Here is a 72,089-nt window from a genome sequence, read left to right as displayed (position 1 = left end):
GAATGTGGGTGTATTTTTAAAGACTTTTCCTCAAACAAGCTTAAGTAAAAATTACTCACCTTTTTCATGGAATTGCAGAAAGTCAAACTGTCCCTCAACCTCCTCCAACTTCACGTACTTCTGCTGTTGGCTGTTCTTCACCTGGACCAGCATTTTTACTGGGACGTGCAAGAAAGAAAGGGGGAAAAATAAAAATTAAAAAAAAATAAAAAGTGGACAACTACAGACACGTGTAACGCGTGTGCGTGATGGCACGCAGTAGTTGCGGTCACGTTGACTTTGAACCGCCATGAAAGAAACACACAGCGCGACTCTTCAGCTCCAGCAAAACCAAGATTTATACAGTAAAAACACAGCTTGGCTTTTCCACAGCCATGAGCTTGATGGCAACTGTTGTTACATCGTCCCTGATAAAGCTGGAGACGGTTTTACTAGCTAATGGCTAGCTAGTGTAAACTACTAATAAAACACTTTAGCCGCTAGCTAACGGGTCTGACCCTTTAGCCGAGCGGTTAGTGATGTCGCCTTGTGGTGCAGCACACTCCGTTTCGAATCCCGCACCGGGCAAGAAAATAACCAGTCACACTCTAGCTACCATACAGTGCTAGCTAGCTAATCACCTGTACAAATTTGTTGTACAGTTCTGGCAACAAACAGCTTTGTAAAGCAAATATCATCCGTAGATGTTTTATTGTACACGCCATCGTTTTATAATTGTTTTAGTAAGTTTAACGTAATTGCGCTTACCCTGTTGAACTGCATGGAGGAGGAGAATGGAGCCGACTTGTCTCCTCGTCTCCGACCGAACAGGTGAAATACGTGGGAGCTGAATTACATCTCTGCGGAGTTGGAATAACCGCGGATAACGCTGATGTGATCAACTCTGCCACATAAACACCCAACACCTTTTAAATCACCACGTGTTAAATTAACACTTGACCGCTGAGGAAATAGCAACCCCAATCAGCTTTCACTTCTCAAAGGAATTCCTACCGTCTGAGATTACACAGTGCAGGGTACGCAACTCGCCACTAGGGGTTTATATTACGACGTTATAGCAAATGCTATGAAACCTGAATACATATTGTAGACATAAAAATAATAAAAATATGGAACGCTTCACGGATTTGCGTGTCATCCTTGCGCAGGGGCCATGCTAATCTTCTCTGTATCGTTCCAATTTTAGTATGTGTATTGCCGGAGCAACACATCTATGATAAGAATCTGGGCGCTATATAAAGCACGCTAAATCCAAAGGAATCCCCGTGAGGATATCAATCTTTTCAAGTATGTACAAAACACAACACAGTCAACACAAGACGTAGCAAATGGGATTTGGATTGGTTTTAAATGTGTATAATGATTTTAAACGTATTTGTTTTAACACTTTTTCTGTGCGAGAAAGCCGTGAAGAATTCTGGGAGTTATTGCGTCAGTCAGCCAGGATTGGTGTAGCGGTGAGGAGACACGGCGATGGATAAACCCGCTCCCACGAGGAAAAGGAGGCAGACCATGTAGAATCTCACACCACAGAAATGACAGAGGACTGCGAGCATTAATAATAATAATAACAATAATAAATTACACGTATATAGCGCTTTTCTAACACTCGAAGTCGCTTTTAAAAAATGATGATGGCCCAAAGAGGGATAGCGTCCACTGCCGAGGGAAAATAAAATAAAAACATCCAGCTGCAGTTGAGGGACGGAGCCAGATGTGCGAGCTAGCGTGCAGAGCCAGGAGGCCAGAGGTCACGTAAAGCTAACGTTAGCCGAGTGCTAGTTAGCCAGTTAGCTAGTTAGGCGGCTAGCACGTAGGGCCGAGAAAACGGAGACAGAGAGGGGAAAGACAAGATGGTGGGAGAAGCGGAAACCACACACGACGCCGGCAGTACTCTCCGATTTAAACAACAAGCAGACACACAAATAGCGAGGAAGATAAAAAAAACACACACACAACAGCAAATACAGACGTGCAGCGGCAAAGTGCGTCTGCTCAGGCCGCCATCTTGGGCGGATGGTGCATGAGCATTAGTCGACGTATCCCCGGTCCGTCATAAATCGTTCGATCGTAATCTGACAACCGTGGGTTCGTATGGTGGAAGTGAATAACAAAACTGAACTCATCAGTTTGAAATGCATACCATAGTATCTTCCCAGAGAATTCACTTCAACTGTATTAGTTGGTGTTTACATGTCACCACAAGCTAATGCTAACACAGCCATTAGCGAACTTTCGCAATACATTTCCCATGGTGGAAACTCCAACCCTGACACGTCTGTCATCGTGTTAGGTGGTTTCAACCATACGAATCTTTCCCTCGAACTACCGAACTTCGAGCAACAAGCCACTTGCCATAGCAGAGAAAACAAAACATTGGATCAATGCTACATCTCAATTTCAAATGCTTACCGTGCATTCCCGAGGGCTCCACTGGGGAAGTCCGACCACGCTGTGTTACTCCTCACCCCAAAATACAAACAAAAGCTTAAATCCATCAAGAAAACATCCAGATTTGCCAGGTCCTGGTACATGGATGCCACTGAAACGCTTCGAGGGTGTTCTGAATGCACTAATTGAAATATATGCTGTGCAGCTTGGGACTCCCTCCCTCGATGAACGCACTGGCACTGTGACGTCATATATCAAGTTCTGCCAGGAAATGTGCGTCCCTACCAAAACCGTGGCATTTTACGGCAATAAAAAACCCTGAATTACACCTCCCCGGCTTTGTCGGGCGTCCCTACAGACACATTTGGCCGTGTCTGCGAGTGGGAAGTCGGATGTGGGAATGTGTCCTGGTCGCTGCACTAGCGTCTCCTCTGGTCGGTCGGGGCGCCCCCGGATCAGCAGAGAGGGGGCGGAGCAGCGAACGGGACGGCTCAAAAGAGCGGGGTAATTCACCCTTCGCGATGTCCCGCCCCCCTTGGTTACTGTTGCTGCGCCTGGCAAGCTATCGTCCGTCCGCGATATTTAAACATGGCGTTTGCTGTCATGTCAGTGACAGATATTCCAGGTGAATTGACATCCAATTTCTGGAAAAGCAAGGAGATATCAGAGAGAAGTAGACAGAAAGGCTTGCAATATGCATTTGAAAGCTACATCCGTGATATAATTTGTCAGCGTGTGAATGAAGAGGAAATTAAAATCGAGGCTGTAGCCTACAGGTCCCAATATAAGACTCAAGCACCCCACGTCTTAACTATTCACGTTAAGGACAAGGAGATAAATGAACAACAATGCTCGTGTACAGCAGGGTATTTTAAGTTGTATCTTAAGCTGACATTTAGTAATAAGTCCATATAGCCCACTAGCTAGCTTTCACACCTAGCTAACATTAGGCTATGTTTTAGCTAGCCAGGCTAGCCAGCTGGATCAGGGGAGCTCACATGCACTTTCCCGTTTGTTTAAAGTGCACCAGGATATTGCTCACACATCGTGGGCTTGATCCATACACTGGATCTCATAAAGGCAAGAACAGAAGAGTCAGCTAAGTCCTGCACAAGTTTGCCACAACAATGGCACAAACCAAGAGGTGGTAAAATAAAGGCTGTGCCCGTATCATCGGTGGTGGTCGCAAAGGCTAGACAGGCTCGAAAGCGGAGACCAGTTGACCGTCACTACACCGGGAGCAGGTAAGTTAACTGGACTGTCACTGACTACCAGGAATGACCTGTCATATTCCCCCCAAAATGACATACTTTACATATTCAGCAGTAGTCCATATTGATATTAATAATGTTTTCATATTATTTTCCAAGGACCCCCTCAATAACGGACGAGGACTTGGCACTACTGAGACGGCAGACGGGAGCACCCATCAGCTGCTTGGCGAACAGACCGCCTGTCGATATAACTATGGGGGAAAACAAGTACCCCCTTGGAAGTGGTTTGAGCCAACAGGTAAATGAAAAAGGATTTGACTGAGTCAACATAAGTATTTATTTTGTATCCAAAAGTGACTTGTTACATAGGCAATAGTGTACAAGTAATTTCAAGTAGGTTAGTATCATACAACATTACATAGGACTAATATGACTAAAGAAACATGAAAAAGGATGTAATGGACATGTACCTGTATTATAGGACAGTAATACACCTTGTAGACAGAAAGGTACGAGAGGAGGGGACCCTTAGCCACCAGGGCGCCTCCTGATCACTGGTCTTTGATGATGTGTGGTTGGAAGTTGGACAGCATGCTAACCATGTACCATATCTGATTTATGTAGGAAAGTCGGGACATTGGTATTCTACCAGAAACAATCTTAAACTTTTTAATTTTGGCAATTGCCCTTTCCACATGAACTCTGTGTTTGGCGATTTTTTTGGTCATCTCAACATCTGCATGTGGCATCTGACGGCGCTGCCGACGTCCGACCACAAACATAATCAAGGACTCATCTCACCCAGGCAACCACCTTCTCACTCTGCTGCCCTCTGGGGGGCGCTATAGGTCTTTCAAGACCCGTACTTCCAGACATTTGAAAAGTTTCTCCCCCAGAGTCATTAAAGAACTGAACTCTGTTAAAAAAAAAAACTCCATGGTTGCAATAACATCCTGAAACTGTGCAATAACACCTGTACATCTGGCATGTGCAGTGAATATGCTGACTCGGGTTAGTGCAATACACAGACTATTTATCTAGTGTAATAGATATTACCCTTTAGACACATAGGCATACATTATCTATATGCTGATTGTGCTGCATATGTGTGTCTATTTGTATTTTGACTACTTGTGTGTGTGTGTGTGTATAATATATATCGTGCACACACACACACACACACACACACATATATATATATATATACACTTATACCACACACACACACATATATATATATTCATTCATTTATTTTGTACCACTGGGGAAGTTGCACTTAATTTCGTAGTACAGCTGTGCAATGACAAATAAAGGCGTTCATTCATTCATTTGTTCATTCAAAATCTGACACTGGGCAGGTGCTGAGTGACCATACTGCAGTTCGTCAGTGTGCTGTCTTTTTTTTACAGTAATCTGTTAAAATGTGAGCATAGAGAGCAGCAGTCAGTGTCTCAGAGTTTTTATACCGATCTCCCTCAGGTTGAACAGCAGAGTAATGTAGAGTTGGAAGCAGCTCTCTCCACTGATGAACTCTATGCTGCTCTGCAGAGTATGCAGAGTGGGAAAGCTCCTGGAGTTGATGGTCTACCTGTTGGTTTTTACAAATCTTTCTGGTCGGTGGTTGGGGGATCTGCTGGCAGTGCTAAGTGATAGTCTCACCAGAGGGCATCTGCCATTAAGCTGCAGAAGGGTGGTTCTCACCTTACTGCCTAAGAAAAGTGACCTAAAGTCCATTAAAAACTGGAGGCTTGTGTCTCTGCTTTGCACAGATTATAAGGTCCTGTCAAGTGTTAGCAACCAGGCTGAGGGAAGTGATGGAACAAGTTATTCATTGTGACCAGACCTACTGTGTACCTGGCAGGTTGATTTCAGAAAACATCATTCTGATTCGAGACTTTTTAGAGATCTGTAAGCTGTTTGGCCTCCAAGCTGGCATCCTATCAATTGATCAAGAACAAGCTTTTGATTGTGTTGAGCATGAATATTTATAGCTCACATCGAGTGCCTTTGGTTCTGGTCCTGATTTATTAACAAAATTAAGGTTCTGTATTGTGACATTCAGAGTGGGCTGAAACTTAATGGTGGTTTGAGTGCTCCTTTTCAAATCCAAAGGGGTATTAGACAGGGCTGTGCCCTCTCAGGCATGTTATATTCCCTAGCATTTGAGCCTCTGTTACACAAACATAGATCTGAACTTCAGGGTATAACTATCCCAGGTTGAAGTGCACCCCTCAAACTGTCAGCCTGTGCAGATGATTTAGTAATTCTGGTGAACAGTCAGCAGGAAATTGACATGTTGGTGAGGGACATCATCCTGCTTGGCTTAAATAAAAACTGTAGTTTATAATCATTTAAGTTCAAGACGTTACAGGATGTAATGACACTCCCATTAACTTACATTACTTTTTTTATTTTCTTGACGAACAGAACGCTGGGACACTCCCACCACCTGTTCTACCAGCTAGTCTATGACACCTCTTCATATCACTGACTAGAGAAACAGTGTATGACTCTATAATAAGTCTGCTGCTCTCTGTCTTCCAGCACATGGACATTATCATCATCCAACATGGCCTCCTCGGCTTGTCAGTATTACTGCTCTGGAGTACAGGTAATGTACAGTATCATCACCTCTCTGTTGCAGAGATGGACACATCATCTAAAGAATAAGTCTTACTTTTCAAAAAGGGTGATTTCATTGTTAATCGTATTTGCTTGTTCCTATTCTTTTTCATTTAAACTTTCTATTGTTTGCTGTTGTGTTACATTCATTGTCACACATGTGAAGAACCCACAGAGTCAAAGTTGTATGTGCAAATGTGTTTTGTCTATAAATCTGATTTTATCTCACTGAAAAATAGTTTTGTAATGATTTTAAACCACAATTGTGCCTTGAAACAATCTTTCCATGTGTAACATTTTCAATACAGGTTTTACTGATGGAGGAATTAGAACACTAAAAGTCAATGGTGGAAATGGTTTTAAGCAAATGTCTTTGTGAATTGGAATAACTGTCTTGACTAACCTTTACTGCACATATAAACAGGTTTTATGGAGGGGAGTGATGTCATCCAGACCCCTGTACTGTGGAGAAACAAGGGTGAATCTGCCACAATGAACTGCAGTCATACCAAGGATGCTACCTACAGCCTAATGTACTGGTACAGACAGCTTCCAGGGGAAGGAATGAAACAAATAGTCCTTACAACTCCAACAGCTAATCCTGCGTATGAAAATGACTTCAGTCAGGAGAAATTCCCCACCACCAAGCCAGACGCTCACAGTGGAAGTGTGACGGTGAAGGAGTTGGAACCAGAGGATAAAGGCTTGTATTTCTGTGCTGTCAGCCAACACAGTGATGCAGACGTCCTCCATAGCTGAACAAAAACCCTCATATACTGTAGCATCTAACTGCTGCCAACTGCATGGCTGTATTCTCTCATCCACTGTAGGGGGCGTCTTCCTCTAATTCTCCCATCTACAGTTTGATTCACTCTGTGGACTCTGATCCATGTGTGTACAGGATCACACCACATCACAGACCTGTGGGACCCTCCCTCCACCTGTTGTACCAAATATAAAGCCACTGTGATAACTCCTCACATCACTGTGACCAACCTAACAGTCACATATGAGGCTCTGGTTTCCTTTGTGTTGTGGTGTTTACTTCTAAAGAACTAGCACACACAACTGCTGAGACGAAGAATGAAGGAAATGCAACACACGTTTCACCACCTAAAAGACTTTACTTTTACTATTTCACATCCTTACCAACATAACTGTCTCAACATTTTTTTTTTGTGATTTTGGTTTTTCAATATTATCTGTGATCATCATAGCTGGACAATATGGCTGCCAACTAGGTCAGATCACATGTCACATGTTACTCTTCAGGTAACTATTTCTGAGAACATTAAATATCATTATTACATGGCTTTGTTGAATAATCAATTCTGATTGGTCAGTTACGGCATTTTGCGGACTGTTATTTCACAAACCGTTGCTATGGAGACAGTTCTAAAGGACTAACGGACTATTTTTAGCAGAAGCAAGAAAATACTTTTTAAATCAAATTACAGGATAAATTAATACTGTGCTGCCATTCATGTAGTATTTTAATCCACATATACGTGTCTGTTGCTCACCAGCCAGGTTATGTGGATACCAGACAAATTAAACATTATATGTAACACAAGAAAGACTTTAAATACTATCTACCATTACCACCAGTAGCTTTATAAGACCATGTCACATTCAGAAAACACAGGACTCTTCATTACAGTCCACTTGACAATACTCTACAAGAGCTACGACAAGTTTTCAGCAAATGTACCGTTTGTTGTTTAAGTGAGGGGACTTTTGGTTGTCTTACAAAATGAAATGTGGACCTCAAATCTTTGTTGTTGTGTAATCCTCCATTGAATTCTATCACTATGATGCTGTTCCATGACGTAGCCTAAGCCTAACGACAATAACATCCATTCCTGTACTGTATATGTCAACTCAGCAGCCCGAGTTGGAGGGGTAGCTGAGGTGTATATGGGGGGTAGGAAGGTGGTTTGATGACGTCACTCTCTAAGATACTCACGTGTTCAACATTCACATAAATGTGTTGGAGAGAAAAATGGGTTTACTAAAATGATGCGTAGCCTCACCAGAGCAAAGCTGCACCAGTCTAAAGACCATGTACTGTGTGTTGCGGAGTAATAATAATAATAATATGAACTTGGATTATGCCTCGTAGTCAACCACTCAGAACAAACAGCATGATCATCGTTTTTCTCAGCATCACGGCATATGCTTTGGTGTCAGGTAACATCTGCTCATTTATTTAGGTTTTCAAGCCGTTTCATCACCACTTAAACTTCACTTCTTCAGATTAATAGGTATCAACCACCTTTAGAGATACTTACAGTCAGGCTGATAAAGTTTTCCTGACATTCACATAAAATGTGCTGTTTTACAATTAAAAGAGCCAAGATGGCTTGTGATGCCATGTAAACGTTATGCTGTGAAATGTCTCTTCAGTGCCACTATATTCTTCTATTAGGAGAGCTGCGAGGGTAAAGCATGTGACCGTAACGTGCTGAACATGGATCACATACACAACCTGTTGATTTCTGCTCCACAGGTTCCTCTCTGAGGGACCAAGTTCACCAGACTCCAGCTGACATGGTCCTGGACAACAACACAGCACAAACACCCACCATCACCTGTCGACACACTATTGAGGGCTACAATGTACATGAACGATGCAATTCCTGGGATACATGAATGTGAACACCGAAAGGGCCGAACCTGGACTCTCTGTTAAACTGGAAGGGAGTGCAAATAAAGACCAAAACTGTTCACTAATAATTGAAGCCATCAGGCTGGACAGCAGCGGGGTTTATTTCTGTGCTGCTAGTCTACACAGTGCTCTGCAACACTGTTCTGCAATACAAAAACCTGCTCCGTACATTCTCACATCTCTGGATTATAGCAAACGACGCCTCACACCTGCATTAAGATGTTATCACCAATAATCCTCTTCCTTCTCATTCGCTGCCAACACACAACTGGTAGATAGATTAAGATGGCAGGTTCCCTTTCTGCATCACAGCAACACTTCCTGTTTAAAGTCACCAACCACAGCATCATTATATCTCTCATAGGACCACATTAGTCTTCATCACTGTTGTTTGAGAGGTAAACCATTCTCATATCTTGAATCCAATAACAGGCTATCATTCACCCAGTTCTGCTGGTACTTCTGTCTTATAGCAATAATACATTTCATGCCAAAGTGCAACACATAGAAACATGAAAAGTTGTGAAAAATGACAAGGACTCCAGCACAACATGTTTGCATGCAGCTCCTCATCATGACTTTTCTTTGGGAAGTTATTGGATATTTGTCAACCATTGCTTGCTTGCACCAATGCATCTAGATTCAGAATCCACATACAGGATTCTTAATGGTGGTCTGGTTAACAGCACTTCTATGGCATGACAAGAGCAGGGAAAAGCTTTCAGCAAGTTTCTGGTTTGGTTTGACAATAGTCCTACTGTTTTGTTTTGTTTTTGTTTTGTTTTGTTTAGTTTTTCTGGTGTCTAAAATGATTTGCTCATGTGAAGACTTTTTGTTGTGTAGTCTAATTCTTCATGAAGCATTATTACAATGATGATGTTACATCATAGAGATTAAATGAGTTTACTAAAATATTCTGCATACACCAGATTAAACCACGGCTCGACTTTCATTTTTCCATAGAAATGATGAGAGTGTGAACTTGGACCACTCAGAACAAACACCATGATCATCGTTTTATTCAGCTTAACTGCCTTTGCTTTGGTTCCAGGTACTGGTGTAATATAATTTACATTTTCAAGCCAGTTTCTAATTATTTAACTGAACTTTTATACATTCATATTAACTACAACCTTTAATATTCCAGCCAGGTTCAAGTTTTCCTTGGATATGTAACTAAAAATACATGAATAATTGGACATTCAAAGGAAACCAGAATCTTTGCATTTTCATTCACATTTTATCAGTCCGAGGGTAAAATATGTCACCATAATGTGCTGAACATGGATCACAAAGAGAACCTGTTGATTTCTTCTGTTTTTGCAATACCTCGCAAGACTAAAAAGCCCTGCAGAGAGTGGTACGGTCAGCTGAGTGGACCACACTCCTCCCACTACACAACTTAAACAGCAGATGGTGCAGGACCAGGGCTAGACCAGGGCTAGAAGGATTATTATGCATCCCCATCATCCCAATAATGGACTGTTTTCAGCCGTTGCAATTTGGCAGATGCCTCCATAGACACAAGGCCAAGACAGAGAGACTTAGAGGTTTCTTTACCAAAGCCATAAGGGCACTAAACACCAAATAACAGTAACATTAATAACTTATAATATGTACACATTACTTATGACTGTCATTACTTTCACTCTGACACTTTCCTTCAGACAGACTTGCACCTTTGTAGATTATTTGCACAGTTGTATATATAGATATGTATCAGAGTATACCTTCTGTGTGCTCCCTGGATTTTTAACCTTTTAAAATTTCATTCGTATTTACTTGTTCTACTTCTTCCTGTTGCACCGTTCAGTTTGCCAAAAAAGCATTTCACTGCTTATTACACTTGTACGTGAAGTATGTGACAAATAAACATTTGAAGCTTTGAAAATCCACAGGTTTGCCTCTGAGTGATAAGTGGAACTTGTTGGTGACGTTCCCTCCCTTCTGTATTAGGGACTTGAATTTTCCAGGATTGAAGCAATGACTCTCTCCAAGTCCTGGAGGATCCATCTGCACCCCAGCACTGATGTTGTAACAGTCAGGTCATCAATGTAGGCTCTGATGAGGGCTGCCGGACTCTGGCCTTGGTCAGAGGGGTTCTGCACTCTACCTCTTCTGACCTGACCAGCATGTCCATGCCTAGGGCAAAGAGGTTCACTGAAATGATGCATCCAGTGATGAGCCTTTCTTCCAGCCAGCGCCACTCTGATGAGATTGCACCAAAGCCGACTCTCAGAATGAAACTGTTGCAATCATCCAAAACGAGGTCCCTGAACTTGCCTGGGATATGGTATTGCTCCAGTGCATTTCCACCAACTTGTGGGGTATCAACATGAACGCATCGATGAGGTCCAGCCACAGCACTGCTAAGTCACCTTTCCCTTCTCTTGCCTCACTGACCAGCTGCATGACCACGCCTTTCAGGTTGAAAGCATCCGTGCGTCTTTGGTATCCCAACCTTCTGTACACAGGTGTTGATGTACTCGTTCTTCAGGAGGTAATCAGTCAGATGATGGGCAACAATATTGAAAAATACATTCCCCTCGACGCTGACCAGCGAGATGGTCCTGAACTGCTCGTTGTTCCTCAAGTTCTCCTCTTTGGGAATCCAGACACCTTCCATGAATCTCCACTGTTGGGCTACCTTCCCCCTCCTTCAGATAACCGTCAGGATGTTCCACAGCTGGTGCAGGAGCCTGGGACACCTCGTGTAAACTACGTAGGGCACTCCAGGGCACTCAGTGGCTGAACTGGCTCTGGCAGCTTTGAAGACCTCCTGGGTCAACAGTGATGAAGGACCTGAGGACGTTGATGCATCACTGTTAATGATGTATATATTCTACATTACCTCTCTCGGTGTGTAATGTATGGATGGACATTATAATCCTATTATTTTTGTGTACGCTGTCCATTTTACACCTATTGCATGTCTTTCATTGAAGAATAATCCTTCATCTTTTGCTCTTCCTGAGGTTTCTTCCATTTTTTATTCATGAGGTTTTTCTTATGGAGTTTTCCTCATCGGAGTCGAGGGTCTTATGATCGGGGGTTTTGTTCACTGCAGTGTTTACAAAGCCTGTTGGGACTACTTTGTGATTTTTAGACTACACAAAAACGTTTGACTTGACTTGACAATATGGCTGCAAGCAGAGCAAGTCCATCCATCCATCCATTATCCAAACCGCTTATCCCGCTCTCAGGGTCGCGGGATGCTGGAGCCTATCCCAGCAGTCATTGGGCAGTAGGCGGGGAGACACCCTGAACAGGCCCTCAGGCCAACACAGGGCCACACTGTGTGTGTGTATATATATATTACAAAATTATATACCACGACATGTGAAACAGAAGTGGGTATATAATGGCAGCATAGGATAAGCTTTATGAACATTATCAACGATGAAAGGCACTGTGAAAATATAATATAACTGTGGTCATTTTCATGTCAAAGCTAGTGTAAACACTAGGTTATAATTATTTAATTTCAAGACATTACAAGATGTAACGACACTCCCATTATCTTAAATTGCTGTTTTGTTTTTGTTGTGTTTTTTTTTCTTTTCTTGACGAACAGAACGCTGGGACACTCCCACCACCTGTTCTACCAGCTAGAGTCGATGACACCTCTTCATATCACTGACTAGAGAAACAGTGTATGACTCTATAATAAGACTGCTGCTCTCTGTCTTCCAGCACATGGACATTATCATCATCCAACATGGCCTCCTCAGCTTGTCAGTATTACTGCTCTGGAGTACCGGTAATGTACAGTATCATCACCTCTCTGTAGCAGAGATGGACACATCATCTAAAGAATAAGTCTTACATTTAAAAAAGGGTGATTTCATTGTTAATCTTATTTGCTTGTTCCTATTCTTTTTCATTTAAACTTTCTATTGTTTGCGGTTGTGTTACGTTCATTGTCACACATGTGAAGAACCCAGAGTCAAAGTTGTATGTACAAATGTGTTTTGTCAATAAATCTGATTTTATCTCACTGAAAAAAAGTTATGTAATGATTTTAAACCACAATTGTAACTTGAAACAATTTTTTCCATGTGTAAAATTTTCAATACAGGTTTTACTGATGGAGGAATTAGAACACTAAAAGTCAATGGTGGAAATGGTTTTAAGGAAATGTCTTTGTGAATTGGAATAATTGTCTTGACTAACCTTTACTGCACATATAAACAGGTTTTATGGATGGGAGTGATGTCATCCAGACCTCTGTACTGTGGAGAAACAAGGGTGAATCTGCCACAATGAACTGCAGTCATACCAAGGGTGCTTTGTACATCCAAATGTACTGGTACAGACAGCTTCCAGGGGAAGGAATGAAACAAATAGTCCTTACAACTCCAAGTGGTAATCCTGCGTATGAAAATGACTTCAGTCATGAGAAATTCCCCACCACCAAGCCAGACGCTCACAGTGGAAGTGTGACGGTGAAGGAGTTGGAACCAGAGGATAAAGGCTTGTATTTCTGTGCTGTCAGCCAACACAGTGATGCAGACGTCCTCCATAGCTGAACAAAAACCCTCATATACTGTAGCATCTAACTGCTGCCAACTGCATGGCTGTATTCTCTCATCCACTGTAGGGGGCGTCTTCCTCTAATTCTCCCATCTACAGTTTGATTCACTCTGTGGACTCTGATCCATGTGTGTACAGGATCACACCACATCACAGACCTGTGGGACCCTCCCTCCCTCCACCTGTTGTACCAAATATAAAGCCACTGTGATAACTCCTCACATCACTGTGACCAACCTAACAGTCACATATGAGGCTCTGATTTCCTTTGTGTTGTGGTGTTTACTTCTAAAGAACTAGCACACACAGCTGCTGAGACGAGGAATGAAGGAAATGCAACACACATTTCACCACCTAAAAGACTTTACTTTTACTATTTCACATCCCTACCAACATAACTGTCTCAGCATTTTTTTTAGGATTTTGATTTCTCAGTATTATCTGTGATCATCATAGATGGACAAGAAGGCTGCCAACTAGGTCAGATCACATGTCACATGTTACTCTACAGGTAACTATTTCTGAGAACATTAAATATCATTATTACATGGCTTTGTTGAATACTGGATTCTGATTGGTCAGTTACGGCATTCTGCGGTCTGTTATTTCACAGACCGTTGCTATGGAGACAGGTGTAACAGACTACCGGACTATTTTTAGCAGAAGCAATAAAATATTTTTAAATCAATAAAATCACTTTTAGTTCAACATTTTGGTCTAATTATTGATGTCTTTAGTAAGTAGCTGTGTAATAACAGGGTAATGTACAGTGAGCAGGTCATTACTGTGAAATAATGTCACAATAATGACCTGCTGGCTGTACATTATGCCTTACATATATGTTAAATGGCAGGTCAGTGACTGCAGGGACTGTTGGGCCAAATGTACTTCACAACTGATTTTAAGTGTCAGAAGTTTCACTGAGGAATAAAGGTTATTCCACACTTTACCAGGTTTTTCAGTTTTTAGTTGGTGTGAAATGTCTGCACCCATGGCAGGACGGACTACAGACGGATGTGATGGTACCAGCAGTCAGCTGGACACACCGCTCTGAGACTCATTGGACATGTGAACTACAAAGATGTCACCATGGAAACACGGTTTGAGAACCAGTTCAGAACCACCGGGGATCTGAGTGGGGCAGGAGTGAAGAACGGCTCTCTTCTAGCCGACCTGACGGGACCTGAACACAACACAGTCTATTACTGTGCAGCCAGCGATGCACGCTGACCAAGATGCAGCTCTGCTCTTTACAAAACCACCTGCACTGGTCTGGATTAAGACCTGCACCAGTCTTCTTACACACCTGCAACAATAAAGTGGCTTTCTTTCTTTCTTCTAATTGTCTATTGTGGAACTACAGGATAAATTAATACTGTACTGCCATTCATGTAGTATTTTAATCCACATATACGTGTCTGTTGCTCACCAGCCAGGTTATGTGGATACCAGACAAATTAAACATTATATGTAACACAAGAAAGACTTTAAATACTATCTACCATTACCACCAGTAGCTTTATAAGACCATGTCACATTCAGAAAACACAGGACTCTTCATTACAGTCCACTTGACAATACTCTACGAGAGCTACGACACGTTTTCAGCAAATGTACCGTTTGTTGTTTAAGTGAGGGGACTTTTGGTTGTCTTACAAAATGAAACGTGGACCTCAAATCTTTGTTGTTGTGTAATCCTCCATTAAATTCTATCACTTTGATGCTGTTCCATGACGTAGCCTAAGCCTAACCACAATAACATCCATTCCTGTACTGTATATGTCAACTCAGCAGCCCGAGTTGGAGGGGTAGCTGAGGTGTATATGGGGGGTAGGGAGGTGGTTTGATGACGTCACTCTCTAAGAGAGTCACGTGTTCAACATTCACATAAATGTGTTGGAGAGAAAAATGGGTTTGCTAAAATGATGCGTAGCCTCACCAGAGCAAAGCTGCACAAGTCTAAAGACCATGTACTGTGTGTTGCGGAGTAATAATAATAATAATATGAACTTGGATTATGCCTCGTAGTCAACCACTCAGAACAAACAGCATGATCATCGTTTTTCTCAGCATCACGGCATATGCTTTGGTGTCAGGTAACATCTGCTCATTTATTTAGGTTTTCAAGCCGTTTCATCACCACTTAAACTTCACTTCTTCAGATTAATAGGTATCAACCACCTTTAGGGATACTTACAGTCAGGCTGATAAAGGTTTCCTGACATTCAAATAAAATATGTTGTTTTACAATTGAATGAGCCAAGATGGCTTGTAATGCCATGTAAACGTTATGCTGTGAAATGTCTCTTCAGTGCCACTATATTCTTCTATTAGGAGAGCTGCGAGGGTAAAGCATGTGACCGTAACGTGCTGAACATGGATCACATACACAACCTGTCGATTTCTGCTCCACAGGTTCCTCTCTGAGGGACCAAGTTCACCAGACTCCAGCTGACATGGTCCTGGACAACAACACAGCACAAACACCCACCATCACCTGTCGACACACAATTCAGAGCTACAATCAAATTCTTTGGTACAAACAAGTGAAGAATGGAATGATGCAATACCTGGGATATGTGCATGGAGACACCAGAAGACCTGAACCTGGACTCTCTGTTAGACTGGAAGGGAGTGCAAATAAAGACCAAAACTGTTCACTAATAATTGAAGACATCAGGCTGGACAGCAGTGGGGTTTATTTCTGTGCTGCTAGTCTACACAGTGCTCTGCAACACTGTTCTGCAATAAAAAAACCTGCTCCGTACATTCTCACATCTCTGGATTGTAGCAAACGACCCCTCACACCTGCATTAAGATGTTATCACCAATAATCCTCTTCCTTCTCATTCGCTGCCAACACACAACTGGTAACGTCTTTCACAGACAGGTGAAGTTTATGGTTCATGGGTTCTTCGGGGCATTCCCATTTCTAACTTACATAAATAAAACGATAACACTATTTGCATTTAGTCATGTATTTTCTCAAAAAAATCTGACACAATCATGTGTGTAAATTAAATAACTTAAGCAGTTTGAGTGGCTGTTGCAGCTTGAAAAGTGCTATATACAATGGAACTTATGTGATAGATTAAGATGGCAGGATCCCTTTCTGCATCACAGCAATATTTCCTGTTTATAGTCACCAACCACAACATCATTATATCTGTCATAGGACCACATTAGTCTTCATCACTGTTGTTTGAGAGGTAAACCATTCTCATATCTGAATACAAAAACAGGCTATCATTCACCCAGTTCTGCTGGTACTTCTGTCTTATAGCAACAACACATTTCATGCCAAAGTGCAACACATAGAAACATGAAAAGTTGAGAAAAATAACAAGGACTCCAGCACAACATGTTTGCATGCAGCTCCTCATCATCACTTTTCTTTGGGAAGTTATTGGACATTTGTCAACCGTTGCTTGTTTGCACCAATGCATCTAGATTCAGAATCCACATACAGGATTCTTAATGGTGGTCTGGTTAACAACACTTCTATGGCATGACAAGAGCAGGGAAAAGCTTTCAGCATGTTTCTGGTTTGGTTTTATAAGAGTCCTACAATTTTGTTTTGGTTTTTTCATCATCATCATCAGGTCGAGTATCCTCGGATGGCTCTGACCCTCTCACGCCACCCGTCTCTATCCTGCAGAGCAGCTGGAAGATCCTCAGATGGATGGTTTTATAAGAGTCCTACTGTTTTGTTTTGTTTTCTTTTTGGTTGTCTAAAATGATTTGCTCATCTGAAGGCTCTTTGTTGTGTAGTCTAATTCTTCATGAAGTGTTATCACGATGATGTTGTTACATGGAAAAGCCTATGCTTAATGACAATGAAATCCCATCCGTTTATCTGTACTAACTAGTCGGATGTGTAGCTGAGGAGAAAATGGGCTTTAGGTGAGATGACGGTGATATGACGTCACTCTGTAAGATAGCCAGGTGTTCAAAATGCTGATAAACAGGATAGAGATTAAATGAGTTTACTAAAATATTCTGCATACACCGGATTAAACCACGGCTCGACTTTCACAATGTTTCCATAGAAATGATGAGAGTGTGAACTTGGACCACTCAGAACAAACACCCTGATCATCGTTTTATTCAGTTTGACTGCCTTTGCTTTGGTTCCAGGTACCAGTGTAATATAAGTTACATTTTCTAACCAGTTTCTAATTAACTGCACTGAACTTTTGAACCAGAGGAGGCCGAGGATAAAAACCCTCTGACAGTTGAAGCCTACTGCGGATGTGGAGTCATCTAGTTTGGTTAACATGTTTAGTCAGGGAGTTTCTCATAGTATAGACTGACAGCTTGGTGTATAACATGGAGGCCGTCTCCCTACCCTGCTGTATTGCTCCCAAGCTCTCCTCTCCTAAATATGTGAAGCACAATAATCACAATGAAGTTAATGAGACATGTAAGAGTGAGGAGGATTTACTTATTGGGGGAGATTTTAACTGTACTGAGGACAGCAGGTTAGACAGGACCAGCCTCAGGCTGCCTTTCCCAGTCGTCTGGTTCATCTTATTGAGGCTCCTGAATTGTGTGATGGATGGAGAGGTTTTCATAACAAACAGAGACAATACACCGGGACACATGTTAAGGATAGCTTGATGTCTAGTGCCAGGCTTGATCGTTTCTATGTTTTAAACATCAGTTTAATGTATTCAAAAGTTGTGTTATCAGCCCTGCTGGTTTTTCTGATCCCTCACTGGTAATGGTTTCTGTCTTTATAAAATGTGTAAAACCCAATAGTGTTTATTGGCATTTTAGCACGGCCCTACTTGAGGATAAAAACTTCAAGGAAGAGTTTGTCTGTTTTTGGAGAAAACCAGCAAGGTAAAAATCTGATTTTGTGTCTGTACAACGGTGGTGGGATATTGGAAAACTCCAAATAACACAACTGTGTCAACACTACACTCAGAATGTCACACAAACCTTAATGAGTTTCAGTGATTACTCTGGAGTGTGAAGTAGAGGAACTCCAAGACTTAGCTGAGGCCACAGGAGACCAGCACCATACTGAGGCACTCGCAGTGAAAGGTCTCGTTTAAACACCCTGCTGGGTGTTTCAGCTCAGGGGGCTTTGGTCAGGTCCCGCTTTCCCATGTAGCCCAGATGGATGACCCATCACACTTTTTCTTTGGCCTGGAGCGTAAGAATGGACAGAAGAGGTTCACTCACAGATTAAACAGACAGAAAGCGGGAATCCTGGGGTGGGTTTTGATACAAAATGAAATGCATTAATTCAGTGTAGCCTAGCAATCCAAATGCATTCATGTACATATTCCTTGATCAATCTATGAAATTAAAAGTTGTGTGTAAACTGCGTGGTAGAAAGAAATGTCATGTCCTTTCAAACTCAATGAAATTGTTAATGTTACTTTGATTGTTAACAAACTCCAAGGTTGCAACATCCTGAAACTGTGCAATAACACCTGTACATCTGGCATGTGCAGTGAATATGCTGACTCGGGTTAGTGCAATACACACACTATCTATCTAGTGTAATAGATATTTGTATTTTGACTATTTGTATATATGCACACACACACACACACACACACACATATTAGATAATTTTCCCATCTCAAAATCACTGGTATACTTGGGATGCACAAAGGTATTGGTTGTGCAACTATTGACCGGAGTCATATTATTCTTTATTTATATTTCCTTGTTTGGGGTATTGGACATAACTGATAATTGTGTGCCTTTTTGCATTGCTGCTGTCACAACTTTACTTTATTCACATTCCTAAATTCAATACATTACCTGTTTATATAAGGAGGTTGTCTGGTCCAGTTATTTCGTTCTGAATAATAAGTTGGGTTCATTAAGCATAATTTTGCTGGGTATAGTTAACTCTTATTCAGAGTAGTATTTGTATATGAACCCGTAGCCCCACCTCCCTAGTTTATTCCCTTTCACGGCCACTATAGACACAGAGTAGGGGGTGGGAACTATATTTGGTTTTTTGTTTGTTTGTTTTTTTGGCGAACAGAACGTTGGGACACTCCCACCACCTGTTCTACCAGCTAGAGTCTATGACACCTCTTCATATCACTGACTAGAGAAACAGTGTATGACTCTATAATAAGCCTGCTGCTCTCTGTCTTCCAGCACATGGACATTATCATCATCCAACATGGCCTCCTCAGCTTGTCAGTATTACTGCTCTGGAGTACAGGTAATGTACAGTATCATCACCTCTCTGTAGCAGAGATGGACACATCATCTAAAGAATAAGTCTTACATTTAAAAAAGGGTGATTTCATTGTTAATCTTATTTGCTTGTTCCTATTCTTTTTCATTTAAACTTTCTATTGTTTGCGGTTGTGTTACGTTCATTGTCACACATGTGAAGAACCCAGAGTCAAAGTTGTATGTACAGACGTGTTTTGTCAATAAATCTGATTTTATCTCACTGAAAAAAAGTTATGTAATGATTTCAAACCACAATTGTAACTTGAAACAATTTTTCCATGTGTAACATTTTCAATACAGGTTTTACTGATGGAGGAATTAGAACACTAAAAGTCAATGGTGGAAATGGTTTTAAGCAAATGTCTTTGTGAATTGGAATAACTGTCTTGACTAACCTTTACTGCACATATAAACAGGTTTTATGGATGGGAGTGATGTCATCCAGACCTCTGTACTGTGGAGAAACAAGGGTGAATCTGCCACAATGAACTGCAGTCATACCAAGGGTGTTGCCTACAACCAAATGTACTGGTACAGACAGCTTCCAGGGGAAGGAATGAAACAAATAGTCCTTACAACTCCAAGTGGTAATCCTGTGTATGAAAATGACTTCAGTCAGGAGAAATTCCCCACCACCAAGCCAGACGCTCACAGTGGAAGTGTGACGGTGAAGGAGTTGGAACCAGAGGATAAAGGCTTGTATTTCTGTGCTGTCAGCCAACACAGTGATGCAGACGTCCTCCATAGCTGAACAAAAACCCTCATATACTGTAGCATCTAACTGCTGCCAACTGCATGGCTGTATTCTCTCATCCACTGTAGGGGGCGTCTTCCTCTAATTCTCCCATCTACAGTTTGATCCACTCTGTGGACTCTGATCCATGTGTGTACAGGATCACACCACATCACAGACCTGTGGGACCCTCCCTCCACCTGTTGTACCAAATATAAAGCCACTGTGATAACTCCTCACATCACTGTGACCAACCTAACAGTCACATATGAGGCTCTGGTTTCCTTTGTGTTGTGGTGTTTACTTCTAAAGAACTAGCACACACAGCTGCTGAGACGAAGAATGAAGGAAATGCAACACACATTTCACCACCTAAAAGACTTTACTTTTACTATTTCACATCCCTACCAACATAACTGTCTCAGCATTTTTTTAGGATTTTGGTTTTTCAGTATTATCTGTGATCATCATAGATGGACAAGAAGGCTGCCAACTAGGTCAGATCACATGTCACATGTTACTCTACAGGTAACTATTTCTGAGAACATTAAATATCATTATTACATGGCTTTGTTGAATACTCGATTCTGATTGGTCAGTTACGGCATTCTGCGGTCTGTTATTTCACAGACCGTTGCTATGGAGACAGGTGTAACAGACTACCGGACTATTTTTAGCAGAAGCAATAAAATATTTTTAAATCAATAAAATCACTTTTAGTTCAAGATTTTGGTCTAATTATTGATGTCTTTAGTAAGTAGCTGTGTAATAACAGGGTAATGTACAGTGAGCAGGTCATTACTGTGAAATAATGTCACAATAATGACCTGCTGGCTGTACATTATGCCTTACATATATGTGAAATGGCAGGTCAGTGACTGCAGGGACTGTTGGGCCAAATGTACTTCACAACTGATTTTAAGGGTCAGAAGTTTCACTGAGGAATAAAGGTTATTCCACACTTCACCAGGTTTTTAAGTTTTTAGTTGGTGTTAAATGTCTGCACCCATGGCAGGACGGACTACAGACTGATGTGATGGTACCAGCAGTCAGCTGGACATACCGCTCTGAGACTCATTGGACATGTGAACTACAAAGATGTCACCACGGAAACACGGTTTGAGAAGCAGTTCAGAACCACCGGGGATCTGAGTGGGGCAGGAGTGAAGAACAGCTCTCTTCTAGCCGACCTGACGGGACCTGAACACAACGCAGTCTATTACTGTGCAGCCAGCGATGCACGCTGACCAAGATGCAGCTCTGCTCTTTACAAAACCACCTGCACTGGTTTGGATTAAGACCTGCACCAGAGTCTTCCTACAAACCTGCATTTGCGGATATAATTTAGTCTGACGCCTGGACATGTGGATGATGGACTGAACTGATTATGTTGGACATGTGGATGATGGACTGGACTGATTATGTTGGACGTGTGGATGATGGACTGAACTGATTATGTTGGACATGTGGATTCTGGACTGAACTGATTATGTTGGACGTGTGGATGATGGACTGAACTGATTATGTTGGACATGTGGATTCTGGACTGAACTGATTATGTTGGACGTGTGGATAATGGACTGAAATGATTATGTTGGACATGTGGGTGATGGACTGAACTGATTATGTTGGACGTGTGGATTCTGGACTGAACTGGTTATGTTGGACGTGTGGATGATGGACTGAACTGATTATGTTGGACGTGTGGATGATGGACTGAACTGATTATGTTGGACATGTGGGTGATGGACTGAACTGATTATGCTGGACATGTGGATTCTGGACTGAACTGATTATGCTGGACATGTGGATTCTGGACTGCACTGATTATGTTGGACATGTGGATTCTGGACTGAACTGATTATGTTGGACATGTGGATTCTGGACTGAACTGATTATGCTGCACATGTGGATTCTGGACTTAACTGATTATGCTGGACATGAGGATTCTGGACTGAACTGATTATGCTGGACATGAGGATTCTGGACTGAACTGATTATGTTGGACATGTGGATGATGGATATTGTGAATACTGCTGGCCAATAGTGATGTACAGCTTGGTTTGTGTGTCGTGCTGTTGTGTACAACATGCCCGTGGTCATGTTATATGGGGGCTTCTTTTGGTAACGTGGGCTATCTAGACACACACATATCATCACCTCACTTAATGGAGACAAACTGAACGGCATTGAATTCTTCACCTTTTCAGGACTTTGCTTAAGATTCCTCTGAATGTGAATGGCCTGCTGGTGTGTGTGCCAGGTTTAACAGGGTGAAAGGTGTTTGTGCGTTTGTGTACCACGTGGCCAGCAGCTTCCCATGAAATATCGTCTTCCTTTGCTTGAGAAAGTGTATTTTATTTAATTTGGATTATTGTCTTAGGGAAAAGTCTTACCCTGGTCTCACTAGAAGAACTTACATTTTGAAAGAGTTCAGTCTGAATGTAGGCTACATGGAAAGTGATATTTCCCTTTTCAAATCCTTTCAACATCTAAATAAGTAACTTATAGACTATAAATTGGACTTATCCTTCCAACAACCTTGGTGAGATCAATTTTATATATTGATTTGAATAAAAGTCAGAATTTCAACAAAGGCAGAATATTTACCATTTATTTGACGATAACTGCATCTGCCTCTCAATTCAAGATCAAATCTGACATAATTCTATCAACAAATAACATGAAAATCTATTGGGGATGTTCACATTTCCTGATGCATACTTCCACCTGCTAAATATTACATTCACACACATGAATAGCCCATATAAAGCTCGAACAGTTAGACAGTGCCCTATTCATGCATGTTAGGGTTAATACTCCTGCCTGTGCCCCTGAGCAAGGCAGCTGAAAGAAGCACTGGAGTTGGTCCCCGGGTGCTGCAGCTGCCCACTGTTCAAATACAATAGGATGAGTTAAATGCAGAGAACACATTCACTGTAACCTGTAACCAAAATAGTCTTTCTTTCTTTCTTCTAATTGTCTATTGGGGAACTACAGGATAAATTAATACTGTGCTGCCATTCATGTAGTATTTTAATCCACATATACGTGTCTGTTGCTCACCAGCCAGGTTATGTGGATACCAGACAAATTTAACATTATATGTAACACAAGAAAGACTTTAAATACTATCTACCATTACCACCAGTAGCTTTATAAGACCATGTCACATTCAGAAAACACAGGACTCTTCATTACAGTCCACTTGACAATACTCTACGAGAGCTACGACAAGTTTTCAGCAAATGTACCGTTTGTTGTTCAAGTGAGGGGACTTTTGGTTGTCTTACAAAATGAAACGTGGACCTCAAATCTTTGTTGTTGTGTAATCCTCCATTAAATTCTATCACGATGATGCTGTTCCATGACGTAGCCTAAGCCTAACGACAATAACATCCATTCCTGTACTGTATATGTCAACTCAGCAGCCCGAATTGGAGGGGTAGCTGAGGTGTATATGGGGGGTAGGAAGGTGGTTTGATGACGTCACTCTCTAAGATAGTCACGTGTTCAACATTCACATAAATGTGTTGGAGAGAAAAATGGGTTTGCTAAAATGATGCGTAGCCTCACCAGAGCAAAGCTGCACCAGTCTAAAGACCATGTACTGTGTGTTGTGGAGTAATAATAATAATAATATGAACTTGGATTATGCCTCGTAGTCAACCACTCAGAACAAACAGCATGATCATCGTTTTTCTCAGCATCACGGCATATGCTTTGGTGTCAGGTAACATCTGCTCATTTATTTAGGTTTTCAAGCCGTTTCATCACCACTTAAACTTCACTTCTTCAGATTAATAGGTATCAACCACCTTTAGAGATACTTACAGTCAGGCTGATAAAGTTTTCCTGACATTCAAATAAAATGTGTTGTTTTACAATTAAATGAGCCAAGATGGCTTGTAATGCCATGTAAACGTTATGCTGTGAAATGTCTCTTCAGTGCCACTATATTCTTCCATTAGGAGAGCTGCGAGGGTAAAGCATGTGACCATAACGTGCTGAACATGGATCACATACACAACCTGTTGATTTCTGCTCCACAGGTTCCTCTCTGAGGGACCAAGTTCACCAGACTCCAGCTGACATGGTCCTGGACAACAACACAGCACAAACACCCACCATCACCTGTCGACACACTATTGAGGGCTACGATCGAATTTTTTGGTACAAACAACTGAAGAATGGAATGATGCAATACCTGGGATATGTGCATGGAGACACCAGAAGACCTGAACCTGGACTCTCTGTTAGACTGGAAGGGAGTGCAAATAAAGACCAAAACTGTTCACTAATAATTGAAGACATCAGGCTGGACAGCAGTGGGGTTTATTTCTGTGCTGCTAGTCTACACAGTGCTCTGCAACACTGTTCTGCAATACAAAAACCTGCTCCGTACATTCTCACATCTCTGGATTGTAGCAAACGACCCCTCACACCTGCATTAAGATGTTATCACCAATAATCCTCTTCCTTCTCATTCGCTGCCAACACACAACTGGTAACGTCTTTCACAGACAGGTGAAGTTTATGGTTCATGGTTCTTCGGGGCATTCCCATTTCTAACTTACATAAATAAAATGATATCACAACTTGCATTTAGTCAGGTATTTTCTCAAAACATCTGACACAATCATGTGTTTAAATTAAATAACTGTTAAGCAGTTTGTGTGGCTGTTGTAGCTTGAAAAGTGCTATATAAAATGCAACTTGACTGAGTGATTGATTGATTAAGATGGCAGGATCCCTTTCTGCATCACAGCAATACTTCCTGTTTATAGTCACCAACCACAGCATCATTATATCTCTCATAGGACCACATTATTCTTCATCAGTTGTTTGAGAGGTAAACCATTCTCATATCTGAATACAAAAACAGGCTGTCATTCACCCAGTTCTGCTGGTACTTCTGCTTATAGCAACAACACATTTCATGCCAAAGTGCAACACACAGAAACATGAAAAGTTGAGAAAATGACAAGGACTCCAGGACAACATGTTTGCATGCAGCTCCTCATCATGGCTTTTCTTTGGGAAGTTATTGGATATTTGTCAACCAGTGCTTGTTTGCACCGATGCATCTAGATTCAGAATCCACATACAGGATTCTTAATGGTGGTCTGGTTAACAACACTTCTATGGCATGACAAGAGCAGAGAAAAGCTTTCAGCAAGTTTCTGGTTTGGTTTTATAAGAGTCCTACAATTTTCTTTTGGTTTTTTCATCATCATCATCATCAGGTCGAGTATCCTCGGATGGCTCTGACCCTCTCACGTCACCCATCTCTATCCTGCAGAGCAGCTGGAAGATCCTCAGATGGACATCCTGTGTCGTTGACAAGTTGATTGATGTAATTTCTTGCAGGCCTTCCCACACATGTCTTTCCACGTGTGGGTGACCAAAGCAGAGGGTCGCTTGCAAGTTCTTCCTTGCTCCTCCAGCAATGACCTGCAAATCTACTCCTTTGTTATCGGATAGTGTTGGAGATGGCAGGTTAAAGGTGACGCAGTGGTTAGCGCTGTCGCTTCACAGCAAGAAGGTCCTAGGTTCGAAGCCCGGGGTTGTCCAAGCTTGGGAGGTCATCCCAGGTCCTTTCTGTGTGGAGTTTGCATGTCGTCCTCGTGTCTGCGTGGGTTTTCTCCGGGTGCTCCGGTTTCCCCCATCATCAAAAAGACATGCATGTCAGGGTTAATACTCCTGTCTGTGCCCCTGACCGAGGCATGGCAAGATGAAATGGAGTTGGTCCCCAGGCACGGCACAGCAGCTGCCCACTTCTCCTGGCTACACAGCTATGATGGGTTAAATGCAGAGGAAGAATTTCCCCAAGGGGCTCAATAAGTAGTAAAATACTATCACTACTACTACCACTACTGCTAAACTGCTACTACTTCAATAACCAGCACAGTATATGTAATGATATGTGCCCGCTGGGCCAGTAGGTGGCAGTATTGGTATATCTTGTTTATTGTAGAGGGTTAACGTTCATGCGCAGAACACGTGACAGCCATGTCCCATGTGCTACTTAGATAGTCTCTAGAAGGAGCTCACTTATTTTTGAAACCCACAAAGCAGCACTGTACAGTCACATAACCTACAAACGGATTGGAAGATGAAGCAGAAATGTCCAGCTACAAAATGAAAGTTCAGTTTATTATACATCTGCATGTGTAAGGTTATTCAGAGCCGGCCCAGGGCATAAACCAACTAAGCAGCCACTTATGATAGATCACACACACAAATATATCAGTAGTAATCACCAGAAAACTAAAACTAAATATTGTGATATCATGTTGTTAACAGACTGACAAATTAATGCTACTGGCTTAACCATTTCCGCTGCCTATGTCAGAGCTGGGGTCAGGTTCATGCGCATTATAACTGTAAGCAAGTACATCACGATAGTATGTCACCTAAAAGGGTTTAGTTTACTTAGTTGGTAAGACTTGTTGTTTTGGGTGTTTCTTTGATTGTTTGTTCTGAGTTATTTGAGTTTGCTATAAGTTATGGTAATAAAATAAACTCAGATTTTAAGGAGACAAAAGAAAGATTTAAAGGAGAATGATGAATTTAAGCACTTTGTTTTTGGATATTTTCTGAACCATTTGCACACCTTTGAACACCACAGTTTTCCAAAAAGTTTTTATTCATCTACATATTCTTTAATATCTATTGTTACATTGTTAGATGTTGGAAGTTCCTCTGTTCATTGTATGTCATTATTTAACTTTTTATTTAATTTATTTAATAATGTCTGCTTTTACATTTGCATTTTACGTAAGAAAATAATTTATTTCTTTGCTACTGTTCTGCCCTTCTGCACAGTTCAAAAGCAAGTAAAGTAGTTAACTTGTTCAGTAAATGCATTGTCTGCTGGTTCATTTTAAGACATTCCAGCACAGTAGTAAGTCATGACAATGGTATGGAAACGATCAAGCATGGACATAATGCTGTCCGTGGTGGGAGGTGGGTTTAACGGGGGGGACGAATCAAATTCTGCTTAGGGCCCCATAAAGCCTTGGGGCGGCTCTGAGGTTATTCTTCTTATGATAAGACTGTTATCGCAGCAGCTGGTTCATAACCATGGCCACTCTCCCACCATAAGACATCTGGGGCCGCGCCCCGTTCTTCTTTTCTTTCCCTTTCTTTTTGCCGCGCGCCATTCTTCAGGAAATTGTCGCAGCGGCGGTGACGTCAGGGCATGCGCAAACCACGGGGTGATTGGGGAGGGGGGCGCCTTATTCAATTGATTATGACCAGCAGTTAGTATGTACTATATCTCTTCAGAATCAGAATCAGAGACACTTGTCGTTTCATTTCATGCACTGCGCACATAAGATGAAACGAAACATCGTTTCCTCCAGCCCACAACAGCGCAACACAAACACAACAACACATCCAAAACTACAAGAACTACAAGAACACACACATCCAAACTAACACACATATCTAAAAAGTCAGTGTCCGGGAGAGCGAATGAGTCTGGATGACTGTCGGAACTGCCGGTCAGCATGGGCTAGCAGTTAGCTTAGCCTGCCCCACTACCATGTCCTGTAAGACCAGCCTCGGTCTTCCCTCTTCGGGCGAAGCTCCAGGTCCACAGGACGCAGCACACAAAGCTCTCCCTGCCATCAAACGAAAACAAACTTAGACGGAGACGAGGACAAAGACACTGCATGGACGGTACTTGGTGACGCCGCCGAATATATGAATTTGCGCCGCCATCTCCCCACACCGGAAGCAGAAAAATGCACTGTATTTCCTATAATGGTCAAATGGTGCCTACTGTATGTGTGTTTCATTTTAAATTCAAATAATTCATCAGTAAGATTATTATGACGATCTTTAGGCTGGTTTTAATTACCACCAGTAGCTTTATAAGACCATGTCACATTCAGAAAACACAGGACTCTTCATTACAGTCCACTTGACAATACTCTACGAGAGCTACGACAAGTTTTCAGCAAATGTACCGTTTGTTGTTTAAGTGAGGGGACTTTTGGTTGTCTTACAAAATGAAACGTGGACCTCAAACCTTTGTTGTTGTGTAATCCTCCATTAAATTCTATCACTATGATGCTGTTCCATGACGTAGCCTAAGCCTAACCACAATAATATCCATTCCTGTACTGTATATGTCAACTCAGCAGCCCGAGTTGGAGGGGTAGGAAGGTGGTTTGATGACGTCACTCTCTAAGATAGTCACGTGTTCAACATTCACATAAATGTGTTGGAGAGAAAAATGGGTTTGCTAAAATGATGCGTAGCCTCACCAGAGCAAAGCTGCACCAGTCTAAAGACCATGTACTGTGTGTTGCGGAGTAATAATAATAATAATATGAACTTGGATTATGCCTCGTAGTCAACCACTCAGAACAAACAGCATGATCATCGTTTTTCTCAGCATCACGGCATATGCTTTGGTGTCAGGTAACATCTGCTCATTTATTTAGGTTTTCAAGCCGTTCCATCACCACTTAAACTTCACTTCTTCAGATTAATAGGTATCAACCACCTTTAGAGATACTTACAGTCAGGCTGATAAAGTTTTCCTGACGTTCAAATAAAACGTGTTGTTTTACAATCAAATGAGCCAAGAATGCTTGTGATGCCATGTAAACGTTATGCTGTGAAATGTCTCTTCAGTGCCACTATATTCTTCTATTAGGAGAGCTGCGAGGGTAAAGCATGTGACCGTAACGTGCTGAACATGGATCACATACACAACCTGTTGATTTCTGCTCCACAGGTTCCTCTCTGAGGGACCAAGTTCACCAGACTCCAGCTGTCATGGTCCTGGACAACAACACAGCACAAACACCCACCATCACCTGTCGACACACTATTCAGAACTACGATCGAATTCTTTGGTACAAACAACTGAAGAATGGAACGATGCAATATCTGGGAAACATGTTCGCAGAAAATCCAAATCCTGAACCTGGACTCTATGTTAAACTGAAAGGGAGTGCAAATAAAGATCAAAACACTTCACTAATAATTGAAGACATCAGGCTGGACAGCAGTGGGGTTTATTTCTGTGCTGCTAGTCTACACAGTGCTCTGCAACACTGTTCTGCAATACAAAAACCTGCTCCGTACGTTCTCACATCTCTGGATTGTAGCAAACGACCCCTCACACCTGCATTAAGATGTTATCACCAATAATCCTCTTCCTTCTCATTCTCTGCCAACACACAACTGGTAGATAGATTAAGATGGCAGGTTCCCTTTCTGCATCACAGCAACACTTCCTGTTTATAGTCACCAACCACAGCATCATTATATCTCTTCTTTATGAACCCCAATTTAATGGAAAAATTCTGATCACTGAAATTATCACCACATTCTGTCTTATAGCAACAACACATTTCATGCCAAAGTGCAACACATAGAAACATAAAAAGTTGTGAAAAATAACAAGGACTTCAGCACAACATGTTTGCATGCAGCTCCTCATCATGACTTTTCTTTGGGAAGTTATTGGATATTTGTCAACCGTTGCTTGTTTGCACCAATGCATCTAGATTCAGAATCCACATACAGGATTCTTAATGGTGGTCTGGTTAACAACACTTCTATGGCATGACAAGAGCAGCGAAAAGCTTTCAGCATATTTCTGGTTTGGTTACACTAGCTACCATACAGTGCTAGCTAGCTAATCACCTGTACAAATTTGTTGTACAGTTCTGGCAACAAACAGGTTTGTAAAGCAAATATTATCCGTAGATGTTTTATTGTACACGCCATCGTTTTATAATTGTTTCAGTAAGTTTAACGTAATTGCGCTTACCCTGTAGAACTGCATGGAGGAGGAGAATGGAGCCGACTTGTCTCCTCGTCTCCGACCGAACAGGTGAAATACGTGGGAGCTGAATTACATCTCTGCGGAGTTGGAATAACAGCGGATAACGCTGATGTGATCAACTCTGCCACATAAACACCCAACACCTTTTAAATCACCACGTGTTACATTAACACTTGACCGCTGAGGAAAAAGCAACCGCAGCCAGCTTTCACTTCTCAAAGGGATTCCTACCGTCTGAGGTTACACAGTGCAGGTACACAACTCGCCACTAGGGGTCTTTTTTACGCCATTATAGCAAATGCTATGAAAGCTGAATAAATATTGTAGACATAAAAATATGGAACACTTCACGGATTTGCGTGTCATCTTTGCGCAGGGGCTATGCTAATCTTCTCTGTATCGTTCCAATTTTAGTGTGTATTGCCGTAGTAACACATCTATGCAATGAGTCTGGGCGCTATATAAAGCCCGCTAAATCCAAAGGAATCCCCGTGAGGGTGTCACTCTTTTGAAGTATGTACAAAACACAACACAGTCAACACAAGACGTAGCAAATGGGATTTGGATTGGTTTTAAATGTTTATAATGATTTTAAACGTATTTGTTTTAACACTTTTTCTATGCGAGAAAGCCGTGAAGAATTCTGGGAGTTATTGCGTCAGTCAGCCAGGATTGGTGCAGCGGTGAGGAGACACGGCGATGGATAAACCCGCTCCCACGAGGAATAGCAGGCAGACCATGTAGAATCTCACACCACAGAAATAATAATAATAATAATAATAATTGTGGTGGACACGTATTGGGGACAGAATTCAACCCAGGAACTAAGGGTTAAGTCATGGTTGCCCTGGCAGGTTAACGCAGGGTTAAGTTATGGTTGTCCAGCCAGTTTTCTTATTATTCTTGCCACCTCCGCTCAGTCGAGCTGTGGTTTGGTTGCTCTCTGATTTACCGTGGATTAAAGAAAGTTGCCTACACGGCTAAAGTGTGAACCTACGGTCTTCTCCGTTCCTTCGGCTCTACACTGGTGACCCCGACGTCGGTTTTCGGATAAGTTTTCTGAAACCACACACATTATGGCTACGAACGCCGTTGCAATTAAACTGCCGGAGTTTTGGGAGTCTTCCGCGGCTACATGGTTCGCGCAGGCTGAGGCACAGTTCGCGCTCAGAGACATAACAGCAGACGAGACCAGGTACTACTACGTATTGGCAGCGCTGGGGTGCGCTACGGCTTCCAGGATAAGCGGTTTCATAACCAACCCACCGGCCGATGGTAAATACGCCGCACTTAAACATCTCCTCCTTGAAACTTTTGAACTGTCAACAACGGAGAGAGCACGTCGCCTCTTCGCAATTCAGGGCTTGGGAGATGGCAAACCATCGGAGCTAATGAGCAGGATGTTAAACCTACTGGGTCAAGAAAAGCCATGTTTCCTGTTTATGGAGCTGTTTCTGCGCAACATGCCGCCCCACGTCCAGACTGGGCTCGCTAACTCCACCATCACTGATCCCCGTGAGCTGGCAAAGGAGGCTGACCGATTCTTCGTCGCTACACAACGTTCCTCCCATGCCGGGGTGCTGGCTCCTACCTTCACTGGCCCCCCGCCGACATCGCGGGCGTGGCCCGACGGTGGCGCCACAGCATCAGACCGCTACAAGCCCTCTGGACTCTGTATGTACCACGCTCGATTTGGTGCGAAAGCTAAACGGTGCCGTTCCCCCTGCAACTACAGGCCGACGGGAAACGAGAGGGCCAACACTCAGTAGTGGCCATGAGTGTTGGCGATACGAGCAGGCTACTCTTCATCCTCGACACCATCTCCGGTCGGCGATTTCTTTGTGACACGGGCGCACAGAGAAGCGTGCTCCCTGCTACTGACGTCGACATCATGGGCGGGGAGCGGGGCCCCCAGTTGGCGACGGCTGACGGCAGCCCTATCCACACCTACGGCGTGCGGTCTGTAGAACTGTGTTTTGGTGGACAACGTTTCACGTGGGAGTTCGTCATGGCCAATGTAACGCTTCCCCTCCTCGGAGCTGATTTTTTGTGCGCTTACGGTTTGCTAGTGGACATTCAGAACAGCCGTCTGGTCGATGCCTTAACCTTCTCCTCCTTCGCATGTACGCGGAGGGAAGCGGCCTATGCAGGTCTAGCCAACTCTCTCTCAGAGGCAGACAAGTTCACCCGCCTCCTCGCTGAGTTCCCTGACCTCACCCAGCCTACCTTCTCTGCACCCACCGCTAAGCATGGGGTGGAGCATCACATTGCTACGAAGGGGCCCCCGGTCTACGCCAGAGCCAGGCGTCTCGACCCCGCCAAACTCGCCATTGCCAAGTCTGAGTTCGAGCACCTGGAACGCATGGGGATCATCCGCCGCTCTGACAGCCCGTGGGCGTCCCCACTCCACATCGTCGCTAAGCCTGATGGAGGTTGGCGCCCATGTGGGGACTACCGCCGACTAAATGACGCCACCACGCCCGACCGCTATCCTGTCCCGCATATCCAGGACTTTTCTGCAAACCTGTCTGGCAAATGCGTCTTCTCAAAAGTCGACCTGGTCCGTGGTTATCATCAAGTTCCCGTGCACCCCTCAGACATCCCCAAGACAGCGGTGACTACCCCATTCGGCCTATTTGAATTCCTACGAATGCCATTTGGACTCAAAAACGCGGCCCAGTCCTTTCAGCGGCTGATGGATTCAGTGCTCCGTGGCCTTCCTTTCCTCTTCGTCTATTTGGACGACATACTCATCGCCAGCGCCTCCAAGGAAGAACACCTGTCCCATCTTCATGCCCTCTTCACACGCCTCAGCCAGCATGGGCTGATCGTCAACCCGGCGAAGTGCCGGTTCGGGCTGACAGCCATTGATTTCCTCGGGCATCGCATCACTGGGGACGGGGCAGTCCCCCTGCCCTCAAAGGTGGAAGCGGTGGCGGCCTTTCCGCGCCCCCAAACAGCTCGTGCGCTCAGGGAGTTCATCGGGATGGTGACATTCTACCACCGCTTCATTCCCCGAGCCGCCTTTATCATCCGGCCACTGTACGAGGCGCTGAAAGGCATGTCCCCCAACCAGGCGGTCGACTGGACAGCAGAGCGGGACCGTGCGTTCACCGAGACTAAAGCTGCGCTCTCCCAGGCTACCCTGCTAGCGCATCCTTCACCGACAGCGCCTATTTCCATAACCACGGATGCATCGGACTATGCTGTTGGTGCGGTTCACGAACAGTGGGTGGGGGGGGCTTGGCAGCCTTTGGCCTTTTTCAGTCGCCAGCTTACACCCCGAGAGCGCAAGTATAGTACTTTTGACAGGGAACTCCTCGGTCTCTGGCTCGCTGTCCGGCATTTCCGTTTCCTGCTAGAGGGCCGCGAGTTTACTGCGTACGTGGACCACAAGCCCCTCACGTTTGCCATGTCCAAGACGGCCGAGCCATGGTCCGCTCGCCAGCAGCGACAACTCTCCTACATTTCGGAATTCACTACCGACATCCAGCACGTCGCTGGTAAGTCTAACCAGGTAGCTGACTGCCTCTCTAGGGCAGTGATTGGAGCGGTCCACCTAGGCCTTGACTATGCACAGATGGCCGTTGACCAGGCCACGGACCCGAGCATCCTCCGTCTCCGGGCCTCCGACACGGGGCTCCGCCTGCAGGACGTTCCTTTCAGCGACACAGGTGCCACCCTCCTGTGTGACGTCTCCACAGGACAGCCCAGGCCCATCGTCCCGCACAGCTGGAGACGCCCCGTATTTGAAGCTGTGCACGGCCTCTCTCATCCAGGCGGTAAGCCATCCGTGCGCCTGACCTCTGCTAAGTTTGTGTGGGAGGGACTTAAGAGAGACGTGAAAGCGTGGGCCGACTCGTGTGTTGCCTGTCAGCGGGCTAAGATACACCGCCACATTAAGGCGCCCCTGGAACGCTTCGCAGTGCCGGAGAGACGATTTGACCATGTCCACGTCGACCTGGTTGGTCCCCTACCCCCCTCCCATGGGTTCACCTACCTCTTCACTGTGGTGGACAGGACTACGCGCTGGCCTGAAGCTGTTCCCCTGGCATCCACGACGTCTGCTGATGTGGCCCGGGCTTTTATTGGGTCGTGGGTCTCACGTTTCGGTACGCCTTCCGACCTTTCATCTGACCGCGGGCCACAGTTTACCTCAGAGCTATGGAGTGCTGTGGGTGAGGCTCTGGGCGTCAAGCTTCATCGCACTACCGCCTACCACCCTCAGGCGAACGGCCTATGTGAGCGCTTCCACCGGTCCATGAAGGCTGCGCTTCGGGCTACTCTCAAGGACTGCAACTGGGTCGACAAGCTCCCATGGGTCATGCTGGGCCTGCGGACCGCCCCGAAGGAAGACCTACAAGCCTCCTCTGCGGAGCTGGTGTACGGCACGCCGCTGCGAGTCCCAGGCGATTTCATGCCCAATGCAACGCGTCCCTGGTCAGCTGTGGACCAACGAGCCTCCTTGCTGGACGGGGTCAGAGCTTTCACACCCGTCCCTACCGCCCAACACGGCGCGCCGGTGTCCCAGGTGCCCCCAGGTCTGCAGTCAGCGGACTACGTGTTCATCCGTCACGACGCACACCGCCCCCCTCTGCAACCCCCTTATGACGGCCCCTTCCGCGTCCTGGAACGGGGAACTAAGCACCTGGTGGTGGATTTTGGGGGCACGGCCGAGCATGTTTCAGTGGACCGAGTTAAACCCGCACACCTGGACTTGACGCAGCCGTTGGAGTTAGCCCAACCTCCTCGTCGCGGTCGTCCCCCGGCTCCGCCTCCTCCCCCCGTGGAGGCCCGAGCTGCCTCTTCTGCTCCTCAGGCCGACCTCCACAGGCCCGCGTCAATGCCTCCCAGAGACACTCCGGCCCCTGTTATCCGGAGCCGCCGCGGACGGCCTGTCGTCCCCCCGCGCCTGCCTGACTTCGATTACTAGGGCGAATTCTGGGGGGGCTCATGTGGTGGACACGTATTGGGGACAGAATTCAACCCAGGAACTAAGGGTTAAGTCATGGTTGCCCTGGCAGGTTAACGCAGGGTTAAGTTATGGTTGTCCAGCCAGTTTTCTTATTATTCTTGCCACCTCCGCTCAGTCGAGCTGTGGTTTGGTTGCTCTCTGATTTACCGTGGATTAAAGAAAGTTGCCTACACGGCTAAAGTGTGAACCTACGGTCTTCTCCGTTCCTTCGGCTCTACATAATAATAAATTACACGTATATAGCGCTTTTCTAACCCTCGAAGTCGCTTTAAAAAATGATGATGGCCCAAAGAGGGATAGCGTCCACTGCCGAGGGAAAACAAAATAAAAACATCCAGCTGGAGTTGAGGGACGGAGCCAGATGTGCGAGCTAGCGTGCAGAGCCAGGAGGCCAGAGGTCACGTAAAGCTAACGTTAGCCGAGTGCTAGTTAGCCAGTTAGCTAGTTAGGCGGCTAGCACGGAGGACCGAGAAAACGGAGACAGAGAGGGGAAAGACAAGATGGTGGGAGAAGCGGAAACCACACACGACGCCGGCAGTACTCTCCGATTTAAACAACAAACAGACACACAAAAAGCGAGGAAGATAAAAACACACACACACAACAGCAAATCCAGCCGACACAGACGTGCAGCGGCCAAATGCGTCTGCTCAGGCCGCCATCTTGGGCGAATGATGCATGAGCATTAGTCGACGTATCCCCGGTCCGTCATAAATCGTTGCGATCGTAATCTGACTACCGTGGGTTCGTATGGTGGAAGTGAATAGCAAAACTGAATTCGTCAGTTTGAAATGCAGACCATAGTATCTTCCCAGAGAATTCACTTCAACTGTATTAGCTGGTGTTTACATGCCACCACAAGCTAATGCTAACACAGCCATTAGCGAGCTTTCGCAATACATTTCCCATGGTGGAAACTCCAACCCTGACACGTCGGTCATCGTGTTAGGTGATTTCAACCATACGAATCTTTCCCTCGAACTACCGAACTTCGAGCAACAAGCCACTTGCCATAGCAGAGAAAACAAAACATTGGATCAATGCTACATCTCAATTTCAAATGCTTACCGTGCATTCCCGAGGGCTCCACTGGGGAAGTCCGACCACGCTGTATTACTCCTCACCCCAAAATACAAACAAAAGCTTAAATCCATCAAGAAAACATCCAGATCTGCCAGGTCCTGGTCCATGGATGCCACTGAAACGCTTCGAGGGTGTTCTGAATGCACTAATTGGAATATATGCTGTGCAGCTTGGGACTCCCTCCCTCGATGAACTCACTGGCACTGTGACGTCATATATCAAGTTCTGCGAGGAAATGTGCGTCCCTACCAAAACCGTGGCATTTTACGGCAATAAAAAACCCTGAATTACACCTCCCCGGCTTGGTCGGGCGTCCCTACAGACACATTTGGCCGTGTCTGCGAGTGGGAAGTCGGATATGGGTATGTGTGCTGGTCGCTGCACTAGCGTCTCCTCTGGTCGGTCGGGGCGCCCCCGGATCAGCAGAGAGGGGGCGGAGCAGCGAACGGGACGGCTCAAAAGAGCGGGGTAATTCACCCTTCGCGATGTCCCGCCCCCCTTGGTTACTGTTGCTACGCCTGGCAAGCTATCGTCCGTCCGCGAAATTTAAACATGGCGTTTACTGTCATGTCAGTGACAGATATTCCAGGTGAATTGACATCCAATTTCTGGAAAAGCAAGGAGATATCAGAGAGAAGTAGACAGAAAGGCTTGTAATATGCATTTGAAAGCTACATCCGTGATATAATTTGTCAGCGTGTGAATGAAGAGGAAATTAAAATCGAGGCTAGAGCCTACAGGTCCCAATATAAGACTCAAGCACCCCACGTCTTAACTATTCACGTTAAGGACAAGGAGATAAATGAACAACAATGCTCGTGTACAGCAGGGTATTTTAAGTTGTATTTTAAGCTGACATTTAGTAATAAGTCCATATAGCCCACTAGCTAGCTTTCACATCTAGCTAACATTAGGCTATGTTTTAGCTAGCCAGGCTAGCCAGCTGGATCAGGGGAGCTCACATGCACTTTCCCGTTTGTTTAAAGTGCACCAGGATATTGCTCACACATCGTGGGCTTGATCCATACACTGGATCTCATAAAGGCAAGAACAGAAGAGTCAGCTAAGTCCTGCACACGTTTGCCACAACAATGGCACAAACCAAGAGGTGGTAAAATAAAGGCTGTGCCCGTATCATCGGTGGTGGTCGCAAAGGCTAGACAGGATCGAAAGCGGAGACCAGTTGACCGTCACTACACCGGGAGCAGGTAAGTTAACTGGACTGTCACTGACTACCTGGAATGACCTGTCATATTCCCCCCAAAATGACATACTTTACATATTCAGCAGTAGTCCATATTGATATTAATAATGTTTTGATATTATTTCCCAAGGACCCCCTCAATAACGGACGAGGACTTGGCACTACTGAGACGGCAGACGGGAGCACCCATCAGCTACTTGGCTAACAGACCGCCTATCGATATAACTATGGGGGAAAACAAGTACCCCCTTGGAAGTGGTTTGAGCCAACAGGTAAATGAAAAAGGATTTGACTGAGTCAACATAAGTATTTATTTTGTATCCAAAAGTCACTTGTTACATAGGAAATAGTGTACAAGTAATTTCAAGTAGGTTAGTATCATACAATATTACATAGGACTAATATAACTAAAGAAACATGAAAAAGGATGTAATGGACATGTACCTGTATTATAGGACAGTAATACCTTGTAGACAGAAAGGTACGAGAGGAGGGGACCCTTAGCCACCAGGGCGCCTCCTGATCACCGGTCTTTGATGATGTGTGGTTGGAAGTTGGACAGCATGCTAACCACGTACCATATCTGATTTATGTTGTTCAGTCGGGACATTGGTATTCTACCAGAAACAATCTTAAACTTTTTAATTTTGGCAATTGCCCTTTCCACATGAACTCTGTGTTTGGCGATTTTTTTGGTCATCTCAACATCTGCATGTTGCATCTGACGGCGCTGCCGACGTCCGACCACAAACATAATCAAGGACTCATCTCACCCAGGCAACCACCTTCTCACTCTGCTGCCCTCTGGGGGGCGCTATAGGTCTTTCAAGACCCGTACTTCCAGACTTTTGAAAAGTTTCACCCCAAGAGTCATTAAAGAACTGAACTCTGTTAAAAAAAACTCCATGGTTGCAATAACATCCTGAAACTGTGCAATAACACCTGTACATCTGGCATGTGCAGTGAATATGCTGACTCGGGTTAGTGCAATACACAGACTATTTATCTAGTGTAATAGATATTACACTTTAGACACATAGGCATACATTATCTATATGTTGATTGTGCTGCATATGTGTGTCTATTTGTATTTTGACTATTTGTGTGTGTGTGTATAATATATATCGTGCACACACACATATATATATATACACACATATACTACACACACACACACACACACACACACACACACACACACACACACACACACACATATATATATATTTATTCATTTATTTTGTACCACTGGGGGAGTTGCACTTAATTTTGTAGTACAGCTGTGCAATGACAAATAAAGGCATTCATTCATTCATTCATTCATTCATTCAAAATCTGACACTGGGCAGGTGCTGAGTGACCATACTGCAGTTCGTCAGTGTGCTGTCTATTTTTACAGTAATCTGTTTAAATGTGAGCATAGAGAGCAGCAGTCAGTGTCTCAGAGTTTTTATACCGATCTCCCTCAGGTTGAACAGCAGAGTAATGTAGAGTTGGAAGCAGCTCTCTCCTCTGATGAACTCTATGCTGCTCTGCAGAGCACGCAGAGTGGGAAAGCTCCTGGAGTTGATGGTCTACCTGTTGGTTTTTACAAATCTTTCTGGTCGGTAGTTGAAGGGGATCTGCTGGCAGTGCTAAATTATAGTCTCACCAGAGGGCATCTGCCATTAAGCTGCAGAAGGGTGGTTCTCACCTTACTGCCTAAGAAAGGTGACCTACAGTCCATTAAAAACTGGAGGCCTGTGCCTCTGCTTTGCACAGATTATAAGGTCCTGTCAAGTGTTAGCAACCAGGCTGAGGGAAGTGATGGAACAAGTGATTCATTCTGACCAGACCTACTGTGTACCTGGCAGGTTGATTTCAGAAAACATCATTCTGATTCGAGACTTTTTAGAGATCTGTAAACTGTTTGGCCTCCAAGCTGGCATCCTATCAATTGATCAAGAACAAACTTTTGATCGTGTTGAGCATGAATATTTATAGCTCACATCGAGTGCCTTTGGTTTTGGTCCTGGTTCATTAACAAAATTAAGGTTCTGTATTGTGACATTCACAGTGGGCTGAAACTTAATGGTGGTTTGAGTGCTCCTTTTCAAATCCAAAGGGGAATTAGACAAGGCTGTGCCCTCTCAGGCATGTTGTATTCCCTAGCATTTGAGTCTCTGTTACATAAACGTAGATCTGAACTTCAGGGGTATAACTATCACAGGTTGTAGTGCACCTTAAAACTGTCAGCCTGTGCAGATAATTTAGTAGTTCTGGTGAACAGTCAGCAGGAAATTGACATGTTGGTGAGGGACATCATCCTGCTTGGCTTAAATAAAAACTGTAGTTTATAATTATTTAAGTTCAAGACGTTACAGGATGTAATGAAACTGCCATTAACTGACACTACTGTTTTTTTTTTGACGAACAGAACGCTGGGACACTCCCAACACCTGTTCTACCAGCTAGAGTCTATGACACCTCTTCATATCACTGACTAGAGAAACAGTGTATGACTCTATAATAAGCCTGTTGGTCTCTGTCTTCCAGCACATGGACATTATCATCATCCAACATGGCCTCCTCAGCTTGTCGGTATTACTGCTCTGGAGTACAGGTAATGTACAGTATCATCACCTCTCTGTAGCAGAGATGGACACATCATCTAAAGAATAAGTCTTACTTTTAAAAAGGGGTGATTTCATTGTTAATCTTATTTGCTTGTTCCTATTCTTTTTCATTTAAACTTTCTATTGTTTGCTGTTGTGTTACGTTCATTGTCACACATGTGAAGAACCCACAGAGTCAAAGTTGTATGTGCGAATGTGTTTTGTCAATAAATCTGATTTTATCTCACTGAAAAATAGTTTTGTAATGATTTTAAACCACAATTGTACCTTGAAACAAATTTTCCATGTGTAACATTTTCAATACAGGTTTTACTGATGGAGGAATTAGAACACTAAAAGTCAATGGTGGAAATGGTTTTAAGCAAACGTCTTTGTGAATTGGAATAACTGTCTTGACTAACCTTTACTGCACATATAAACAGGTTTTATGGATGGGAGTGATGTCATCCAGACCTCTGTACTGTGGAGAAACAAGGGTGAATCTGCCACAATGAACTGCAGTCATACCAAGGGTGCTTTGTACAACCAAATGTACTGGTACAGACAGCTTCCAGGGGAAGGACTGAAACAAATAGTCCTTACAACTGCAAGTGGTAAACCTGTGTATGAAAATGACTTCAGTCAGGAGAAATTCCCCACCACCAAGCCAGACGCTCACAGTGGAAGTGTGACGGTGAAGGAGTTGGAACCAGAGGATAAAGGCTTGTATTTCTGTGCTGTCAGCCAACACAGTGATGCAGACGTCCTCCATAGCTGAACAAAAACCCTCATATACTGTAGCATCTAACTGCTGCCAACTGCATGGCAGTATTCTCTCATCCACTGTAGGGGGCGTCTTCCTCTAATTCTCCCATCTACAGTTTGATTCACTCTGTGGACTTTGATCCATGTGTGTACAGGATCACATCACATCACAGACCTGTTGGACCCTCCCTCCCTCCACCTGTTGTACCAAATATAAAGCCACTGTGATAACTCCTCACATCACTGTGACCAACCTAACAGTCACATATGAGGCTCTGGTTTCCTTTGTGTTGTGGTGTTTACTTCTAAAGAACTAGCACACACAGCTGCTGAGACGAAGAATGAAGGAAATGCAACACACATTTCACCACCTAAAAGACTTTACTCTTACTATTTCACATCCCTACCAACAGAACTGTCTAGACATTTTTTTAGGATTTGGTTCTTCAATATTATCTGTGATCATCATAGCTGGACAATATGGCTGCCAACTAGGTTAGATCACATGTCACATGTTACTCTACAGGTAACAATTTCTGAGAACATTAAATATCATTATTACATGGCTTTGTTGAATACTGGATTCTGATTGGTCAGTTACAGCATTCTGTGGTTTGTTATTTCAAAGACCGTTGCTCTGGATACACTTCTAACGGACAAATGGACTATTTTTAGCGGAAGCAAGAAATATACTTTTTAAATCAAATTACAGGATAATTAATACTGTGCTGCCATTCATGTAGTATTTTAATCCACATATACGTGTCTGTTGGTCACCAGCCAGGTTATGTGGATACCAGACAAATTAAACATTATATGTAACACAAGAAAGACTTTAAATACTATCTACCATTACCACCATTAGCTTTATAAGACCATGTCACATTCAGAAAACACAGGACTCTTCATTACAGTCCACTTGACAATACTCTACGAGAGCTACGACAGGTTTTCAGCAAATGTACCGCTTGTTGTTTAAGTGAGGGGACTTTTGGTTGTCTTACAAAATGAAACGTGGACCTCAAATCTTTGTTGTTGTGTAATCCTCCATTAAATTCTATCACTATGATGCTGTTCCATGGCGTAGCCTAAGCCTAACGACAATAACATCCATTCCTGTACTGTATATGTCAACTCAGCAGCCCGAGTTGGAGGGGTAGCTGAGGTGTATATGGGGGGTAGGAAGGTGGTTTGATGACGTCAATCTCTAAGATAGTCACGTGTTCAACATTCACATAAATGTGTTGGAGAGAAAAATGGGTTTGCTAAAATGATGCGTAGCCTCACCAGAGCAAAGCTGCACAAGTCTAAAGACCATGTACTGTGTGTTGCGGAGTAATAATAATAATAATATGAACTTGGATTATGCCTCGTAGTCAACCACTCAGAACAAACAGCATGATCATCGTCTTTCTCAGCATCACGGCATATGCTTTGGTGTCAGGTAACATCTGTTCATTTATTTAGGTTTTCAAGCCGTTTCATCACCACTTAAACTTCACTTCTTCAGATTAATAGGTATCAACCACCTTTAGAGATACTTACAGTCAGGCTGATAAAGTTTTCCTGACATTCAAATAAAATGTGCTGTTTTACAATTAAATGAGCCAAGATGGCTTGTAATGCCATGTAAACGTTATGCTGTGAAATGTCTCTTCAGTGCCACTATATTCTTCTATTAGGAGAGCTGCGAGGGTAAAGCATGTGACCGTAACGTGCTGAACATGGATCACATACACAACCTGTTGATTTCTGCTCCACAGGTTCCTCTCTGAGGGACCAAGTTCACCAGACTCCAGCTGACATGGTCCTGGACAACAACACAGCACAAACACCCACCATCACCTGTCGACACACTATTGATGGCTACAATCGAATTCTTTGGTACAAACAACTGAAGAATGGAACGATGCAATTCCTGGGATACATGAATGTGAACACCGAAAGGGCCGAACCTGGACTCTCTGTTAAACTGGAAGGGAGTGCAAATAAAGACCAAAACTGTTCACTAATAATTGAAGACATCAGGCTGGACAGCAGTGGGGTTTATTTCTGTGCTGCTAGTCTACACAGTGCTCTGCAACACTGTTCTGCAATACAAAAACCTGCTCCGTACATTCTCACATCTCTGGATTGTAGCAAACGATGCCTCACACCTGCATTAAGATGTTATCACCAATAATCCTCTTCCTTCTCATTCGCTGCCAACACACAACTGGTAGATAGATTAAGATGGCAGGTTTCCTTTCTGCATCACAGCAACACTTCCTGTTTATAGTCACCAACCACAGCATCATTATATCTCTCATAGGACCACATTAGGCTTCATCACTGTTGTTTGAGAGGTAAACCATTCTCATATCTGAATACAAAAACAAGCTGTCATTCACCCAGTTCTGCTGGTACTTCTGTCTTATAGCAACAACACATTTCATGCCAAAGTGCAACACATAGAAACATGAAAAGTAGGGAAAAATGACAAGGACTCCAGCACAACATGTTTGCATGCAGCTCCTCATCATGACTTTTCTTTGGGAAGTTATTGGACATTTGTCAACCATTGCTTGTTTGCACCAATGCATCTAGATTCAGAATCCACATACAGGATTCTTAATGGTGGTCTGGTTAACAACACTTCTATGGCATGACAAGAGCAGAGAAAAGCTTTCAGCAAGTTTCTGGTTTGGTTTTATAAGAGTCCTACAATTTTGTTTTGGTTTTTTCATCATCATCATCATCAGGTCGAGTATCCTCAGATGGCTCTGACCCTCTCACGCCACCCGTCTCTATCCTGCAGAGCAGCTGGAAGATCCTCAGATGGACATCCTCTGTAGTTGACAAGTCGATTGATGTAATTTCTTGCAGGCCTTCCCACACATGTCTTTCCACGTGTGAGTGACCAAAGCAGAGGGTCGCTTTCAAGTTCTTCCTTGTTCCTCCAGCAATGACCAGCAAATCTACTCCTTTGTTCTCGGATAGTGTTTGAGATGGCAGGTATAAGGTGATGCAGTGGTTAGTGCTGTCGCCTCACAGCAAGAAGGTCCTAGGTTCGAACCCCGGGGTTGTCCAACCTTGGGAGGTCATCCCAGGTCCTTTCTGTGTGGAGTTTGCATGCTGCCCCCGTGTATGCGTGGGTTTTCTCCGGGTGCTCCGGTTTCCCCCACCATCAAAAAGACATGCATGTTAGGGTTAATACTCCTGTCTGTGCCCCTGACCGAGGCATGGCAAAATGAAATGGAGTTTGTCCCCAAGCACGGCACAGCAGCTGCCCACTTCTCCTGGCTACACAGCTAGGATGGGTTAAATGCAGAGGAAGAATTTCCCCAAGGGGCAAAATAAGTAGTAAAATACTACTACTACTACTACCACTACTGCTAAACTGCTACTACTTCAATAACCAGCACAGTATATGTAATGATATGTGCCCACTGGGCCAGTAGGTGGCAGTATTGGTATATCTAGTTTGGTTGAAGTTCATGCGCAGAACGTTCTGGGATCAGAACACGTCACAGCCATGTCCCATGTGCTACATAGATATGTCTCTAGAAGGCGCTCACTTATTTTTGAAACCCACAAAGCAGCACTGTACAGTCACATAACCTACAAACGGATTGGAAGATGAAGCAGAAATGTCCAGCTACGAAAGGAAGGTTCAGTTTATTATACATCTGCATGTGTAAGGTTATTCAGAGCCAGCCCAGGGCATAAGCCAACTAAGCACTCACTTATATTTGTGTGTGTGATCTATCATATCAGTAGTAATCACCAGAAAACAAAAGCTAAATATTGTGATATCATGTGTTTTTGTTTATCCTCGATGGATTCAGCTGTGAGTGAGGTCTTCCACACTGTTTGATCCACATTGGACATTTTTCCTCTTGTGTTTTAGGCTTAGGAAAAGCCCAAAATACGACCCCACCCTCCAAACTTTTAGGACATCTGCTGTCTGATTTGCAGGTACCGTAAGCGCATCGCTTCTGCATTTCCTTGATAGCTTGCCAGGCCTCCCCTGCTTAGTAACGGTTACTAACGTAGCATTGGACAGCGGCTGTTCTAGGGCGGGGCTTAACGAAGGGTCAATTGGCCAGCTACAAACTGGGGAGAAAAAGGGGGAAAAGTGGAAGGAAAAAAAAGAAAAAGAAAAAAGAATTACACTTCCTACACAAAGAAAAGAACTGGGCATACAAAAACGGAAACAGGGATCAGTACAGAGCAGCCAAGTGTAAGTTGCGTGCTGCAATAAGAAAAGCAAAGTCCAGCTACGCAACAAAACTCGAACAACAATTCTCTTCCAGTAACTCCATAAAAATATGGAAAAAAACTTAAGGAAATGGCAGATTATAAAAAACGGCCCTGCTCCCCTCCAGATAATGACAATAACATCCCAAATAAATTACATTAAATACGTTTTATGCAAAGTTTGAACAACTTATTCCACCAGCCATCCCCCCTACTCCTACTTCAATGGCAACCTTCTGCATCCAGGAGGATGAGGTGACAGCAACATTCAAAAAGCTGAACATTAGGAAAGCAGCAGGGCCAGACAGCATCAGTCCTGCTTTGTTGAGCCACTGTGCAGCACAATTGGCACCAATATTTTTCACCATATTTAACACCTCTCTAAGTCAATGTACAGTCCCACAGTGCTTCAAACTCTCTACCGTCATTCCTGTGCCAAAGTCCTCCAAGATCACCTGCCTCAATGACTTCAGACCGGTTGCCCTAACATCTGTGCCCATGGAAGCATTTGAGCGCATCATTTTGTCACACTTGAAATCTTGCACCTCCCCAATGATGGACCCATATCAACTCGTCTATCAAGCCAACCGGTCTGTTGAGGATGCAGTTAGCATAGCCCTGCACCATGCCCTGCAACACCTGGAATCACCAAACACCTACACACGCATCCTGTTCATAGACTTTAGTTCCGCCTTCAACTCCACCAACCCACTCAAACTCTTTACATACTCTTGGATATGAACATTGACCCCGCCATATGCCACTGGATTCAGAGCTTCCTGTGGAACAGGCCACAGAGGGTGAAGGTTAATAACCAAACCTCACACCCTCTTACCCTCAGTACAGGTGCTCCTCAGGGCTCTGTTCTGTCCCCCTGGCTCTGCTCACTTTACACCACCCACCTCACATCCACGGATAGCGCTGTGAAAATAATAAAATACACAGACAACAGAACCATTGTAGGCCTCATCTCCATTTATCAAAGAGTATGCTAAAGGCGTGTAAAAAAGTCTCCAACATGAAGGAGCTTCAGAATGATGTTATAAAATAATGTGGGTGTATTTTTAAAGACTTTTCCTCAAACAAGCGTAAGTAAAAATTACACACCTTTTTCATGGAATTGCAGAAAGTCAAACTGTCCTTCAACCTCCTCCAACTTCACGTACTTCTGCTGTTGGCTGTTCTTCACCTGGACCAGCATTTTTACTGGGACTTGCAAGAAAGAAAGGGGAAAAAAGAAAAAAATACAAATACAAAAAATAAAAATAAAAAGTGGACACCTACAGACACGTGTAACGCGTGTGCGTGATAGTTGCGGTCACGTTGACTTTGAACCGCCATGAAAGAAACATACAGCGCGACCCTTCAGCTCCAGCAAAACCAAGATTTATACAGTAAAAACACAGCTTTGCTTTTCCACAGTCATGAGCTTGATGGCAACTGTTGTTACATCGTCACTGATAAAGCTGGAGACGGTTTTACTAGCTAATGGCTAGCTAGTGTAAACTACTAATAAGACACGTTAGCCGCTAGCTAACGGGTCTGACCCTTTAGCCGAGCGATTAGTGATGTCGCCTTGTGGTGCAATACACTCCGTTTCGAATCCCGCACCGGACAAGAAAATAACCGGTTACACTAGCTACCATACAGTGCTAGCTAGCTAATCACCTGTACAAATTTGTTGTACAGTTCTGGCAACAAACAGCTTTGTACAGCAAATATTATCCTTAGTTGTTTTATTGTACACGCCATCGTTTTATAATTGTTTCAGTAAGTTTAACGTAATTGCGCTTACCCTGTACAACTGCATGGAGGAGGAGAATGGAGCCGACTTGTCTCCTCGTCTCCGACCGAACAGTTGAAATACGTGGGAGCTGAATTACATCTCTGCGGAGTTGGAATAACAGCGGATAACGCTGATGTGATCAACTCTGCCACATAAACACCCAACACCTTTTAAATCACCACGTGTTAAATTAACACTTGACCGCTGAGGGAAAAAGCAACCGCAGTCAGCTTTCACTTCTCAAAGGGATTCCTACCGTCTGAGATTACACTGTGCAGGTACACAACTCGCCACTAGGGGTCTTTTTTTACGCCGTTATAGCAAATACTATGAAAGCTGAATAAATATTGTAGACATAAAAATTGAAAAAAATATGGAACGCTTCACGAATTTGCGTGTCATCCTTGCGCAGGGGCCATGCTAATCTTCTCTGTATCCAATTTTAGTATGTGTATTGCCGGAGCAACACGTCTATGAGATGGGTCTGGGCGCTATATAAAGCACGCTAAATCCAAAGGAATCCCCGTGAGGGCGTCAATCTTTTCAATATGTACAAAATACAACACAGTCAACACAAGACCTCGCAAATGGATGTGGATTGGTTTTTAAATGTTTATAATGATTTTAAACGTATTTGTTTTAACACTTTTTCTGTGCGAGAAAACCGTGAAGAATTCTGGGAGTTATTGCGTCAGTCAGCCAGGATTGGTGTAGCGGTGAGGAGACACGGCGATGGATAAACCCGCTCCCACGAGGAAAAGCAGGCAGACCATGTAGAATCTCACACCACAGAAATGACAGAGGACTGCGAGCATTAATAATAATAATAATAATAAATTACACGTATATAGCGCTTTTCTAACACTCGAAGTCGCTTTAAAAAATGATGATGGCCCAAAGAGGGATAGCGTCCACTGCCGAGGGAAAACAAAATAAAAACATCCAGCTGGAGTTGAGGGACGGAGCCAGATGTGCGAGCTAGCGTGCAGAGCCAGGAGGCCAGAGGTCACGTAAAGCTAACGTTAGCCGAGTGCTAGTTAGCCAGTTAGCTAGTTAGGCGGCTAGCACGGAGGGCCGAGAAAACGGAGAGAGGGGAAAGACAAGATGGTGGGAGAAGCGGGAACCACACACGACGCCGGCAGTACTCTCCGATTTAAACAACAAACAGACACACAGAAAGCGAGGAAGATTAAAAAAAAAACACACACAACAGCAAATCCAGCCAACAGACGTGCAGCGGCACAGTGTGTCTGCTCAGGCCGCCATCTTGGGCGGATGATGCATGAGCATTAGTCGACGTATCCCCGGTCCGTCATAAATCGTTGCGATCGCAATCTGACTACCGTGGGTTCGTTTGGTGGAAGTGAATAACCAAGACGTTTCTACCGGTAATAAGAGTAAACTATTAATAAGACACTGACCCTTTAGTCGAGCGGTTAGTGATGTCGCCTTGTGGTGCAGTAAACCTCGCATTGAATCCCGCACCGGGCAAGAAAAATAACCGGTTACATAAGCAATGTGCAGTGTAACTTGAATAGATAAGTAGACACGCTAGCCGCTGGCTACCGTGTCAGACCCTTTCGCCGAGCGGTTAGCGATGTCTTCTGCGGTGCAAGCGATATGGGTTCGCGTCTCGGCCGCGGCAGGTTCTGTGGTTGCGTGGCCCCCTCGAATTCGCTACAGTAGCAACAACAGTCATATAGTTGCCAAATACAAACCCCAATTCCAATGAAATTGGGACGTTGTGTAAATAAAAACAGAATACAATAATTTGCAAATCTTTTTCGACCTATATTCACTTGAATACACTACAAATACAAGATATTTAATGTTCAAACTGATCAACTTTATTGGGGTTTTTTTTTGTAAATATTCACTTATTATTAACTTGATGTCTACAACACATTCCAAAAAAGCTGGGACAGGGGCATGTTCACCACTGTGTTACATCACCTTTCTTTTTAACAACACTCAATAAGCCTTTGGGAACTGAGGACACTAATTGTTGAAGCTTCGTAGGTGGAATTCTTCTCCATTCTTGCTTGATGTGCGACTTCAGTTGCTCAACAGTCCGGGGTCTCCGTTGTCGTATTTCGTGCTTCATAATGCGCCACACATGTTCAATGGGAGACAGGTCTGGACTGCAGGCAGGCCAGTCCAGTACCCGCACTCTTTTACTACGAAGCCCCGCTGTTGTAACACGTGCAGAATGTGGCTTGGCATTGTCTTGCTGAAATAAGCAGGGACGTCCCTGAAAAAGGCGTCGCTTGGATGGCAGCACATGTTGCTCCAAAACCTGTATGTACCTTCCAGCAGTAATGGTGCCTTCACAGATGTTCAAGCTACCCATGATGCCATGGGCACTAACACCCCTCCATACCGTCACAGATGCTGGCTTTTGCGGCCTGTTATTTCACAGACCGTTGCTATGGATACAGGTCTAACAGACTAATGGACTATTTTAGCGGAAGCAAGAAAATACTTTAAATCAATAAAGTCACGTTTAATTCAACATGTTGGTCAAATGATTTATGTCTTTAGTAAGTAGCTGTGTAATAACAGGATAATGTATAGGGAGCAGGTCATTATTGTGAAATAATGTCACAACAATGACCTGCTGGCTGTACATTATGCCTTACATATATGTGAAATGGCAGGCCAGTGACTGCAGGGACTGTTGGGCCAAATGTACTTCACAACTGATTTTAAGTGTCAGAAGTTTCACTGAGGAATAAAGGTTATTCCACACTTCACCAGGTTTTTCAGTTTTTAGTTGGTGTGAAATGCCAATTAAAAACTTTTGTCCGTCTGAAAACTAAATCATTAGCAACTGGTGGTGCATGCTTTCATAACCACCCATGAGGTGGTTTTAGTTCACAACAGACATGTGACGTAAAAACACTTGCAGACACACCCACAACTTCAATTATTGTCTGTTGTGATACACAGCACCACAAATCATATGTGTAAACCATCTATAGAGTGAAGGGTCCTCAACTAGACACAGCCATGATCCATGATGTTTTCCTAACCGTCTCTTTTTCATTGCTTTCTATTAAAGGTAAGATGCAGCCTGCCATATGGGCTGAATAAGGACTTTTATTTATTTATTTTGTTTGTCCATTTGTTTGTTTATCTATTTATTCATATATAATTTCATGCACATTGCAGATTGTATAGATTCTGACACCGATGACAAAACCTGCCATCAGGTCTGGCAGCGGGTAGTGATCCACCAGTCACCCAGACCACGGTGTTGTGGAGAAATGTGAGCCAATCTGCCACAATCGACTGCAACCACACAAAGGGAACAGGCTATAATCAGATGTACTGGTACCAACACGTCCCCGGTGAAGGGATGAAGCTAATCGTGTTCACATCAACCAGCAGAGCCGACCACGACTTTGGAGACAACAGCCAAGAGAAATACTCTGCCACCAAGACTGCAGCTGAGAGGGGGACTTTTACTGTGAAGCACTTGGAGGCGGTGGACAGCGCCTTGTATTTCTGTGCCATCTATGAGCACAGTGGTACAGATGAACTGCAGGGCTTCATAAAAACCTGACAACGTCACATAGACCCCGACGCACCTCTCCGTTTGAGGACTGCAGGGAGAGCGCTCGGTCTGCTGCTCTTTCTTACTATTGTTCCTTATTGGTCCTTCTTTATTTGTGCGCAGGGTTTGAATCAACACACACCAATAAGTCACCAACATTATATAACCGTAAGCATGGTAACTTGTGTTTTGTTTTGTGCTTCTATTCATTTATAAACGTTATGATATTTGCATGTGGGCGTAAATGATAAAAACACCTGCATCCATTTTAAAGGTGTCCAGTCGTGTTTTCGTGCTGCTGTGAAGCAACGATAAGAAAAGAGTCTGTGTCACTCTTAGTACACAACGAGTACGAGGGGGCAAATTACTATTAGTACTACTACTCTACTACTACTATTGCTACTACTGCAATTCCAACTGTTGCTACTTCCGCTGCTACTGCTACTACCGCAATAATCAGAATATATGTAATGATATGTGCCCACCGGGCCAGCAGGTGGCAGTATTGTTATAGCTTGTTTATTGTAGAGGGTTAATGTTCATGCGCAGAACGTTCTAGGATCAGAACGTGTGTCACCTGTCCCATGTGCTACTTAGATGCGTCTCTAGGAGGCGCTCACTTATTTTTGAAACCCACAAAGCAGCACTGTACAGTCACATAACCTACAAACGGATTGGAAGATGAAGCAGAAATGTCCAGCTACGAAATGAAAGTTCAGTATATTATACATCTGCATGTATGAGGTTATTCTTCTTATGATAAGAATCTTATCACAGCAGCTGGTTCATAACCATTGCCACTCTCTCACCATAACATATATGGGCCCCGATCTTCTTTTATTTTTTTCTCTCCTTTTTCTGTTTTGCCGCGCGCCATTCTTTAGAAAACTGTCGCAGCGACGGTGACGTCAGGGCATGCGCAAACCACAGGGTGATTGGGGAGGGGGGGCACCTTATTCAATTTATTATTACGAGCAATTATGTATATCTCCGCAACACAAACAACACAACACATCCAGACCGGGCGACACGGTGACGCAGTGGGTAGCGCGGTCGCCCTGCTCAGGGTGTCTCCCCGTCTGCTGGGATGGGCTCCAGCATCCCCGCGACCCTGACAGCAGGATAAGCGGATCGGCTAATGGATGGATGGATATATCCAAACTAAGACATACATCTAAACTAAACAGATAAAGAAAATCACTGTCCAGGAGAACGAACGCCAGCCTGGATGACTGTCGGAACTGCCGGTCTGTATAGGCTAGCAGTTAGCTTAGCCTGCCCCACATCCGCGTCCTGTCAGAACGCCCTCGGTATTACCTCTTCGTTCACAGCTCCAGGCAGGGCCGTGGTCCCTGGGCCCACAGGAGGCAGCAGACCAAGCTCTCCCAACCGATCCAGCGCCAGCTCTCCCAGCCATCAAACGAAGACAAACTTACATGCAGACGTGGGAAAAGACACTGCATGGACGGTACTGGGTGAGACCGCCGGAAATACGAATTTCCATCTCCCCACACCGGAAGCAGAAAAAAACCACATTGTATTTCCTATAATGGTCACATGGTGCCTACTTTATGTGTGCTTCCTTTTAAATTTAAATAACTCATCGTTTAGATTATTTTGACGATCATTAGGCTGGTTTTAATTACCACCAGTAGCTTTATAAGACCATGTCACATTCAGAAAACACAGGACTCTTCATTACAGTCCACTTGACAATACTCTACGAGAGCTACGACAAGTTTTCAGCAAATGTACCGTTTGTTGTTTAAGTGAGGGGACTTTTGGTTGTCTTACAAAATGAAACGTGGACCTCAAATCTTTGTTGTTGTGTAATCCTCCATTAAATTCTATCACTATGATGCTGTTCCATGACGTAGCCTAAGCCTAACGACAATAACATCCATTCCTGTACTGTATATGTCAACTCAGCAGCCCGAGTTGGAGGGGTAGCTGAGGTGTATATGGGGGTAGGAAGGTGGTTTGATGACGTCACTCTCTAAGATAGTCACGTGTTCAACATTCACATAAATGTGTTGGAGAGAAAAATGGGTTTGCTAAAATGATGCGTAGCCTCACCAGAGTAAAGCTGCACCAGTCTAAAGACCATGTACTGTGTGTTGCGGAGTAATAATAATAATAATATGAACTTGGATTATGCCTCGTAGTCAACCACTCAGAACAAACAGCATGATCATCGTTTTTCTCAGCATCACGGCATATGCTTTGGTGTCAGGTAACATCTGCTCATTTATTTAGGTTTTCAAGCCGTTTCATCACCACTTAAACTTCACTTCTTCAGATTAATAGGTATCAACCACCTTTAGAGATACTTACAGTCAGGCTGATAAAGTTTTCCTGACATTCAAATAAAATGTGCTGTTTTACAATTAAATGAGCCAAGATGGCTTGTGATGCCATGTAAACGTTATGCTGTGAAATGTCTCTTCAGTGCCACTATATTCTTCTATTAGGAGAGCTGCGAGGGTAAAGCATGTGACCGTAACGTGCTGAACATGGATCACATACACAACCTGTTGATTTCTGCTCCACAGGTTCCTCTCTGAGGGACCAAGTTCACCAGACTCCAGCTGACATGGTCCTGGACAGCAACACAGCACAAACACCCACCATCACCTGTCGACACACTATTCAGAACTACGATCAATTTTTTTGGTACAAACAACTGAAGAATGGAACGATGCAATACCTGGGAGACGTGTATGAAGACGCTGCAAGTCCCGTACGTGGAATCAATGTTCAACTGCAAGGGAACGCAAATAAAGACCAAAACTGTTCACTAATAATTGAAGACATCAGGCTGGACAGCAGTGGGGTTTATTTCTGTGCTGCTGGTCTACACAGTGCTCTGCAACACTGTTCTGCAATACAAAAACCTGCTCCGTACATTCTCACATCTCTGGATTGTAGCAAACGACGCCTCACACCTGCATTAAGATGTTATGACCAATAATCCTCTTCCTTTTCATTTGCTGCCAACACACAACTGGTAGATAGATTAAGATGGCAGGTTCCCTTTCTGCATCACAGCAACACTTCCTGTTTATAGTCACCAACCACAGCATCATCATATCTCTCATAGGACCACATTAGGCTTCATCACTGTTGTTTGAGAGGTAAACCATTCTCATATCTTGAATCCAATAACAGGCTATCATTCACCCAGTTCTGCTGGTACTTCTGTCTTATAGTAACAACACATTTCATGCCAAAGTGCAACAAATAGAAACATGAAAAGTTGTGAAAAATAACAAGGACTCCAGCACAACATGTCTGCATGCAGCTCCTCATCATGACTTTTCTTTGGGAAGTTATTGGATATTTGTCAACCATTGCTTGTTTGCACCAATGCATCTAGATTCAGAATCCACATACAGGATTCTTAATGGTGGTCTGGTTAACAACACTTCTATGGCATGACAAGTGCAGAGAAAAGCTTTCAGCAAGTTTCTGGTTTGATTTCATAATAGTCCTACTGTTTTGCTTTGTTTTGTTGTTGTTGTCTAATTCTTCATGAAGTGTTATCACGATGATGATGTTACATGGAAAAGCCTGTGCTTAATGACAATGAAATCCCATCCGTTTATCTGTACTAACTAGTCGGATGTGTAGCTGAGGAGAAAATGGGCTTTAGGTGAGATGACGGTGATATGACGTCACTCTGTAAGATAGCCAGGTGTTCAAAATGCTGATAAACAGGGTAGAGATTAAATGAGTTTACTAAAATATTCTGCATACACCAGATTCAACCACGGCTCGACTTTCATAATGTTTCCATAGAAATGATGAGAGTGTGAACTTGGACCACTCAGAACAAACACCATGATCATCGTTTTATTCAGCTTAACTGCCTTTGCTTTGGTTCCAGGTACCGGTGTAATATAATTTACATTTTCAAGCCAGTTTCTAATTAACTGCACTGAACATTTCTACATTCATATTAACTACAACCTTTAATATTCCAGCCAGGCTCCAGTTTTCCTTGGACATGCAACTAAAAATATATTAATAATTTGACATTCAAAGAAAACCAGAATATTTTTTAATGTCATTCTCTATCTAGCTGCAAGAAATCTTATAAGGTTCTCAGTGACTCAGTGTTTGACTTTGTGGAAATCAGAAGAACCAGAGGAGGCCGAGGATAAAAACCCTCTGACAGTTGAAGCCTACTGTGGATGTGGAGTCATCTAGTTTGGTTAACATGTTTAGTCAGGGAGTTTCTCATAGTATAGACTGACAGCTTGGTGTATAACATGGAGGCCGTCTCCCTACCCTGCTGTATTGCTCCCAAGCTCTCCTCTCCTAAATATGTGAAGCACAATAATCACAATGAAGTTAATGAGACATGTAAGAGTGAGGAGTATTTACTTATTGGGGGAGATTTTAACTGTACTGAGGACAGCAGGTTAGACTGGACCAGCCTCAGGCTGCCTCTCCCAGTCGTCTGGTTCATCTTATTGAGGCTCCTGAATTGTGTGATGGATGGAGAGGTTTTCATAACAAACAGAGACAATACACCGGGACACATGTTAAGCATAACTTGATGTCTAGGGCCAGGCTTGATCGTTTTTATTGTTTTAAACATCAGTTTAATGTATTCAAAAGTTGTGTTATCAGCCCTGCTGGTTTTTCTGATCCCTCACTAGTAATGGTTTCTGTCTTTATAAAATGTGTAAAACCCAATAGTGTTTATTGGCATTTTAGCACGGCCCTACTTGAGGATAAAAACTTCAACGATGAGTTTGTCTGTTTTTGGACAAAACCAACAAGGTAAAAATCTGATTTTGTGTCTGCACAACAGTGGTGGGATATTGGAAAAGTCCAAATAACACAACTGTGTCAACACTACACTCAGAATGTCACACAAACCTTAATGAGTTCAGTGATTACTCTGGAGTGTGAAGTAGAGGAACTCCAAGACTTAGCTGAGGCCACAGGAGACCAGCACCATACTGAGGCACTCGCAGTGAAAGGTCTCGTTTAAACACCCTGCTGGGTGTTTCAGCTCAGGGGGCTTTGGTCAGGTCCCGCTTTCCCATGTAGCCCAGATGGATGACCCATCACAATTTTTCTTTGGCCTGGAGCGTAAGAATGGACAGAAGAGGTTCACTCACGGATTAAACAGACAGAAAGCGGGAATCCTGGGGTGGGTTTTGATACAAAATTAAATGCATTCATTCAGTGTAGCCTAGCAATCCAAATGCATTCATGTACATATTCCTTGATCAATCTATGAAATTAAAAGTTGTGTGTAAACTGCGTGGTAGAAAGAAATGTCATGTCCTTTCAAACTCAATGAAATTGTTAATGTTACTTTGATCGCTCGTCACCATTTTGTTGGAGGCTTTCGGCAACCTCTGTAATGTTCCTTCCTCTGCACAGGTGCAGGGATAGCAGCTATGGGATTCGGATAATCAGGTGTAGGCTGTCCATTCACAAAATGCTAAAATATACACTCACCGGCCACTTTATTAGGCACACCTGTCTAACTGCTTGTTAATGCAAATTTCTAATCAGCCAATCACATGGCAGCAACTCAATACATTTAGGCATGTAGACATGGTCAAGACGATCTGCTGCAGTTCAAACCGAGCATCAGAATGGGGAAGAAAGGTGATTTAAGTGACTTTGAACGTGGCATGGTTGTTGGTGCCAGACGGGCTGGTCTGAGTATTTCAGAAACTGCTGATCTACTGGGATTTTCACGCACAACCATCTCTAGGGTTTACAGAGAATGGTCCGAAAAAGAGAAAATATCCAGTGAGCGGCAGTTCTGTGGGCGAAAATGCCTTGTTGATGCCAGAGGTCAGAGGAGAATGGCCAGACTGGTTCGAGCTGATAGAAAGGCAACAGTAACTCAAATAACCACTCATTACAACCGAGGTATGCAGAAGAGCATCTCTGAACGCACAACACGTCGAACCTTGAGGCAGATGGGCTACAGCAGCAGAAGACCACACCGGGTGCCACTCCTGTCAGCTAAGAACAGGAAACTGAGGCTACAATTCGCACAGGCTCACCAAAATTGGACAATAGAAGATTGGAAAAACGTTGCCTGGTCTGATGAGTCTCGATTTCTGCTGCGGCATTCGGATGGTAGGGTCAGAATTTGGCGTCAACAACATGAAAGCATGGATCCATCCTGCCTTGTATCAACGGTTCAGGCTGGTGGTGGTGGTGTAATGGTGTGGGGGATATTTTCTTGGCACACTTTGGGCCCCTTAGTACCAATTGAGCATCGTGTCAACGCCACAGCCTACCTGAGTATTGTTGCTGACCATGTCCATCCCTTTATGACCACAGTGTTCCCATCTTCTGATGGCTACTTCCAGCAGGATAACGCGCCATGTCATAAAGCTCGAATCATCTCAGACTGGTTTCTTGAACATGACAATGAGTTCACTGTACTCAAATGGCCTCCACAGTCACCAGATCTCAATCCAATAGAGCACCTTTGGGATGTGGTGGACCGGGAGATTCGCATCATGGATGTGCAGCCGACAAATCTGCAGCAACTGCGTGATGCTATCATGTCAATATGGACCAAACTCTCTGAGGAATGTTTCCAGTACCTTGTTGAATCTATGCCACGAAGGATTAAGGCAGTTCTGAAGACAAAAGGGAGTCCAACCCGGTACTAGCAAGGTGTACCTAATAAAGTGGCCAGTGAGTGTATATATATATGTATATACTCAAAATACAAAGACACACATTTGCAGCACAATCAACATAATGTACCTGTAAGTGTCTAAACAAGTGTAATATTTATTACACTAGATAGATAGTGTGTGTATTGCACTAACCCGAGTCAGCATATTCACTGCACATGGCAGATGTACAGGTGTTATTGCACAGTTTCAGGATGTTGTTGCAACCTTAGAGTTTGTTATGTAACAGAGTTCAGTTCTTTCATGTCACTTGGGTAGAAACTTTTCAAAAGTCTGGAGGTACGGGTCTTGAAAGACCTATAGCTCCCCCCAGAGGGCAACAGAGTGACAAGGTGGTTGTCTGGGTGAGATGAGTCCTTGATTATGTTTGTGGTCGGACGTCGGCAGTGGGATGTGTATATGTCCTCAAGTGAAGGCAGCTGTGTGCCAGTGGTTTCCTGTGCTGACTTAATCCCTCTCTGCAGAGCTTTCTTATCAGCCACAGTGCAACTGGCACACCACACTAAGATGCCATAAATGAGTCTGCTTTCTATGGAGCAGTAAAAGAAGGACACCAGCAGCAGCTGGGACAAATTAGCTCCCCTCAGTGTCCTTAGAAAGTACAGCCACTGCTGTGCCTTCTTCACCAGGGAAGTTGTATTGACAGTCCATGTGAGATCCGGGGAGATGTGTGTGCCAAGGAATATGAAGCTGGTCCCCCTCACCACATTTAATCCGTGAGTGAACCTCTTCTGTCCATTCTTACACTCCAGGCCAAAGAAAAAGTGTGATGGGTCATCCATCTGGGCTACATGGGAAAGCGGGACCTGACCAAAGCCCCCTGAGCTGAAACACCCAGCAGGGTGTTTAAACGAGACCTTTCACTGCCAGTGCCTCAGTATGGTGCTGGTCTCCTGTGGCCTCAGCTAAGCCTTGGAGTTCCTCTACTTCACACTCCAGAGTAATCACTGAAACTCATTAAGGTTTGTGTGACATACAGAGTGTAGTGTTGACACAGTTGTGTTATTTGGAGTTTTCCAATATCCCACCACTGTTGCACAGACACAAAATCAGATTTTTTACCTTGGTGGTTTTTCCAAAAACAGACAAACTCGTGTCAGGGTTGGAGTTTCCAACATAGGAAATGTATTGCGAAAGTTCGCTAATGGCTGTGTTAGCATTAGCTTGTGGTGGAATGTAAACACGAACTAATACAATTGAAGGGAATTCTTTGGGAAGATACTATGGTCTGCATTTCAAACTGATGAATTCCGTTTTGTTATTCATGTAACCGGTTATTTTCTTGCCCGGTGCGGGATTCTATAAGGGGTGTACTGCGCCACAAGGCGACATCGCTAACCGCTCGGCTAAAGGGTCAGACCCGTTAGCTAGGGGCTAACGTGTCTTATCAGTAGTTTACACTAGCTAGCCATTAGCTAGTAAAACCGTCTCCAGCTTTATCAGTGACGATGTAACAACAGTTGCCATCAAGCTCATGGCTGTGGAAAAGCAAAGCTGTGTTTTTACTGTATAAATCTTGGTTTTGCTGGAGCTGAAGGGTCGCGCTGTGTCTTTCTTTCATGGCGGTTCAAAGTCAACGTGACCGCAACTACTGCGTGCCATCACGCACACGCGTTACACGTGTCTGTAGTTGTCCACTTTTTTTTTAAATTTGTATTTTTCCCCCTTTCTTCCTTGCAAGTCCCAGTAAAAATGCTGGTCCAGGTGAAGAACAGCCAACAGCAGAAGTACGTGAAGTTGGAGGAGGTTGAGGGACAGTTTGACTTTCTGCAATTCCAGGAAAAAGGTGTGTAATTTTTACTTAAGCTTGTCTGAGGAAAAGTCTTTAAAAATACACCCACATTCTTTTATAACATCATTCTGAAGCTCCTTCATGTTGGAGACTTTTTTACACGCCTTTAGCATACTCTTTGATAAATGGAGATGAGGCCTACAATGGTTCTGTTGTCTGTGTATTTTATTATTTTCACAGCGCTATCCGTGGATGTTTGGTGGGTGGTGTAAATTGAGCAGAGCCAGGGGGAGAGAACAGAGCCCTGAGGAGCACCTGTACTGAGGGTAAGAGGGTGGGATGTTAGGTTATTAACCTTCACCCTCTGTTGCCTGTTCTACAGGAAGCTCTGAATCCAGTGGCATATGGCGGGGTCATTGTTCATATCCAAGAGTATGTAAAGAGTTTGAGTGGGTTGGTGGAGTTGAAGGCGGAACTAAAGTCTATGAACAGGATGCGTGCGTAGGTGTTTGGTGATTCCAGGTGTTGCAGGGCATGGTGCAGGGCTATGCTAACTGCATCCTCAACAGACTGGTTGGCTTGATAGGCGAATTGATATGAGTCCATCATTGGGGAGGTGCAAGATTTCAAGTGTGACAAAATGATGCGCTCAAATGCTTCCATGGGCACAGATGTTAGGGCAACCGGTCTGAAGTCATTGAGGCAGGTGATCTTGGAGGACTTTGGCACAGGAATGACAGTAGAGAGTTTGAAGCACTGTGGGACTGTACATTGACTTAGAGAGGTGTTAAATATGGTGGAAAATATTGGGGCCAATTGTGCTGCACAGTGGCTCAACAAAGCAGGACTGATACCATCTGGCCCTGCTGCTTTCCTAATGTTCAGCTTTTTGAATGTTGCTGTCACCTCATCCTCCTGGATGCAGAAGGTTGGCATTGAAGTAGGAGTAGGGGGGATGGCTGGTGGAATAAGTTTTTCAAACTTAAAACGTATTTAATTTAATTTATTTGGGAGGTTATTGTCATTATCTGGAGGGGAGCAGGGGCGTTTTTTATAATCTGCCATTTCCTTAAGTTTTTTTCCATATTGCTCTGGAGTTACTGGAAGAGAATTGTTGTTCAAGTTTTGTTGTGTAGCTGGACTTTGCTTTTCTTATTGCAGCACGCAACTTACACTTGGCTGCTCTGTACTGATCTCTGTTTCCGTTTTTGTATGCCCAGTTCTTTTCTTTGTGTAGGAAGTGTAATTCTTTTTTCTTTTCCTTCCACTTTTCCCCCTTTTTCTCCCCAGTTTGTAGCTGGCCAATTGACCCTTCGTTAAGCCCCGCCCTAGAACAGCCACTGTCCAATGCTACGTTAGTAACCGTTACTAAGCAGGGGAGGCCTGGCAAGCTATCGAGGAAATGCCGAAGCGATGTGCTTACGGTACCTGAAATCAGACAGTAGATATCCTAAAAGTTTGGAGGGTGGGGTCGTATTTTGGGCTTTTCCTAAGCCTAAAACACAAGAGGAAAAATGTCCCAATGTGGATCAAACAGTGTGGAAGACCTCACTCACAGCTGAATCCACCGAGGATAAACAAAAACACATGATATCACAATATTTAGTTTTAGTTTTCTGGTGATTACTACTGATATGATAGGTCACACACACAAATATAAGTGAGTGCTTAGTTGGCTTATGCCCTGGGCCGGCTCTGAATAACCTTACACATGCAGATGTATAATAAACTGAACCTTCATTTCGTAGCTGGACATTTCTGCTTCATCTTCCAATCCGTTTGTAGCTTATGTGACTGTACAGTGCTGCTTTGTGGGTTTCAAAAATAAGTGAGCGCCTTCTAGAGACGTATCTATGTAGCACATGGGACATGGCTGTCACGTGTTCTGATCCGAGAACGTTCTGCGCATGAACGTTAACCCTCTACAATAAACAAGATATACCAATACTGCCACCTACTGGCCCGGTAGGCACATACCATTACATATACTGTGCTGGTTATTGAAGTAGCAGCAGTTTAGCAGTAGTAGTAGTAGTAGTAGCAGCAGATGTAACAGTAGCAGTTGTACTTGCTGCAGTAGTAGTAGTAGTAGTGTTTCACTACTTATTGATCTCCCTTGAGAAATTCTTCCTCTGCATTTGACCCATCCTAGCTGTGTAGCCAGGAGAAGTGGGCATCTGCCCTGCTGCGCCTGGGGACTGTTGAGAATCACCTTCGTGGTCCTCGTCCCCGGCTCCGTTGATGTGAAGAAAACAGCCGCCACGTCTTAGGAGATTAAAATGATTTTATTGAGTACAGATCTGGAGACACACTGCCAATCCGTCGTGTGTGTCTGACTTTCTTTGTGTGTGAGCTTCTTTATATGCTAAACCTCCCTTGTTCATTCATCACACATGGCCTTGATTTTCCTGTCCACTATGTTTGGTCAATGCTCCCTTTCATGGTTGAGCTTTAGGGCGTGCTCATCCTGTTTGGACCTGCAGCTCTTAGCCGGGGGCCCTCCTTGCACCAGACACGGTATCTCTCCCAAGGCCCCAGAGGAGGGCAACCCCCTCCCTTACCCACATTCAGTGCGAGGCATGCAATATATTTCATCTACATGAATGTGGCTTTCTTCACCCTCTGTTCTGGTTGCATACCTTGGTTACATACAGAGTAATACAAATACATACCTTGGTTACATACAGAGTAATAAAAATACACTCGGGTTATATTTAATATCAATTAACAGGACCAACTCCATTTCATCTTGCCATGCCTCGGTCAGGGGCACAGACAGGAGTATTAACCCTAACGTGCATGTGTTTTTGATGGTGGGGAAACCGGAGCATCTGGAGAAAACCCACGCAGACACGGGGACAACATGCAAACTCCACACAGAAAGGACCTGGGATGACCTCCCAAGCTTGGACAACCCCGGGGTTCAAACCTAGGACCTTCTTGCTATGAGGCGACAGCGCTAACCACTGCGTCACCTTATACCTGCCATCTCAAACACTATCCGAGAACAAAGGAGTAGATTTGCTGGTCATTGCTGGAGGAGCAAGGAAGAACTTGCAAGCGACCCTCTGCTTTGGTCACCCACACGTGGAAAGACATGTGTGGGAAGGCCTGCAAGAAATTACATCAATCAACTTGTCAACGACACAGGATGTCCATCTGAGGATCTTTCAGCTGCTCTGCAGGATCGAGACGGGTGGCGTGAGAGGGTCAGAGCCATCCGAGGATACTCGACCTGATGATGATGAGGAAAAAACCAAAACAAAATTGTAGGACTCTTATAAAACCAAACCAGAAACTTGCTGAAAGCTTTTCTCTGCTCTTGTCATGCCATAGAAGTGTTGTTAACCAGACCACCATTAAGAATCCTGTATGTGGATTCTGAATCTAGATGCATTGGTGCAAACAAGCAATGGTTGACAAATATCCAATAACTTCCCAAAGAAAAGTCATGATGAGGAGCTGCATGTAAACATGTTGTGCTGGAGTCCTTGTCATTTTTCACAACTTTTCATGTTTCTATGTGTTGCACTTTGGCATGAAATGTGTTGTTGCTATAAGACAGAAGTACCAGCAGAACTGGGTGAATGATAGCCTGTTTTTGTATTCAGATATGAGAAGGGTTTACCTCTCAAACAACAGTGATTAAGCCTAATGTGGTCCTATGAGAGATATAATGATGCTGTGGTTGGTGACTATAAACAGGAAGTGTTGCTGTGATGCAGAAAGGGAACCTGCCATCTTAATCAATCAATCAATCAATCAATTTGCGTTTTATATTGCACTTTTCAAGCTACAACAGCCACACAAACTGCTTAACAGTTATTTAATTTAAACACATTAATGTGTCAGATTTTTTGAGAAAATACACTAATAGCAAGTAGTGATATCGTTTTATTTATGTAAGTTAGGAATGGGAATGCCCCGAAGAACCATGAACCATAAACTTCAGCTGTCTGTGAAAGACGTTACCAGTTGTGTGTTGGCAGCGAATGAGAAGGAAGAGGATTATTGGTGATAACATCTTAATGCAGGTGTGAGGCGTCGTTTGCTACAATCCAGAGATGTGAGAATGTACGGAGCAGGTTTTTGTATTGCAGAACAGTGTTGCAGAGCACTGTGTAGACTAGCAGCACAGAAATAAACCCCACTGCTGTCCAGCCTGATGTCTTCAATTATTAGTGAACAGTTTTGGTCTTTATTTGCGTTCCCTTGCAGTTGAACAGAGAGTCCACGTACAGGATTTGCACTGTCTTCATACACATGTCCCAGGTATTGCATCGTTCCATTCTTCAGTTGTTTGTACCAAAAAATTAGATCGTAGCTCTCAATAGTGTGTCGACAGATGATGGTGGGTGTTTGTGCTGTGTTGTTGTCCAGGACCATGTCAGCTGGAGTCTGGTGAACTTGGTCCCTCAGAGAGGAACCTGTGGAGCAGAAATCAACAGGTTGTGTATGTGATCCATGTTCAGCACGTTACGGTCACATGCTTTACCCTCGCAGCTCTCCTAATAGAAGAATATAGTGGCACTGAAGAGACATTTCACAGCATAACGTTTACATGGCATTACAAGCCATCTTGGCTCTTTTAATTGTAAAACAGCACATTTTATGTGAATGTCAGGAAACCTTTATCAGCCTGACTGTAAGTATCTCTAAAGGTGGTTGATACCTATTAATCTGAAGAAGTGAAGTTTAAGTGGTGATGAAACGGCTTGAAAACCTAAATAAATGAGCAGATGTTACCTGACACCAAAGCATATGCCGTGATGCTGAGAAAAACGATGATCATGCTGTTTGTTCTGAGTGGTTGACTACGAGGCATAATCCAAGTTCATATTATTATTATTATTACTCCGCAACACACAGTACATGGTCTTTAGACTTGTGCAGCTTTGCTCTGGTGAGGCTACGCATCATTTAGCAAACCCATTTTTCTCTCCAACACATTTATGTGAATGTTGAACACGTGACTATCTTAGAGAGTGACGTCATCAAACCACCTTCCTACCCCCCATATACACCTCAGCTACCCCTCCAACTCGGGCTGCTGAGTTGACATATACAGTACAGGAATGGATGTTATTGTGGTTAGGCTTAGGCTACGTCATGGAACAGCATCATAGTGATAGAATTTAATGGAGGATTACACAACAACAAAGATTTGAGGTCCACGTTTCATTTTGTAAGACAACCAAAAGTCCCCTCACTTAAACAACAAACGGTACATTTGCTGAAAACTTGTCGTAGCTCTCGTAGAGTATTGTCAAGTGGACTGTAATGAAGAGTCCTGTGTTTTCTGAATGTGACATGGTCTTATAAAGCTACTGGTGGAGTAACATGTGACATGGGATCTGACCTAGTTGGCAGCCATATTGTCCAGCTATGATGATCACAGATAATACTGAAAAACCAAATCCTAAAAAAATGTTGAGACAGTTATGTTGGTAAAGGTGTGAAATAGTAAGAGTAAAGTCTTTTAGGTGGTGAAATGTGTGTTGCATTTCCTTCATTCTTCGTCTCAGCAGCTGTGTGTGCTAGTTCTTTTGAAGTAAACACCACAACACAAAGGAAACCAGAACCTCATATGTGACTGTTAGGTTGGTCACAGTGATGTGAGGAGTTATCACAGTGGCTTTATATTTGGTACAGCAGGTGGAGGGAGGGTCCCACGGGTCTGTGATGTGGTGTGATCCTGTACACACATGGATCAGAGTCCACAGAGTGAATCAAACTGTAGGTGGGAGAATTAGAGGAAGACGCCCCCTACAGTGGATGAGAGAATACAGCCATGCAGTTGGCAGCAGTTAGATGCTACAGTATATGAGGGTTTTTGTTCAGCTATGGAGGACGTCTGCATCACTGTGTTGGCTGACAGCACAGAAATACAAGCCTTTATCCTCTGGTTCCAACTCCTTCACCGTCACACTTCCACTGTGAGCGTCTGGCTTGGTGGTGGGGAATTTCTCCTGACTGAAGTCATTTTCATACACAGGTTTACTGCTTGGAGTTGTAAGGACTATTTGTTTCATTCCTTCCCCTGGAAGCTGTCTGTACCAGCACATTTGGCTGTAGGAAACATCCTTGGTATGACTGCAGTTCACTGTGGCAGATTCACCCTTGTTTCTCCACAGTACAGGGGTCTGGATGACATCACTCCCATCCAAAAAACCTGTTTATATGTGCAGTAAAGGTTAGTCAAGACAGTTATTCCAATTCACAAAGACATTTGATTAAAACAAAATGTTTCAAGTTACAATTGTGGTTTAAAATCATTACAGAACTCTTTTTCAGTGAGATAAAATCAGATTTATTGACAAAACACATTTGCACATACAACTTTGACTCTGTGGGTTCTTCACATGTGTGACAATGAACGTAACACAACAGCAAACAATAGAAAGTTTAAATGAAAAAGAATAGAAACAAGCAAATAATATTAACAATGAAATCACCCTTTTTTAAAAGTAAGACTTATTCTTTAGATGATGTGTCCATCTCTGCTACAGAGAGGTGGTGATACTGTACATTACCTGTACTCCAGAGCAGTAATACTGACAAGCTGAGGAGGCCATGTTGGATGATGATAATGTCCATGTGCTGGAAGACAGAGAGCAGCAGACTTATTATAGAGTCATACACTGTTTCTCTAGTCAGTGATATGAAGAGGTGTCATAGACTCTAGCTGGTAGAACAGGTGGTGGGAGTGTCCCAGCGTTCTGTTCGTCAAAAAAAAGAAGAAAAGAATGTAAGTTAATGGGAGTGTCATTACATCCTGTAACGTCTTGAACTTAAATGATTATAAAATACAGTTTTTTTTAACTTTGAGATGAAAAATGACCAGTTATATTCGAATTTCACAGTGCCTTTCATCGTTGATAATGTTCATGGTGTTTATCCTATACTGTGATTATATACCCACTTCTGTTTCTCATGTTGTGGTATGTATGTTTTGTTTTTTTAATTATGTACAGTGACATGCTCTGCTTGTTCAGTCCCAGTCCACCTAGCTGACATAAAATGGTACAAGCTAGCGACCTTCACACTAACTCAGTAGAACCATACAGAAAACTTTGTAGAAATACTCTGAGGCACCCAGTGCAGTTTGTCCCAGAAGAAGAAGAGCCTGGATCTTGGACAGCAGGTCTGGTGGGGGGTCAATAACTGACAGGCGATGCCATAAAATTGATGATACCAAGTTGCCAGTGATCAGGACTCACCCTCTTTAGGACATCTTGGTTAAAACCCACTTCCACTTTGCTAACCGACCTTTGACCTTTTCAAGAACATTTTCCCAGTTTTTAAGAACAACAGACTGATCACCTAGAAACACTCTTAAAATTTTTAACCCCCCCCCGCCTTCCAAATCAACTCCCAAGGCAAACAGAGCTTTTTCTCCAGTACACCCCCAACACTGAGAGCTTTGCTTTTGATCCAGTTAACTCCATCACTTCCCTCAGCCTGGTTGCTAACACTTGACAGGACCTTATAATCAGTGCAAAGCAGAGACACAGGCCTCCAGTTTTTAATGGACTGTAGGTCACCTTTCTTATGCAGTAAGGTGAGAACCACCCTTCTGCAGCTTAATGGCAGATGCCCTCTGGTGAGACTATAATTTAGCACTGCCAGCAGATCCCCTTCAACTACCGACCAGAAAGATTTGTAAAAACCAACAAATAGACCATCAACCCCAGGAGCTTTCCCACTCTGCATACTCTGCAGAGCAGCATAGAGTTCATCAGAGGAGAGAGCTGCTTCCAACTCTACATTACTCTGCTGTTCAACCTGAGGGAGATCGGTATAAAAACTCTGAGACACTGACTGCTGCTCTCTATGCTCACATTTAAACAGAGTACTGTAAAAAAAGACAGCACACTGACGAACTGCAGTATCGTCACTCAGCACCTGCCCAGCGTCAGATTTTGAATGAATGAATGAATGAATGCCTTTATTTGTCATTGCACAACTGTACAATGAAATTAAGTGCAACTCCCCAGGTACCCCCCCCCCAACAAAAAAATAAATATATGTGTGTGTGTGTGTGTGTGTAGGAACAAAACTTTTGATAAATAGCAGTCAGTACAAACTTATTCTTTCTCCCAGTTTAGTGTCCAATCGATCCCTGTTTTATTTCAAACACCCACCCTCGTACTGCATGCGTTTGCCAACCGCATCTCTCCGGCCGAGCCACTGCTTTTTCCGACACACCCAGAGTCGCATTCATGCGAAGAACACAAGCCGACTCCGCCCCCCTCCCGAAGACAGCGGTGCCAATTATTGCTGCTTCATCGAGTCCGGCCATAGTCACATCTGACAAGACCGGGGCACGAACCCCCGTCCCCAGTGGGCAACTGCATCGACACAAAGCCGATGCTTAGACCGCTACACCACCGCGGACCAGCAGCACAAGCTTGTTTCGTGCGTCGCGCACTCATCAGCTGCTATATGTATTAAAAGTTTTTTTTTCTTACATCTATATTGGTATTCTGCTGCTCTTTATCAACACCATTGACGGTTTCCAGAAAGAAAAAAACTCCCGCTATATACACTGCTCAAAAAAATAAAGGGAACACCTAAAAACACAATATAGACCTCGATGAATGAAATATTTCAGCTGAAAATCTTTATTTATTAGACAGAGGAATGTGTTTAGAGCAAAATAACCTAAGAATGATCAATTGAAATCAAAATCATTAGCCCATTAAGGTCTGGATTCAGAATCATTCTCAAAATCAAAGTGGAAAATGAGGACATAGGCTGATCCAACTTCTGTGGAAATTCTTCAAGACGATTCAAAATGAGGCTCAGTAGTGTGTGTGGCCTCCACGTGCCTGTATGCACTCCCTACAACGTCTGGACATGCTCCTGATGAGACGACGGATGGTCTCCTGAGGGATCTCCTCCCAGACCTGGATCGGGGCATCGGTCAACTCCTGGACAGTCTGTGGTGCGACATCGCGTTGGCGGATGGTACGAGACATGATGTCCCAGAGGTGCTCGATTGGATTCAGGTCTGGGGAACGTGCAGGCCAGTCCATAGCATCAATGCCCTCGACATACAGGAACTGCTGACACACTCTGGCCACATGAGGACGAGCATTGTCATGCGTGAGCAGGAACCCAGGGCCCACTGCACCAGCATATGGTCTGACAATGGGTCTGAGGATCTCATCCCGGTACCTAATGGCAGTCATGGTACCTCTGGCTAGCACGTAGAGGTCTGTGCGGCCCTCCAAGGATATGCCTCCCCAGACCATCACTGACCCACCGCCAAACCGGTCATGCTGGAGGATGTTGCAGGCAGCAGAACGTTCTCCACAGCGTCTCCAGACTCTCTCACGTCTGTCACATGTGTTCAGTGTGAACCTGGTCTCATCTGTGAAGATCACAGGGCGCCAATGGCGAATCTGCCAACCAAGATGTTCTCTGGCAAAGGTCAATCGGGCTGCACGGTGTTGGGCTGTGAGCACAGGCCCCAATTGTGGACGTCGGGCCCTCATACCATCCTCATGCATTCTGTTTCTCACTGTTTGAGCAGAAACCTGCACATTAGTGGCCTGATGAAGGTCGTTTTGTAGGGCTCTGGCAGTGCTCCTTCTGTTCCTCCTTGCACAAAGGACCAGATAGTGGTCCTGCTGCGGGGTTGTTGTCCTCCTGCGGCCCCCTCCACGTCTCCTGGTGTACTGGCCTGTCTCCTGGTACCTCCTCCATGCTCTGGACACTGTGCTGGGAGACACATCAAATCTTCTTGCCACAGCACGCATTGATGTGCCATCCTGCATGAGCTGCACTACCTGAGCAACTTCTGTAGGTTGCAGATACTGCCTCATGCCACCTCTAGTGGTGAGGGCACTAGCAAAATGAAAAACTAACCAAAGATCGGCCAGAAAAGATGAGGACAGGCAAATGGTCTGCAAATCCATTCCTTTTATAGGGGTTGTCTTGCAAATTGTCTGATTTCCACCTGGTGGAAATTAGACAATTTACCAACAAGTGAAATTGATTCACAAATCAGTGTTGCTTCCTAACTGGACAGGTGGATATCTCAAAAGTGTGATTGACTTGGAGCTACATTGCATTGCTTATGTGTTCCCTTTATTTTTTTGAGCAGTGTATATATATATATACATACACAAACCCCAATTCCAATGAAGTTGGGACATTGTGTAAAACGTGAATAAAAACAGAATACAATTTGCAAATCCTTTTCGACCTATATTCAATTGAATACAGTACAAAGACAAGATATTTAATGTTCAAACTGAAAAACTTTATTGTTTTTTTGCAAATATTCACTCATTTTGAATTTGATGCCTGCAACACGTTCCAAAGAAGCTGGGTCAGGGGCAACAAAAGACTGGGAAAGTTGAGGAATGCTCAAAAAACACCTGTTTGGGACATTCCACAGGTGAACAGGTTAGTTGGAAACAGGTGAGTGTCATGATTGGGTATAAAAGGAGCATCCCTGAAAGGCTCAGTCGTTCACAAGCAAGGATGGGGCCAGATTCACCCCTTTGTGAACAACTGCGTGAGCAAATAGTCCAACAGTTGAAGAACGTGTCTCAACGTACAATTGCAAGGAATTTAGGGATTTCATCATCTCCAGTCCATAATATCATCACAAGATTCAGAGAATCCAGAGAAATCTCTGCACGTAAGCGGCAAGGCCGAAAACCCACATTGAATGCTCGTGACCTTCGACCCCTCAGGCGGCACTGCATTAAAAACCGACATCATCCTGTAAAGGACATTACCACGTGGGCTCAGGAGCACTTGGGGAATCCATCGTCAGTTAACACAGTTGGTCGCTACATCTACAAGTGCAAGTTAAAACTCTCCCATGCAAAGCCAAAGCCATATATCAACACCACCCAGAAACACCACCGGCTTCTCTGGCCCGAGCTCATCTGAGATGGACTGACGCAAAGTGGAAAAGTGCGCTGTGGTCTGACGAGTCCACATTTCACATTGTTTTTGGAAATCATGGACGTCGTGTCCTCTGGGCTAAAGAGGAAAAGGACCATCCAGATTGTTATCAGCACAAAGTCCAAAAGCCAGCATCTGTGATGGTATGGGGGGGTGTTAGTGCCCATGGCATCATGGGTAGCTTGCACATCTGTGAAGGCACCATTAATGCTGGAAGGTACATACAGGTTTTGGAGCAACATGTGCTGCCATCCAAGCGACGTCTTTTTCAGGGACGTCCCTGCTTATTTCAGCAAGACAATGCCAAGCCACATTCTGCACGTGTTCCTACAGCGGGGCTTCGTAGTAAAAGAGTGCAGGTACTGGACTGGCCTGCCTGCAGTCCAGACCTGTCTCCCATTGAACATGTGTGGCGCATTATGAAGCACGAAATACGACAACGGAGACCCCGGGCTGTTGAGCAACTGAAGTCGCACATCAAGCAAGAATGGGAAAGAATTCCACCTACGAAGCTTCAACAATTAGTGTCCTCAGTTCCCAAACGCTTATTGAGTGTTGTTAAAAGGAAAGGTGATGTAACACAGTGGTGAACATGCCCCTGTCCCAGCTTCTTTGGAACGTGTTGCAGGCATCACATTCAAAATGAGTCAATATTTGCAAAAAACAATAAAGTTTATCAGTTTGAACATTAAATATCTTGTCTTTGTAGTGTATTCAACTGAATATAGGTCGAAAAGGATTTGCAAATCATTGTATTCTGTTTTTATTCACATTTCACACAACGTCCCAACTTCATTGGAATTGGGGTTTGTAAGTACACATATCCTATAATGAAATATGAAGCATTTATAGAGAAGCGTACACAGTTTGAAGCATAGATAATCATGAAAAACCTGGTTTTGCAGGTGTACTCAAACTTTTGACTGGTAGAGCGATATAAATAAAGTTGGATTGAATTGAATTGAATATACAGTTTCCTTAAGTTGATTGTAAAACTACAAACAGAATAATACATGGGAATTCTATAATGTTCCATAAATTATTACTAATACTCCATACTAATGATCTAGCAATGGCAGGTATATCAGTAGCCTAGAGTCAGCTGTAGTGAACTAGTTGATATTGGTGATTTCTGAAAGGAGAATATTGTAGACTACATCGCACACCTACTTTTTTCCTCAACTATATTCTCAAGGCTGTTTTTAGGGGGAGGTCCAAGACAAGGCCATTTGCATTTTTGTAATAGGCCTACCTCTAAGGCCCCTTAGCACTTGATGGGTCTCAGGCCTTTCTCCCCCTTTTCCCCACCCCTACACAAATGTATCACACATTTATCACCCCTACACACATTTATTACACGGACAAGCCATAGGTGGTGCCTCAGCCAGATGCTGTTAAAAAGTTGTGTGTTGTGCCTCCGGCCAGTCACGTCAGATGAAAATGATGCGAGGGCTGCGGCCAGTACCAAATACATGGAGGGGGAGGATTTTTTTGTTGTTGTAAATAACTAATACTTTTACATATTGTGGGATGGGAATGACATAAATGATGGCATATACAGGGGGTGTATGTCTAATATTACACATATGTATATATCTAGTAGTGGTGGAAAATCAAACTTTGTAAAAGTGGGGGAGTCTTGTTCTCCCTGACCCCCCGCCCACCCCCCATATTTTGCGCCGATGGTCTCTTCCCAGAGATCCTCTATTTTTCTGATGTGGCTGTCTTATGAGATGCTGGGTTGTGAATATGCATTACACAATAATAATAATACTTACATTTATATAGCAAGGTGCTTCACATTGAAGGGGTTAACTCACCTCAACCACCACCAATGGGTAGCACCACCTGAGTGATGCATGGCATCCATTTTGCACCAGAATGCTCACCACACATCATCTTGAGGTGGAGAGGGGGGAATCGCTGAGCCAGTTACATGGGGGGATGATTAGGTGGTCTGATGGAAGAACCAGGTTGGGAATTTTGCCAGGACACCGGGGAACCCCTACTCTTTGCGATAAGTGCCATGGGATCTTTAATGACCACAGCGAGTCAGGACCTCGGTTTAACGTCTCATCCGAAGGACGGCATCTCCTACACCAGTGTCCCCGTCACTACACTGGGGCATTGGGATTTGATATTTGTTGGTTTTATTAGGACCAGAGAGAAGACTTCCCCTACTCGCCCACCAACACCACTTCCGGCAACAATTCAGTTTTCCCGGGAGGTCTCCCATCCAAGTACTAGCCAAGTCCATACCTGCTTAGTGTCCGTCATTTGGCAGAGCCAGGGTACACGTTGGTATGGCTGCCAGCCGAAACTCAGCATGCTGGGAAATTAGACAGCTCTCCAGCTCTC

At 43.8% G+C, this 72,089-nt stretch overlaps 1 protein-coding gene and 3 non-coding genes across 4 annotated transcripts in view; 1 reads left to right on the top strand and 3 right to left on the bottom strand.

Moving 5' to 3' along the window:
• Nucleotides 1-1,103: 1,103 nt before the first annotated feature.
• On the bottom strand, nucleotides 1,104-1,209 carry LOC130126910 (U6 spliceosomal RNA). The gene has a single exon (XR_008811760.1). It is a non-coding gene; the product is annotated as a U6 spliceosomal RNA (small nuclear RNA).
• A 29,307-nt stretch (nucleotides 1,210-30,516) lies between these two features.
• LOC130126924 (U6 spliceosomal RNA) lies at nucleotides 30,517-30,618 on the bottom strand. The gene has a single exon (XR_008811773.1). It is a non-coding gene; the product is annotated as a U6 spliceosomal RNA (small nuclear RNA).
• A 16,580-nt stretch (nucleotides 30,619-47,198) lies between these two features.
• LOC130126928 (U6 spliceosomal RNA) lies at nucleotides 47,199-47,300 on the bottom strand. Its single transcript, XR_008811776.1, has one exon. It is a non-coding gene; the product is annotated as a U6 spliceosomal RNA (small nuclear RNA).
• An 11,465-nt stretch (nucleotides 47,301-58,765) lies between these two features.
• The window catches only part of LOC130126084 (serine/threonine-protein kinase pim-2-like), a 20,541-nt gene continuing 7,217 nt past the window's right edge, over nucleotides 58,766-72,089 (top strand). Inside the window, exon 1 of the mRNA XM_056295449.1 lies at nucleotides 58,766-58,859. Coding sequence (XP_056151424.1) covers nucleotides 58,766-58,859 — 94 coding nt within the window. The remainder of the gene's footprint in view (nucleotides 58,860-72,089) is intronic.

The sequence above is a fragment of the Lampris incognitus genome, chromosome 16, assembly GCF_029633865.1.
Source record: "Lampris incognitus isolate fLamInc1 chromosome 16, fLamInc1.hap2, whole genome shotgun sequence".
Lineage (NCBI taxonomy): Eukaryota > Metazoa > Chordata > Actinopteri > Lampriformes > Lampridae > Lampris > Lampris incognitus.
Note: the sequence above shows the minus strand (reverse complement) of the source record. Positions and strands in the feature narration are given on the sequence as shown.